The following is a 72,089-nucleotide window of genomic DNA, read 5'->3' on the forward strand; positions in this document are numbered from 1 at the left end:
TATTTGTCATATATAGCTGACGCAAATGACATGCCTCACCAATATGTGATAATCTTTTGTTTGGAGTGGGTGAGTTTAATTTTACGTCACACTCAGCAATATTCCAACAGAGACCATATATGGTCTCTGATTCCAGCTACATGGCGGCGGTCTGTAAATAATCGAGCCTGGACCAGTCAATCCAGTGATCAACATCATGAGCATCGATCTAGACGATGACATGTGTCAACCAGGTTAGCAAGCCTGACCACCCGATCCCGTTAGTCTCCTCTTTCGACAAGCAAGGGTTTACTGAAGATTAATTCAAACCCGGATCTTCACGGGCCAGTGGATGAGAGGGAGGGAGGGAGCGAGTCTAATGCCGGTTGTATACCAGCTATATCAAGGCCACTTACCGAAATGGAACTGTGATAGCAGAACTATCTTTTTAACCGTGTTACCTTTTAAACTGCCGGTTTATCCAAATAATTGTCTTCCGATTACAGGGAATAGATAGAGCTGTAAAAAGAATTATACCGAGGATTTTTTTTAATATAGGCGATATCCGAGCCGACACTAAGTTAGTCAGTATTTGCTCAGCATTTAACTCTTGACGTGCGCCTGTTTACTAGGGCATCACAAACTCCTCTCCTTTATCAAACAAGCCGCGTCAACACATTAATGATACGATCCAAAAAAATTAAGTGAACACAAAATTTTGGTACATTGTTAATTCCTGCTATGTACAGAGAAAATAAAGTTTTAACTTGTTGTGAGGGTGTGCATTTCCTGGTGTGTATTGTGGGGTAGATTGGTGCTGTGGGGTGGGTGGGGTTTGGATTGGGGGTGGGGTAATAAATATTGGCATGATACTAACGGATGACACCTTCCTTACTATACATCTGTGCATAAAATAAGCACCACCCTGTATTTTTACCAATTAATTTTGTCTGAAATGAAATTTAACATTAAAAAAACGAAAAAATCATTGCAATTACCATGTACCTTAATTAGGATAATTGCCTATATTTAAAACAGGTGTTTTTCTGTCCTAAAACAAATTACCTTATTTTGAAAAGTGAAAGTTATAATTGATTGTTGTGTGGCCTATAAATTCGTTATTTATTGTGAATGGATGAACGTCTGTAAAACTAAGATTGAGGAAAAGTTACAGGCAAACCAAGCTTACTTGATGTGTAAATGTCATCTTGGTATATAAGAGAATTGTTATTTTTAGTCAAAACATAATTTAATTGTGTAGTTTCAGCAGGAGAGGAACAGTTATTGTGGGTACAAATTCAGTCCCATCACATTTTAATCAACATGTTCTTTCATAAAGAATAGAACAGGTTATGGTATTTGTAAACTTGTCAGTGGATAAAGCTTGTTTAACTACAAGTTGATTAAATTGATGGCTATACCCTTATTTTTCTGTAGCATCACATCTTATTTTTAAAAAAAGGGTGCATCCTCGATAATCTCTATAATCACTATAATCGATAATCACTATAGTGGAGAGTGATCGTAATGTATACCCTGGAGATTATCGAGATTATCGAGATTATCCACTATATCACCGAAACCCTCTTTGTCTCTCGCACTCTCACCTCGCACTTTGTCACTCTCTCTAACTTTTAACAAGTTAAGACAATCGAAAGAGATTTAGTGAGTTTAGTTTTACTCCGCTTTTAGCAATATTCCAGCAATATCACAACAGGAGACACGAGGAATGAGCTTCACACATTGTACCCATGTGGGGACTCGAACCCGGGGTCTTCGGTGTGACGAACTATAGTGGAGAGTGATCGTAACATATACCCTGGAGATTATCGAGGATGAATAGGGTGGTTCTTAATTAATGCACGGGTGTATATATTATGATGCTGATGGTGTAAATCCCGGAGGAACTTCAGGCAGATGCTCTGTAAGTCCCCAATAAAGTGGTCAAGGTGTTGATGGAAGTCTGTGACCCGTACTTTAGTGTTATCGTGATACATATATTGATTCTGTGTTTTAGTGCTTGATGTGCTAAAACGTTTGGCAACAAGTTATCTTATATACTGCTAATAGTGTACCGCCCTGTAGCTGTGACCGGCATTTGTCTATGTAGCCTACTGTTATTAGGAGAGCAGTAGGCTAAGATTTAGAGTCGATTTAATGCCCCCATCTCTTGTATGGACATATTATAGCTCTTTGGAAAGCTTATTGTATGTAGATTATGATGTAGCATTATGTGGTGGTCAAAAGTGGTCCCATTTTCGAGAAATCGAGGCCACGTGACAGCACCCTGTTTTGCTTTGTTTATATTCAAATCAGAAATATGGAAAGTCAGTTGTTCTTTAATGATGAAATACAATGAAGAATACATCAGATACTCTTTAATGTGTTTACCTGGAGCTAACGAATTACCCAGTCATTGAAATTTGTCAGAAATAATGTTTGTTTGATTTAAAATTGGATTTTTAGTAAAACGTTTAATTAGTCAATTTGATATCTTCTTCATAATGCATACATAGATAAACATAGTACTTTTATCATTATTTCAAATATTTTATTGTGAAATGTAATTACTCAATTCACAATGTATTGATGCTCAGAAAGTAACAATAAAAAGTATACTTTCCACAGGGTGCGCACAGTCTTGAACAAGCCTGAAAGTTTGACATTATACTCTACCAAGGTCTAAAATTCGTTTCAGTCTTGAAAAAGCCCTAATGACCAGTGATTTGCAATAAAATGGTCTTAAATTTAGCAAAACATGTCAAATTATGTTTTGCTAGGAAACTAATACATAATAGAACTACCTTGCAGTGACAGTGGGCATGGTATTTTCTACCGCGAAGCAAAACTTTCCCAGTGCAGCGATGTAGCTAAATGCTATTCCCCCTGATGGTTCGGTCCAACATTTGACCAATCTTGTGTATATTCAACTACTTATGTGATATATGTATGTCTATAGTTCCTTAAGATTGTTGATTGGGTCTTAAAAGGTCTTAAAATTGATAGCTGAGGATCTGTAGGAACAGTGTTCGATTTTAGTTTATAGAAACAAACCGACTTTATATGTCATCAATGGCACTTTTTAATTTGTATTTTGATAAACAGGCATATTTGTGATGAGAGCAACTGAAGTACTGAACATGTATGTATTTATATAAAAGTCGCATTGGAGATTTCATACTGTTTGCTGCTACATTGTTTCACTTGGAAAGTTATAGGGAGATAGTGGCTACCGATATGCTAACTGATTCTGGGGTTTACGCTCCGATGTACACTTTCATTGAGCAGTTCGAGAGACATGTCTCTCCTATTCATGTCTGTCTTTAGTTGGCGTAGAGAGAATACTCTGAGTCTCTGTGTATTTCTGGGAACCTCTTGTTGAATCATGGCAGATTTATGTGAATGGCGAAATGGAATCTAAGAAGATGACATCCTCATGCCAAAGTTTATTGAATGTCAGCAAATTGGAAATAAGTCTTCTCCAACCTTTGCGCTTTGACTAAAGTTTATTGGGGCGCTACAAATCCTATTGCAGAACATCAGGCTGAGAGAGAAGGTATCTGGAACATCCACATGCTTAACCAAAATGCATTGCTCCCACATTACAGTGCAAATCCAACAAATTACGCTTGTTGGCTACCAGTCGACATTTTTGACAAGGTGCACCTACATGACGCTGCCACAGATGCATATGAAACAGTTCACTTTGAGGGAAAAACCTGGACGCTAAAATGGACTGACATGGGTGTCGAGAGAAGCCACCCAGGATTCAAAGAGTGAAGGTGGACTTGCAAGACACCGGCTAATGCGATGGCCTTTGACCAGAAATATCATAGGTTATACATCTAAGCTCAGAGAAAGAGATAGTATGTTAAGCATCAGTGAAGACAACACCCATGAGGTTTACAAGACTGCCTGTATGAAGAACATAAAAGTTATCTAATCAAACACATTCATAACAAATTCTCATCCTGAAGTATCTCTGAACATCGCAAGTGTAAACGGTAAACTGAACGCTCTGGGAGCACAAAAATGATGTGAGTCTTGCATGTGCCTCCATGCTAATATAGTTTCACATAACATGTACGACGTGTATGTTGGCAAAGCAGAGTATTGATATCTTTCCGTATTACAAAACAAGTTTTGGATCACCCTTGGCCTTTGGCTGGAGTAAAGAGAATGGCGATCTGGAACCTGTGTACTTTCAAGGGGTGATGGAATAAGAGATACTACTGTGTTGTCTCTGCTCCTAAAGAACTGAAACTTCGGACTGGACGTTTCGCCTACAAATAATGCAACCAAATACCTAAATGTGCACTTGTCAGGGAGATACAAATTGTCTGATTCAGTTGGAAAAGTAGACATTCACAGAAAACAGGGGCGGTGGGTAGCCTAGTGGTTAAAGCGTTGGCTTGTCACGCCGAAGACCCGGGTTCGAATCCCCACATGGGTACAATGTGTGAAGCCCATTTCTGGTGTCCCCCACCGTGATGTTGCTGGAATATTGCTAAAAGCGGCGTAAAACCAAAACTAAGTCAGTCAGTCACAGAAAACAGAAAACTGTAGATAAACACTGACAATGCTGTATGAAAATAACCTTGAAAGATTTGCAACGTCGTGCAATTCCATAGACTATAATTCTAAGAGTAAAAAAGGCACGTGTCTCTATTTCATTGCAATATTTGAATTCATTGCCCTAATGCTATCTGATTTCAAAATTTATGTTGCCTTGGCATGGGCACAGAGATTTGAAGCTGTCACGCAAAGTGAATGTTTCCTGATGAAATTGATGTGTAAATTTCCAAAAAGGTTGATTTCCACCAAAATATGATTTTCAGGTATCTATCTGTATTATTGCCTTTGGTCATTTAATTAAATAAAAACAATTCAGAATAATTATGCCTTAACACCATTGGTGATGGAAACTTAACAAAAAATGAAGGATTTATATATCTAAATTAAACGTCGTAAGTATATATCTTTTTACCTTGGTGGGATCACGCGACATGAATTCTTTTAAAGACTTGACCATATCTGGTCACTACATCAGGGCCTGTGTTAACGTAGGTACAATAAGCTTTCCAATGAGCCATAATATGTCCATACAAGAGATGCGGGCATTAAACCCCTTAATTTGGCCACTTTTCTTAAAGTCGCTGCTCTCCTACATCGTCAACATATTGCTCAAATGATGCCGATATGACGGTGAATTTTGACACACACTCAAAGCAGTTATCGTATTCGCTCTATCGAAGTTCTGTTCTCATCATTATTGCACAACTAGTTTATTATTCGTAAATAATAACAGCACAATCTGTTGTTGTTCGATCACTGTCAATTATAGTTATGATACCATGTCTTAGGGCAGGTATGAGTGTATTCTGTGGCTCTAGTGGCACCAAACACACGAAAAGGCAAATCAATTGTTCACATCGAAACAAATTGTAACGTGTCGGTTGAGACAATAAGTTAATTGGGTTTCAGTCCGAAAAAGAACAAAGAAATGTAATAAAATCAACAATTGTATTATAAAATACATAACTTTACACTGGAAAGTATACTTCTAAAGACGTCTTGCAGTAGTGAGACGGCCCGTCAGTCGCGGATGAACACATGAACGTCGAGCAACGGTTTACATCTGTGTACAGTCCGTTTGAGACGAAATGATACCGATGAATTACAATCTAACACAAAAACAAATAGACATAAAACCAACGCGGACTGCAATAAAAACAACAGCCCAACTCTAGAAAAAAATGCGTAATTTTTGTCACGAAAATAAAAAAGTTGTTTAAGAAACTGTCATCATTTGTGCGTTTTCCCAGTTTGTTATAAGGGCGCATTGGCAACTAAAGGAACAGCGCGAAAAGCGAGATGCACGTGCATTAGTAACGTCAGAGACATGTGATTACTGCTGATTGACAAAGTGAGAGAAAATGAAAGTCTATAATTTACGGTCTATGGTTTCTTCAAGGATGAAAATGACAGGGGGTGACCAAAGTATGCAATTATTAAGCACATACAGCGCACTGCTTGTGCAGCTGGGGTACGTGTCATCTCGCCAGCTCAAAAGTTTGTTGAGAACCCGTTAACGCACGAGCATCTGTTCCGCGCTGTTCCTTTAGTTGCCAATGCGCCCTTGTAACAAACTGAGTAAACACACAAATAAATTATGACAGTTTCTTAAACAACTTTTTCATTTTTGTGACACAAATTATGCAGTTTTTTTCTAGAGTTGGTCTGTTGTTTTTGTTGCAGTCTGCGTTGGTTTGATTCTTTTATGTCTATTTGTTTTTGTGTTAGATTGCAATTCATCGGTATTATTTTGTCTCAAACGGACTGTAGCCGGCGAATCCAGACGTGACAGACGTCGCGTGTACAAAAAGATTTAACTGAGTTTAAAATGTCAGATAGTCTGGTTCTTTTCAGTGAAACTTACAACACACTGACACGTTTAACTGTAAATTTCGAATTTTACCTGAACCATGTTCACGTGCACATCATGAAGACCCTTTACACGAAACTGGCGTGATCGCGCAAAATTCATGAAGTTGAGAATGGAATAACTATTTTCTATAACCATAGACAATCAAACTGTTTGAGAGGAAGTTGTGGACATAAGGAAAGAGAAGTGTTTATGGATGATCAACTTCTCTGTTGTACACTATCGACATTTCGAAATAGATACTTATAAATACCGTTTTCAAGCATGCTTTTCGGAAAAGATACTTATACCGTTTTCCAGCATGGTCGATAACGGTATAAGTATCTATACTGAAACGCCGCTAGTGTACAATAAAGAAGTTGATCATCCATAAACACTTGACATTCCGGCCGCCTCCGTGGTGTAGTGGTTAGAGCGTCCGCCCGGAGAGCGGAAGGTCGCGGGTTCGATCCCCGACCGCGTCATACCAAAAGACGTTAAATGGTACTTGTTGGTCCCTGCCTGGCGTTCGGCATTAATGGGTACAAAAAGGACTGGTCGGCTCGGAGTCAGTATAATGTGTCTGAGTGGGGTATTCATGCTTCACTGCGGCATGGTATCTCAGTTGGCTAGCACTATAAAACCAGCTTAAGTCTGGGCTAGTACAAGCAGCCGCACATACACATACACGAGCACGTCGTCATATGAGCGAAATATTCTCAAGCACGACGTTAAACCCAATTTCACCTCACCTCACTTGGCGTTCCCATATACAATCGTACAACTTTCACTGGCTCGCAAATAATAACACCTCAAAATAGGATTCAGTTGCTTTCTAAATCAATCTCCTTAAGGAGAATCGTGTTACATTAACAACAGAACATTCATAATTCACAACACTGAATACATAGAGAATGTCACCCTCGTGTCTACTGATATCAATTATATCCACACGAGTTGATAAAGATACAGGCTTGCCCCGTGTAGATATAATTGATATCAGAAGACACGAGGGTGAGATTCTATATATCATAAAAAATCACTCATCAGTAGTTATCAATGAAAAACGTACATCTCTGAACACGGTACTACCATTAGACTTGCAGTGCAGCGATGTCATAGCATTGTGCGTCATCACATTTTGACGGCATAGCATTGTACCAAATCTACTGTCAAAACGATATCTCCCAGGAGATATCGTTTGATTTCACACAAGCAATGTCTCCAGTGGAACACAGTTTTGGATGATAAGTAGTTATGCTTATGATAGCTGTCTACTTCTTGCAATCCACGCTGAGTAATGAGACGCGCAACAACTTCGGAATTAACATCGCTTCCTTATTTGGCAGTGCAAAAAGCCAGTGCGTCATGATAGAAGGTTATAGTGCCATCTTCCTCAAGAGGTGGCATGGCTTTTTAAGAATTCAGTGTGTTTTTTCCAAAGCAGTAGTATGACCAAAGCAGGACCCTGAGCCACAGCAAGCAGAATGGACCAGCCAGGTTAAGACACCGTCAGTATGTGGGATAGTGTACAAGAGATGCGTACCTTTGCATTTAGTCATTAACACGCAATTACCCTAGTTCAACAGGAGCGCTGGTGGTATCCACGACCTGTTAATTGCAAGTAAAATTTAAAAATGTTAAGTTACTTTAAAATGTCAACTCCGACTTGTTACACCGATGTTGTAACATACCTTTGTTTTCTCGTACTCTAGACGTCAACAGATCTTCTCAAGTGATAATACCTATCACACCTGGTTGAAATGCTGCAGGTGTAAAAGGAGACCCATCCCTAACTGCAGGTCATGAAATAAAAAACGACACTTAAATATTTAGCGAGGGATGATTAAATCTACAATAACATTCTACAACTGCTGTTTTTTAAAAAAACCTTTTTATCAACATAATTTCCTGAATACAAACTTTTGTCCTGGGCTTGTCTCAAAAGGGCAGATTTTTGACAATGTATGCAGTTTACAACTGATAAATAATATATGCAACTTTATCAATAAAAAATGCTGCTTAATCAGTACACCTGTAGTCATCACTGCATACAGTTTAATCAGTACACCTATAGTCATCATTGTTCACAGTTTCATCAGTTCACCTGTAGTCATCACTGCATACAGTTTCAGCAGTACACCTGTAGTCATCACTGCATACAGTTTCAGCAGTACACCTGTAGTCATCACTGCATACAGTTTCAGCAGTACACCTGTAGTCATCACTGTTCACAGTTTCATCAGTACACCTGCAGTCATCACTGCATACAGTTTCAGCAGTACACCTGTAGTCATCACTGTTCACAGTTTCATCAGTACACCTGCAGTCATCACTGCATACAGTTTCAGCAGTACACCTGTAGTCATCACTGTTCACAGTTTCATCAGTACACCTGTAGTCATCACTGCATACAGTTTCAGCAGTACACCTGTAGTCATCACTGTTCACAGTTTCGTCAGTACACCTGTAGTCATCACTGCATACAGTTTCAGCAGTACACCTGTAGTCATCACTGCATACAGTTTCAGCAGTACACCTGTAGTCATCACTGTTCACAGTTTCATCAGTACACCTGTAGTCATCACTGCATACAGTTTCAGCAGTACACCTGTAGTCATCACTGTTCACAGTTTCAGCAGTACACCTGTAGTCATCACTGCATACAGTTTCAGTACAGTAGTCATCCTGTTTAGTCATCACTGTAGTCATCAGTTTCAGTCAGTACACCTGTAGTCATCACTGCATACAGTTTCAGCAGTACACCTGTAGTCATCACTGTTCACAGTTTCAGCAGTACACCTGTAGTCATCACTGTTCACAGTTTCATCAGTACACCAGTAGTCATCACTGCATACAGTTTCAGCAATACACCTGTAGTCATCACTGCATACAGTTTCAGCAGTACACCTGTAGTCATCACTGCATACAGTTTCAGCAATACACCTGTAGTCATCACTGCATACAGTTTCAGCAGTACACCTGTAGTCATCACTGCATACAGTTTCAGCAGTACACCTGTAGTCATCACTGCATACAGTTTCAGCAGTACACCTGTAGTCATCACTGTTCACAGTTTCAGCAGTACACCTGTAGTCATCACTGCATACAGTTTCAGCAGTACACCTGTAGTCATCACTGCATACAGTTTCAGCAATACACCTGTAGTCATCTCTGTATACAGTTTCAGCAGTACACCTGTAGTCATCACTGCATCGCTGTACACAGTTTTATCGATACACATGTAGTCATCACTGCATACAGTTTCATCAGTACACCTGTAGTCATCACTGCATCGCTGTATACAGTTTCATTGGTACACCTATAGTCATCACTGCACATACACACACACACACACACACACACACACACACACACATATATATATATATATATAGTTTATCCTTTGATGCATACATGTATATATACAGTACAACCAGAAATTATTGAGAATTTAAAGATTGTATTTTTTTTTCACTCATTACTCACGTATTAAATGTGAATATTAGCAGAACATAACTCCAGATTCAAAGACAGGTGAACAGTTAGTATTTTGTCAAGTCACTATGGGCAGCAATGCGGCGGGTCTGATCAAAGAAGTTAGAAAGTCGTGGTCCATGCTGTCCCAATATCGGACCACCTCTTCTTTCATTTCAGCAATGTTTGTCAGATTTTTCTTATTGACACTTTCCTTCATAAATCCCCAAACATTTTCTATTGGACTTAGGTCAGGGCTATAGCTTGGCCAATCTAATAATGTCATTGACATTTTGGGTCCGAAACCAGACTTTCTAATAATGTCATGTGGGTCCGAAAATGCTTTGAACAATGTTTTGGGTTGTTGTATTGCTATTGCTGGAAAATCCAAAATATTCCATAGAACACGTGAGCAGATGGAAGTAAATGTCCCTCGAGAATATCTGTGTACAGCTCACTGTTCATATTCCCTTCAAATACACAGAGGGGCATTGCCCCTAACACAGATATGCCACCCCACACGTTCAATTTCGGACTGTACTTTGGGCGCTGATACAAAGTTTTTTCAGTTTGTTTGGTCCAGAATTTCAGTGTATTAGGAAACAGCCACACAGAACTTTCATCTGAGAAAATCACATTGTCCAGTTAAAATTTCTATGCTGTAAGCACCAGTTCAACCTTCGCCTTTTTGTTCAGGTTTCATGATCGGTGATGGAATTCCTCGACTTTTCTGCCAACCCATTGCATGCAGCTCAGTTCTAATTGTCTCCTTACAGACAGCCACAGTTCCTCTATCAATCATATCCAGCCTTAAGTTTTCTAAACTCCTTCGTTTGCTTTTAGAAACAAGAATACCAAGCCGCCCCCTGTCACCGACAGTCCATTTTCTGGGCCTACCTGCGCCTCCCTGGTGCTCAATGCCATATCCATTTGCAATAGTTTTCAAAACACGATAAACAGTGGACGAAGGGATGCCTGTTCTACTTGAAATCACTTTAGCTGATCTGATGTCCTTGTTATAATACTCTAAAATCAACTTCCTCTTCTCTAAATCATCCATACTGAGGATCACTGAAAATGTCGTCTGCGAGCAAGTAAACAAAGGGGGATAACTCTTCACAAACTAATGAAAAAGGATTAACGGAGTTGTCTCTCTTGAATGAAACTAAGCACTTGATAGCTGGTCAAGGTTGTTTATACAAGAAATCCAATTAAACATATTCCTAAAAAAACATGTTGGAGAAGATCCGTGTCGTGTGATTATTTCAGAAACCTCTTCTTATATATGTACTACTGTACGCTCGGTATTCTCATCGCTTTCTTTATATATATATATATATATATATATAATATATATATATATCTGTGTGTGTGTGTGTATGTATGCGCGCGCGCGTGTGTGCGTGTGTTGACATTGTACAATAAAATGCAATGTTTAAATCCAACTGTGATAGGCATGCGGCTTTAAACGACTTGCGCTCATCCATAATGACTCCACCAAGGGTATCAGCTGAAAGGTCAGCCTGTAAAGACGTAAGATGCATTGCTAAGGAAAACAAACATATTTCACCGACCACACTTCAGCAAGTTCAGTTTGGTTGGTCTTTCAAGTTATGACGTCCACGAAAAACCATTTTGGTGAAAATGGAAATACCATCTACATATGCATTGTCCTCATATGGAAATACAGTCAGTCTCATCTGGGCCATCATTTGTTCTCAAATTTGATTAAAAAAATATTGTCAAACCCTATAATATTTGTAATAGAGGAAAACCTTACATTAACTGTGATTACGGTACATTAACAGTGAGTCTTAACTAGTTTTTGAATGTAAGTATAGCTTACAATACTGACAGTTGCATGATGTCATAGAGCCTTAGTTTTCCGACAAAGCGGCGGTTCTGAATTATACACTTAGGAGAGCGTGTCACCAAATATTGAAAGGTCAGTGGTTAGCACCCTCAGTAAATAATTATTACCAAGCATTAGGCATTCTTGGAGTAATTAACGCGCTTTTCGACATGTCACCCGAATAGTATTTGACAAGGGTACACATAATAAAAACACGTGCACACAGTGAGAGACGAAAGTCCTCCTTTCGGATGCAATAAAAGCGTAGCAAGTCACCTTTTACAGGGTTTGACAAAGTAAACGAGCATCAAAATGACATTCTATTCTGTGATTAACACCCTAGCGATAATCCGTCCAATCGCGTAATTTTTCTATAAACGCTTCATTCGGTTGGCCCTCCCTCCTGCACGGTATAAAACGGGAGCATCAGGATCTCGCTTTGACTTTCAGCAGGTACTTGCGGACCTGTGAGGAGGTAGGGCTTCATCATGAGACTATCGTTACTTCTTGTACTTGTGGTGTTCAGCGTCGGGGCGTTTTGTGGCTCCAATAGAAGACAGTCCAGTAATCATGGAAGTTCTTGCAACTGTGGCTGTAATGGAGGGAGCGGCACTGGCGGCAGTGGTACTGGTGTGACGAAAGGTGGACAATACGGTGGAGGAAACACTGGAGGAACCAAAGGCAATGGAGGTGGCAACTACAATAACGGGGGTCAGAACAATAATGGAGGGAGACCCGGTACCAACAGTGGACGAAGACCTGGAACCAACAATGGCGGCTACCCAAATGGCGGTAATGGTGGAAGTAGACCCGGTACCAACAATGGCCGAAGACCCAGTACCTCAGGAAATGGAGGTGGCGACTACAACAGCGGTGGTCAAACGAACAATGGATACCCAAGTGGTGGCAATGGCGGAAGTCCCGGCTCCAACAATGGTGGATACCCAAGTGGTGGCAATGGAGGAAGTCCCGGCTCCAACAATGGTGGAAGTCCCGGCTCCAGCAATGGCGGCTACCCAAATGGCGGTAATGGTGGAAGTAGACCCGGTACCAACAGTGGCGGAAGAAGACCCGGTTCCAACAATGGTGGAAGAAGACCCGGTACCAACAGTGGCGGAAGAAGACCCGGTACCAACAATGGCGGAAGAAGACCCGGTACCAACACTGGCGGAACAAGACCCGGTACCAACAATGGTGGATACCCAAGTGGTGGCAATGGCGGAAGTCCCGGCTCCAACAATGGCGGCTACCCAAATGGCGGTAATGGTGGAAGTAGACCCGGTACGAACAATGGCGGAGGAAGTCCTGGTACCAACAATGGCGGAGGAAGACCCGGTACCAACAATGGTGGAAGTCCCGGCTCCAACAATGGCGGTTACCCAAATGGCGGTAATGGCGGAGGAAGACCCGGTCCCAACAATGGCGGAAGTCCCGGCTCCAACAATGGCGGCTACCCAAGTGGTGGCAATGGCGGAAGTCCCGGCTCCAACAATGGTGGATACCCAAGTGGTGGCAATGGCGGAAGTCCCGGCTCCAACAATGGCGGCTACCCAAATGGCGGTAATGGTGGAAGTAGACCCGGTACCAACAATGGTGGAAGTGGACCCGGTACCAACAATGGCGGAAGAAGACCCGGTTCCAACAATGGCGGAAGTGGACCCGGGACCAACAGTGGCGGAAGAAGACCCGGTTCCAACAATGGTGGAAGTAGACCCGGTACCAACAATGGCGGAAGAAGACCCGGTTCCAACAATGGTGGATACCCAAGTGGTGGCAATGGCGGAAGTCCCGGATCCAACAATGGCGGCTACCCAAATGGCGGTAATGGTGGAAGTAGACCCGGTACCAACAATGGTGGAAGTGGACCCGGTACCAACAATGGCGGAAGAAGACCCGGTTCCAACAATGGCGGAAGAAGACCCGGTTCCAACAATGGCGGAAGTGGACCCGGTACCAACAGTGGCGGAAGAAGACCCGGTTCCAACAATGGTGGAAGTGGACCCGGTACCAACAATGGCGGAAGAAGACCCGGTTCCAACAATGGCGGAGGAAGACCCGGTACCAACAGTGGCGGAGGAAGACCCGGTACCAACAATGGTGGAAGTCCCGGCTCCAACAATGGTGGTACTCCAGGAAGAGTTGGGACAAACGACAACATTGACATTGGTAAGCTGACATATAATCGGCAAACAACATGCGATTGTAACATATATATCTATGGTATATTTAATGGAAGAGAACACGGGCACCGCAATTCTCTGTACAGAGTTGCCTCCACTCAGGCGCCAGGATCCTATGTCCTTGGGTGGAAAGCCAGTTTGTTCCGATTGCGTCTGTAGGTTTGCCAGCGCCAATCCTTGCACCTTGTTTGACCAAAATTGCAAGCCTCTAAGACCTGCATCGATTCGGTCTTCTTTGACATAATAACTACAGTCCGTTTGAGTCAGAAACTTTTGACACAGTTCACTATTTGTTACGAGGGAGGAGTGCAGAGGAAGGGACAGCCAGGTGTTATTGATTCATTAGCCTGTGCTGTAGGGCTGGGACGGGTACTCGGGTACTCGAATCCGGGTCGGGTACAGCTGGAATCGAGTCCTATTTCTAGGAATCGAGTACCCGGAAAAGGAGAGAACTCTGTAATGGCAAGGGTAGATAATAACTTTTCATTTTAATTATTGACGTAAGACACATTTGCATCATTGGCATTGTCCGATTAATGGAGGTCATTATTAACGACTGCATGTAATATATCTGAGCATGAGCAGTGAGGTGTCAAGTTACAGTAACAGCGGTAATGGTGTTACTCTCTATATTGGTTAAACCAGGGATAATCTACAACACATATAGTTTCCCTGGTTAAACCAGGGATAATCTACAACACATACAGTCTCCCTGGTTAAACCAGGGATAATCTACAACACATATAGTCTCCCTGGTTAAACAGACATAAAATAAATAGCCCATGTTCAGTTTCAGTGTCTTATTGACATCATTTCAAGATTTTCTATAAAAATCTTTGTCAACTCGTGATTGGATATTCAGAAAGTTGACAGAAGCGCTTTATTCCTTACATTTACGGGTACTCGATTCCGATTCGGGTAAGTACATGCGGGTACTCGATTCCATTTTTTCCTACCCGTCCCAGCCCTACTGTGCTGTGCCGTCTCCATCCTTTCTCGCACACCTGGCTGTCCCTTTCTCTGCACTCCTCCCTCGTAACAAATAGTGAACTGTGTCAACATTTTAATGATAGTTTCTTAAAGAACTTTTTTGGTGGAGTCTGGAAAATTTTCAAATATCAGAAAGCTGTTGGGTATTAGTAAATGATAAACATGTGTACTATTTATATTTATGTGGCAATTTTGTACAATGATAAAATTTGCAATTCATCAGTCCGTTTCTGACTCAAACGGACTGTTTTTTGTAACTCTCTCTCTCAACGCTTCTTCCAGCATTGTGCACAGAACTGGCAGACGAAGGTTCCTGTGACTTCTTCACGGACCCCTATTGTTTCCAAGCACTGCTCAATACGTGCCGCGTTTCTCCTGTATGGGTCATGCAGATCTGTCAGTTGTCCGTTGTAGTTAATGGCACGTTCAACCAAGAGGTAGGTGTTGCACCGATTACTTTGTCCAGTCGAAGATGGGGACGGGCAAAACACGAACTTTTACTGTTTGATAGATTTCTTACAGAAGGGCCATTCCGCTTTTGTAAAACAAAGTTTGCATACTTTGAAAGAAATGCGACATACTCTGTTTGCAGTAGGTAACGGTTGATTTGGAAATTGTGAGTTTTAAATTCTTATGTTAAATTAAATGTGTTATCAGTGTTTGGTTTTGCATGTTCCTTTGAACCTTGCGTCGAAACGAAACGTTCCGCAAATCGGAATGCCTAATCAGATAAAATCCTTTATTATAAGATTAATTAGATTATTCGTGTTTTAGGTGCAGCAAAAATACATTTCTAACCATTGAGGTGAATTTAGGTGAAGAGGCAGCTGATAACAAATTGGGAATTTTGCTCCAAAGCATAATTATATACCATTTAGAATATATTTTATGTATTGGCAGGCATTATTCCATGTGACGAGATTGCGTACAGTATGTATTTTCTTATGAACTTGAAATAGCAGTCATCTATGCACACTCTTATTGCATTCTACCGGTGATGTACTTAGAAAATACTCTGTTATACAGCTTCATAATATACTCACCAACATTGAAAGCGCACCAGTCTTAAATTGCCCATATTTTCATCAAGATGGATTTCAGCATGACAATGGTCAATGAATATGACTAACATGAAGTCGAAGGGCATGTCTAGTTGAACAAATGCTTTAGAAACAAATTCATGTTCACAGTATGACTCTAAATTCCCAATCTCATCAACATGCAGCCACGCCATGGAAAAAGCTCACATTTCATTCTGAAATCATGCTGAATGTGACATTAAAAGCAGGTGTATGAGAAACGATTCTCATTGCTTCACTAACGATTGTGAAACGAGGACAGAGATACCGAGGTTAACACCTCACGAAAGGGAACGTGCACTAGGCATGATTCAGGTTGGCACCAGCAGCAGGGATATTACTCGACAACTTAGACTTGGCCACTTCACCATCGTTAGGCTACATAGACGACATCAGCAGACAGGCAACACCCGTGACCTTCCACGACCTTGGCAACAACGTGTCATGACGCCCGTCAGGATAGCCATATTGACCATGACCATATCCGTGATCGAACACTGCCGACTGCCAGGACTGCTGCACTAGTTCAAGGTCGACGCGGGGTCATCAGCGCTGACACCATGCGACGCCGTGTACACGCTACAGGGCTCCATGCTCGACACCCTTACGTTGGACCAATTCTGACTGACAGACACCATAATGAGTGTATACAATGGGCTAACAGGCATGTTCAGTAGACGTTACAACAATGGCATGGTGTGGTGGTCACTGACGAGTCACGTTTTCATCAACGTAATGCTCACGGCCGATTAAGTGTATGGCGTAGACGTGGTGAACGTTATGCTGATGAGTGTGTGGTTCAGACAGACCGTTGGGATGGTGGGAGTGTCATTGTCTGGGGTGGATTTAAGTTCCAGCCACAGGACTGCCTTCTTGTCTGTCAAGGGAGAGTTAATGCCCTTTACTATCGTGACCAGATACTTCAGAATCACGTCGTATCATTCTTCAATCACCACCAAGGTGTCTATACTTTTCAACAGGACAACGCACGGGCACACGCAGACTGACTTTCCATGCAGTATCTGGCCGAGCAACACATCCACGTAATTCACTGGCCAGCACTGTCGCCAGATGTATCCCCAATTGAGCACTTATCGGACGAAATTGGTCAAAGTCTTTCGCGGCGACAACAGGTGCGAAACACCCGGGAACGTGAGGCTGCACTACTGCAGAAGTGGAATGCTATCCTCCAGAACTCTATTCGGACGCTTATTGACTCAATGAGGAGACGTTGCACTGCATGCGTCAATGCAAATGTCGACCACACGCGATATTGATTTTTCGATTTGACCCCACGTGTGTTTGATCCTTTCTGACTGTGGAACAATTACATGAATGAGCGTCTTTTCTGTGTTGTTGTTTTTGTCAGTCGTTCATCTATTATTATCCGCTCAAAAAATATCAGTTCCTTTCACGTGCTTTTAGTAATCTGAAATTTTGTAAGTGGTGCGTTTTCAATGTTGTTGAATATATATTGATGCAGTGTTTAGGATAAATTGTGTTTGAAGCTAATGTTATTCCATGAAAAATATATCCCATAATCGGGTTATTAAATGTGATTTAATTCATGGTTAAATTACCTACCGTAACTATAAGAAGTAATAACTTTCATACTATGAATAAGTACATATCTCATGGATATTTAAGTTTGTCGTTTATATCAGCTTAGAGTGTATGTTTCATTCCTGGTTCAAGTATATAAGTACCCTGTGTGTTGTTTGTAGGGAAGGGATTACATGGGCAGCGTGAGGCAGTGTCTGACACAAGGCACCATACCCGCACTGCAGTACAATAACTGCGACAGAACGACGCAGCTCGTTGAAGACACTGTATTTGCGAGAGACAGCTGCATTGATCAGGACAACTTCTGTGATATGATATCCGCTCCCGAAAATGCAAAAAATATCGTCTACAGCTTCGGTCTTGCACACGAAAGTGACTTCCAGCAACGGTAAGTGATTGACGAATGTTGTTTTATGCCGCTTGATTTGTTATGTCACTGACGTCTAAAAGATTTTTTTTAACAAGATTGTATTTTTTCCCATGGTTACAAAGTCAACGTTAAAGGTATACAGTAACAAGAAACACAGGAAAAGTGAGTGAGTGAGTGAGTGAGTTTAGTTTTACGCCGCACTCAGCAATATTCCAGCTATATGTCGGCGGTCTGTAAATAATCGAGTCTGGACCAGACAATCCAGTGATCAACAGCATGAGCATCGATCTGTGCAATTGGGAACCGATGACATGTGTCAACCAAGTCAGCGCAACTGACCACCCGATCCCGTTAGTCGCCTCTTACGACAAGATAGTCGCCTTTTTATGGCAAGCACATGGGTTGCTGAAGACCTATTCTACCCCGGATCTTCACGGGTCACAGGAAAAGTGAGGATACATTGCTGTAAAGATGTAATTATATTTAGTTGCTGAATATTGGGATATGTGAATTCCATTTAAGATTGTATTTTTCAATTTCATTGTTTCTCTTTGAAATACATTTTTCTACAGAAAATATCTCTTTTAATACCTTTTTATAATCAGTGAATTTTGGCATTGACTTTTAATATTACATAAATTGATATGTTTTTTGGCAGAGATAATGATTTATTATGCAATGTACCAAACCAAATCAAATATTTTTGTAATGTTTATTTTTCATGGTATATATTTATTAATCCAAAGTCCTAGAGTTCTAATCCAGAATTTCATGCTTTCGCAACATTCTCAATAAACATGACAAATGCTCTCAGAAACATCATTGCAAAAACTACACAAATCATTGTCAATCAGATTCATTTTCGATAATTCGTTTTTAGTATCAATAACTCTTTGCAAACATCTGCATTGAAAATCAAGCAGGTTAACATTTCAATCCATGTCTATAGAAGTTAAAAATTCTACAAGACTTTGTCTGGAACAATCAAAAGACTGATTGTAGACACGAACAAAGATCCGATCAGTCACGTCACAGGGCTCTCTCTTTAGCCAATCTCAATGCAATGCTTTTAATGCAGTACTAAATATACCACGTTACTGTCCATATTAAACACATTGTTCAATTTCCTACTACCCGGGCCCATACCCGTGAAGATCCAGGTTAGAATTGGTCTTCAGTAACCCGTGCTTGTCATAGAGGTAACAACGTGATTAGGTGGTCAGGCTCGCTGACTTGGTTGACACATGTCATCGTATCCCAATGGCGTAGATCGATGCTCATGATGTTGATCACTGGATTGTCTGGTCCAGAGCCGATTATTAACAGATTTATTCCATATAGCTGGAATATTGCTGAGTGCGGCGTTAAACCACAAACCAGCTTCAAAGGCCCTATTCCACAAAGCGATCGAGGATCTACAGTCCGTTTGAGTCAGAAACGGACCGATGAATTGCAAATTTTATCATTGTACAAAATTGCCACATAAATATAAATAGTACACATGTTTATCATTTACTAATACCCAACAGCTTTCTTATATTTGAAAATTTTCCGGACTCCACCAAAAAAGTTCTTTAAGAAACTATCATTAAAGTTTTGACACAGTTCACTATTTGTTACGAGGGAGGAGTGCAGAGGAAGGGACAGCCAGGTGTTAGAGAAGCACGTGCACAAGTGCCCACCAAGTTATTGATTCATCTCGAACACCTGGCTGTCCCTTTCTCTGCACTCCTCCGGATCCCTCGTAACAAATAGTGAACTGTGTCAAAATTTTAATAATAGTTTCTTAAAGAACTTTTTGGGTGGAGTCTGGAAAATTTTCAAATATAATCACGTTTCTGACTCAAACGGACTGTAGTTTAGGTGTGTGAGCTACGATGGCCTTGAAGAATAGTTCCCAGTTTCTTATGCTTCCCTAACACGCGACAACTTACTCGGTCCGTCTCAGTGCAATCGGACCTTGTCAAACTCTGGTAGATGCCCATACTACCAGTGCGAAATAGTTTCCAAATTCTGCTATGCCTGAAAGTCACTAGCCCACAAAATAATTCACTAGCCCTAAATTTGCATGTAGAAACTAAGCCATAAGCCCTTAGGATCACCTACGTAGGACTTACTATCACCTACGTAGGACTTACTATCTCCTACGTAGGACATACTATCTCCTACATAGGACTTACTATCTCCAAAGTAGGACATACTATCTCCTGCGTAGGACTTACTATCATCTACGTAGGACTTACTATCTCATACGTAGGACATACTATCTCCTACATAGGACTTACTATCTCCTACGTAGGACATACTATCTCCTACGTAGGACATACTATTTCCTACGTAGGACTTACTATGACCTACGTAGGACTTACTATCACCTACGTAGGACTTACTATCTCCTACGTAGGACTTACTATCTCCTGCGTAGGACATACTATCTCCTACGTAGGACTTACTATCACCTACGTAGGACATACTATCTCCTGCGTAGGACTTACTAAGACCTACGTAGGACTTACTATCTCCTACGTAGGACATACTATCTCCTGCGTAGGACTTACTATGACCTACGTAGGACTTACTATCTCCTACGTAGGACTTACAATCACCTACGTATGACTTACTATCTCCTACGTAGGACATACTATCTCCCGCGTAGGACTTACTATGACCTACGTAGGACTTACTATCTCCTACGTAGGACTTACAATCACCTACGTATGACTTACTATCTCCTACGTAGGACATACTATCTCCTACGTAGGACATACTATGTCCTGCGTAGGACTTACTATGACCTACGTAGGACTTACTATCTCCTACGTAGGACATACTATCTCCTACGTAGTACTTAATATATCCTTTTTAAGGTTCGGATTATGAAGTATGGTTATTAAGTTGAGTAATGTTTGGCTATGCAGGACGTTAGATAGTAGAAATGTGAGTCAGTGAACATTCATGACACTAACGCAGTGTTACTATACATTGTGTGTGTGTTACGTTAGGGTGACGTGGACCCTGTTCTAACTGCAGTTATGGAGGTTTGGGTATGGCTATGATTAATCTATCATACATACATCTATTCTCTCTCTCTCTCGCTCTCTCTCTCTCTCTCTCTCTCTCTCTCTCTCTCTCTCACACACACACACACACACACACACACATACACACACACACAGAGGTGGTTGGGGTGAGGTTCTGATATGAAACTCGGGTTATAACACGACCTCCGCAAGTTGTTGCTTGTCTTCAGATGGGGCTAGTTGGATCGGATGCAACGCTCGTTTGCGGCTCGTTTTTTCGTAATTGTTTACAGCTTGACTTGACTGGGGTGAAAAGTGTTGAGTGCGGCGTAAAACAATACAAAATTCAAAAAGGCAAAGAATTGTCATTATTGTTATTTGTATAATTATATGGGGATACGTACACATAGATTGCCACCGATAGTCTAAGATACGTCTGTACACGCAGATTATCATTCATGTGCAACGACCTTTGAAATATCCAACGCATATAATAGTAAAGTGTAACAAACTGCAACATAGAACAGTGAACTAACTGCAACGCGTAATAGTAGACTAACAGTGACTGAAACAGCGAAGCAGGAGATTGTGTGCGTGCCTGGGGATTTAAGTCGACCATTTCAGATTAATGTTTATAAACGTATATCGATCATCTCCAACAGGAGATACTAAGTCCTACGTAGGAGATACTATGTCCTACGTATTTATATGTAGGAGATACTAAGTCCTACGTAGGAGATACCCACTTAGGATATACTAAGTCCTACGTAGGAGATACTAAGTCCTACGTAGGAGATAGTAAGTCCTACGTAGGAGATACTATGTCCTACGTAGGACTTAGTATCTCCTACGTGGGAGAAACCCACTTAGGGGATACTAAGTCCTACGTAGGAGATACTAAGTCCTACGTAGGAGAAACCCACTTAGGAGATACTATGTCCTACGTAGGAGATAGTAAGTCCTACGTAGGAGATATTAAGTACTACGTAGGAGATAGTAAGTCCTACGTAAGAGATGCTTAGTCCTACGTAGGAGATAGTAAGTCCTACGTAGGAGATACCCACTTAGGAGATACTATGTCCTACGTAGGAGATACTAAGTCCTACGTAGGAGATAGTAAGTCCTACGTAGGATATACTATGTCCTACGTAGGACTTAGTATCTCCTACGTAGGAGATACTATGTCCTACGGAGGAGATAGTAAGTCCTACGTAGGAGATATTAAGTACTACGTAGGAGATAGTAAGTCCAACGTAAGAGATGCTTAGTCCTACGTAGGAGATAGTAAGTCCTACGTAGGAGATACTACGTCCTACGTAGGAGATACCCACTTAGGAGATACTAAGTCCTACGTATGAGATGCTAAGTCCTACGTAGGAGATAGTAAGTCCTACGTAGGAGATGCTATGTCCTACGTAGGAGTTAGTATCTCCTACGTAGGAGATAGTAAGTCCTACGTAGGAGATATTAAGTACTACGTAGAAGATAGTAAGTCCAACGTAAGAGATGCTTAGTCCTACGTAGGAGATAGTAAGTCCTACGTAGGAGATACTACGTCCTACGTAGGAGATACGTAGGAGATACTACGTAGGAGATACTACGTCCTACGTAGGAGATACCCACTTAGGAGATACTAAGTCCTACGTATGAGATGCTAAGTCCTACGTAGGAGATAGTAAGTCCTACGTAGGAGATAGTAAGTGCTACGTAGGAGATAGTAAGTCCTACGTAGGAGATAGTAAGTCTCGTAGGAGATAGGGAGATACTACATAGGGACTTAGGAGATACTAAGTCCTACGTAGGAGATACCCACTTAGGAGATACTAAGTCCTACGTAGGAGATACCCACTTAGGAGATACTATGTCCTAAGTAGGAGATAGTAAGTCCTACGTAGGAGATGCTTAGTCCTACGTAGGAGATATTAAGTCCTACGTAGGAGATGCTTAGTCCTACGTAGGAGATACTAAGTCCCACTTAGGAGATACTAAGTCCTACGTATGAGATACCCACTTAGGAGATACTAAGTCCTACGTAGGAGATACTAAGTCCTACGTATGAGATACCCACTTAGGAGATACTATGTCCTACGTAGGAGATAGTTAGTCCTACGTAGGAGATATTAAGTCCTACGTAGGAGATAGTAAGTCCTACGTAGGACATAGTTAGTCCTACGTAGGAGATAATAAGACCAACATTTTTTTTCACTGTGGCCCTACTACGCTTCCGTAATTCTTCAACTGTATGACTGAATTATGTTCAGTCCGGAATAACATCCACTGCTGACGAAAGTGTCATGCATGAGCGGAAAAACGGTACAGTACCGTGTGGTAATAGTCCATATTTAACTGAAGTAATACTATGATAATGCATTTTTTTCATGACGAATTTTCATTCTAGGCTAATATACAAACTTTCAATATATTTCCAGCCTTCTTTCTAAATTCAATGACCTCCTCGATTCATGTGGCAGTGATGCAACGGATGTATTTGAATCTGCAGTCACTGGTGGAGGTGGAAATGGAAACGGAGGAAGTGGTGGCAATAGAGGTGGAAATGGTGGAAACAGAGGAGGAAATAATGGTGGAAATAGAGGGGGAAATGGTGGAAATAGAGGAGGAAATAATGGTGGAAGCAGAGGAGGAAATACTGGTGGAAGCAGAGGAGGAAATACTGGTGGAAGCAGAGGAGGAAATACTGGTGGAAGCAGAGGAGGAAATAATGGTGGAAATAGAGGAGGAAATGGAGGTCGAGGTGGAAGTGGAACAGGAAGTGGTGGACGAGGAACAGGTGGAAACGGTGGAAGTGGAGGTAGTACAGGAGGCAATGGAGGCTACGGTGGAGGCTATGGCGGAGGCAATGGCGGAAGCAGAGCAGAGGGAAATAATGGTGGAAGCAGAGGAGGAAATAATGGTGGAAATAGAGGAGGAAATACTGGTGGAAATAGAGGAAATGGTGGAAGCAGAGGAGGAAATGGAGGCTATGGAGGAGGCAATGGAGGCCGCGGTGGAGGCAATGGAGGCTATGGCGGAGGCAATGGAGGCCGCGGTGGAAACGAAACAGGAAGTGGTGGTAGTGCAGGAGGCAATGGAGGCTACAGCGGAGGAAAATGAGGCCGTGGTGGAGGAACTGGAGGTCGAGGTGGAAGTGGAACAGGAAGTGGTGGACGAGGAACAGGTGGAAATGGTGGAAATAGAGGAGGAAATGGAGGTCGAGGTGGAAGTGGAACAGGAAGTGGTGGACGAGGAACAGGTGGAAACGGTGGAAGTGGAGGAAGTACAGGAGGCAATGGAGGCTAGTGGAGGAGGCAGTGGTGGAAGTGGAACAGGAAGTGGTGGAAGAGGAACAGGAAGTGGTGGACGAGGAACAGGAAGTGGTGGACGAGGAACAGGAAGTGGTGGACGAGGAACAGGAAGTGGTGGACGAGGAACAGGAAGTGGTGGACGAGGAACAGGAAGTGGTGGACGAGGAACAGGTGGAAACGGTGGAAGTGGAGGAAGTACAGGAGGCAATGGAGGCTACGGTGGAGGCTACGGCGGAGGCAATGGCGGAAGTGGAACAGGAAGTGGTGGAAGAGGAACAGGAAGTGGTGGACAAGGAACAGGAAGTGGTGGACGAGGAACAGGAAGTGGTGGACGAGGAACAGGAAGTGGTGGACGAGGAACAGGAAGTGGTGGACGAGGAACAGGAAGTGGTGGACGAGGAACAGGTGGAAACGGTGGAAGTGGAGGTAGTACAGGAGGCAGTGGAGGCTTCGGCGGAAGTGGAACAGGAGGTGGTCGAAGTAAGTGAAATGTTACAATTTTAAGGCTCGTAAGTAATATCACGACAATAAAACAGCTCAAAAGAAGTCTTCAATCACAACCAATGTCGGAATGGAACTGAAACCAAAGCATGTAGCCTGTCGAACACATGTATGTAATGCTGCATGTCCTAGATTCCGAAACGTGTAGGATGATCAAATATGTACATGTACTCAAAGGGAAAAGTTGTGATTGACTTGAAGTTAGATATGTGAATTAACAACTGATATTTTTATGATGAGACTTTTTGAATATTGCAAAACAATACTTTCTACAATCGTATTGCAAATGGCACATTTGAAACCTTTCTGGCGGACACATGCTAATGAAGTCATTGTGAGAAAACGGTCAAAATGAAATTCACACAGTCAATAACCTGTATGTCCATCATGAGCATTGATGCTTGCTTGACACCTGCGCTTCATAGTGCGAATCAAACGTCGCAAGAAGTCTTGTAGAATGGCTTTCCATACCTGGGTAAGCACCTGGCGGAGGTCCTGAAGCGTGACTGGGACATTTGGCCAATGTCTCAATCTCCTCTCCATTTCGTCCCAGACGTGTTCGATAGGGGACAGATCGGGTTTGTCCATCAGCGCTGTGCGAGAGGAATCTGGACCCGTCAGTAAACAGAACATGTCTCCACTTACGTGCTCTCCACCACAGATGTCTGCACCACTGCAGTCGTAGACATTGGTGACATAATGTCAAAATTTGCCGTCTGGCAGGACGTCTACCACGTATCCCGTGTGCAGCCAGCCGCCGGCGAATGGTCCTTGGCGATATCCTGTTGCTACCAGGAACTGTTCGGGCTGTCAGTGTGGCTGGTTGGAATCTTTGGCACAGATGGGTGGTTCGAATCCAACGATCGTTGCGTGGAGTGGTTACAGGTGGACGGCCGCCTAGGGGACGGTCTGCAACGACGGCGTTTTGTTGATAACGTCTCCACAAGCGGCAGATTTTGTTCATGTGGACGTTAAAATGCTGTGCAACGCTGTGCTGGGGTGTTCCGGTTTCAAGCATTCCAATGGCTCGCCATCTTTCATTTTCGGTTAGACGTGGCATAGAGAAATGTAAGCAGATTCTTCCAAATTTGTGTTTTCTGGACCCGTCGATGTCTTAACAATGATTTGGGTGACAATGATTCGAGGTTTAGATCCACACTTATAAGAGGCCATGTTTTATGCCTTTTTTCAACGCATTTCTTGAAAGCTCGAACATCGCATGTAAAACAAAAACTCCCGACAGGGCCCTGTTTGGGTTATGGATTAAGTGTAATATAAACAAGATTAAAGTGCATTATAAAAATGTGTTGATCACACTAACTTTTGCCTTTGAGTATATTTTCAATATTGAATTGCCGTCCATATATGTAATAAGGTTTGGTTACTTTCAGGCTGCTCTCAAATGGCTGAGGATGGTTCTTGTGATTTTTACACTGACCCATTTTGCTTCCAAGCAACCCTCAACACATGCCGTGTTTCGGCCGTGTGGGGTATGCAGATTTGTCAACAGTCTAACATCATCGGCACTGCTTTTTCCGAACCAGTAAGTTACATGCAGGATTTACATTACAAGTATTTGTCATTTGCTCATTATACGCGTTAAGTGCACAACATATCATAATTATTCTTATTTGCTATCTAACCGGTGTTTTAGGAACTTAAGGGGATTTTTAACAGGTTACATGCAGGATTTAATTTATTCATATTCATTGTCATACTGTGTGTCAAATCCTCCCAGAAGTGTCATTACATCTGAGTTTATTTGTCGAAGTCATTTGTGTGATACCTCCAGAATTTATGTGTGTATGCAATACATAATGTAGGCCCGTTACTGTTTTTCGTCCTATGCCAAACAGATAGCAATGATCCCAATCAAACGTGAATCGGTGTATATATTAATAACAGCATTGTCGGTATCACTATGTCAGATTCTGTCTATTCAAATTTGCTTTGAAAATGGCAAACAGTTGATGTTATTTTTCATTTGCGATTCACTCTCGAGAGTCCACAGTATACTTGAATCTGTTGAGGTGAACCCAGCTTTAAACAGTACTACTATAGTATTTCGGTTACGATTGTGTCACGACCCAGTCAGTAAAAGCAATAGAGTAACGAACTAGCTAACAATTGTATTCTAAAATTAACTAAGTTCATAAACTAATACAAATCACTACAAATGAATAACAGTGGCGACCCGTGAAGATCCGGGTTAGAATTGATCTTCAGTAACCCATACTTGTCGTAAGAGGCGACTAACGGGATCGGGTGGTCAAGCTCGCTGACTTGGTTGGAGCATGTCATCGTATCCCAGTTGAGTAGACCGATGCTCATGCTGTTGATTACTGGATTGTCTGGTCCAGACTCGATTATTTACAGACCGCCACCATATAGCTGGAATATTACTGAGTGCGGCGTAAAACTAAACTCACTGACTCACTATTACAGTGGAGGTACAAATTCAAAGGCAGTATGATATAAAAGCAATTTTATAGACAGAGATGGTAATATAAGCTCAATGAGACAAAGTATCAAAGTAAGAATAATCGTTGGTCTTCTAGTAGCTTGAGATGCAAGATGAGACGACAGTCAACAGTTATCGCTCCTGGGTACAAATAAAAGCCCAAATGTGCAGATGGTGATAGTTACAAAGGCTTAGACATTCAAATCTCTTTCAAAACTTAACACCTGCTAGAGTATATACCGACAACAAGCATCTTATTGAAAAACACTCCTTTGTCCTCCTTATTGTACAGAATATAATTGCAAGGGTTGCCTGATGACCACCAAAATAAAAAAGTGAGATGTAATTTGATGTAATTGAAAAAGTAATTGAAAAATTCAATTACATTGAGATTTTAATTAATTAAATTACAATTACAAATTACATTTTAAACATTCAATTACAAATTACATGCAATTACATAGATTTCTGTAATTAATTACATTCAATTACAATTACAAATTACAATTACCCCATGTCTGCAAGAAGATAAGTCCCTGAATCAGAACATAGTAAAAAGGCCCTAAGGGTTGTAGTACTTGCAGTACGTCCTAGAACTCTGTCTATAAATAGCAAAAGTCTAAATATAGCACATCTCTGCCCCCTTACAACACCATAGAATCAACCTCGAACATTCAATTTTTTTGCACAATGGATAGCGCTGTCATTTAACATATGCCAATAATAGTTAATGACTATGCTGATACTAATAATTTACTACGATAAAACTGAAGAATTGGTGATATTACCAATGAATTATCATAACGCTGATGACGTTCTGTGATAATGACAATCAATTTTCATGATAACACCCCTATAAGACCATGGCAATAAAGACACACTGTGGAGAATCATAACTACCAATGAATTAATGTTATAATACCCATAAATTGCTATGGTAAGTACAGACGAAGACTTTTAGGAGCCATGCTTTGGCACTTTGGCACTTTGGCACCCGAGCTGCTACTGTAATTAGGCAATGTCATTAGAAGCAGGAAGAAGATGAAATCTGAAAACCTCTGTCAGTCACACATGTGTGTTAGTCCAGACGCCATTACCAAAACTGTCTCGACTGATCATGTTTTCTGGTTTTCTTCAGGCTGCCGAATACATGCTCAGTGTCAGGAAGTGCATGACAGGGACATTGTCAGGAATGCTTGAAAACCCTGTCTGTGGAATCGTTGAAGACGTGGCTGAAAGTAGTCTCACCACAACCGACGGCTGCATAAATCAAGATGGTTTCTGTGAAGTCATGTCAGATTCCGCAGACGCAAGAAACCTGTATCTCATCTTTGGCCTTCCTCACCCCAGTGACTTCCAGGCGAAGTAAGATGACCATAAGCTATTCATCCGCATCCCTTAATAGTAATGTTTTGGAGCAGGATGACATCGTAGGCTAGTCATTACCACATAAAGGCCCACCTCAGATGGTAACAACTACCATGGACAATTACACAATGCCATTTAGAAAGTGGTCAAATGTAACATATGTTATATTTGGGATTACACTGTCTTAGTAAAGCACATATTCTAGTACTTTTGGTGCTGAGTCCCATCCGGGATTCGAACCCACACCCTCAGAGTCCCCGCGACTTCCACAAGAATGGAAGTCGGACAACTGCTAGCCTGCGGACAACTAAGAAAGTGTAATCCCAAATATAACATATGTTACAACTACCATGGATGTGTAAAACCATAATTGTCACACGTTAAAAGAGAATCATTAGGAGCATTTCCATAACCATACGAATCTGTGTTCGACCTTCGCCTATTCTTTTCTTTTGAAGACATAGAGAGTCAACATGGATTCTGATGCATGGTACTGTAAATCATAGTGCCGTCGGTTCCTCCCCGCTGTATCCATGTCAATACTAGATTTGGTTATTAAACCTTCTCTTAGTGGTAATATTCGTTATGGGTGGATGGGTATTAGGATATTTGTCAGTTGAGGATATTAGTCAGTTGGAAAGCATAATTTCGTTCAAGCATCTCCTGATATTGGCTTCGCGGCTATGTCTGTTTTCCGTCATGTTCCTTCTGATTGCAGGCTTTTGCAAGTGTTCAATGACCTCATCAGAACCTGCCCTAGTGATGCTCAGGACACGTATGATAATCTAGTCAACTCGTTCGGTGGAGGAAACAATGGAAACCAAGGAAACAACGGAGGGCGTGGAAACCAAGGGAACAATGGAGGAAGAGGTGGCAACGGAGGAAACAATGGAGGCAGAGGTGGCAACGGAGGAAACAATGGAGGAAGAGGAGGCAACAGAGGAAACAACGGAGGGAATGGAAACCAAGGAAACAATGGAGGAAGAGGTGGCAACGGAGGAAACAATGGAGGAAGAGGTGGCAACGGAGGAAACAGTGGAGGAAGAGGTGGCAGAGGAGGAAACAATGGTGGATTCCGAACGACCACGATGATGATGATGATGGGTGGAGCTGGTGGCGACTAGACGCGTCACCAAATTGCGATAAAGACATTGCCCACTGAATATCATTAACGAATATGACACAACATGATGCTTGACTGTTTTCAGATGCTTGGAAATCACCATTAATGACCTGGTGCTACAAAGCAAATTCTTTCACGAATCTCGTTGTCCTCATGATTTCAAGTTGATAAACACTTACTATAGAAATATGAAACATGTTTGTTTATTTTCGTTGAAATGAGACTCTGGGTTGTTGGGATAATTTTTGTCGAAGATAAATCACTGGTAATAGTCACTGATACGTTCGGGCATAATTCTTGTCACTTTATTTGCATTTATATATTGTTATATACATATATATACATATAGCAAAGCAATAAACCTTTGACCATGAAATGATTCTTCCAGTACTTTAATACTAACCTTTGGAGTCAATACCCAAATCACATCCTTGTAATATATTTGGGAATACGTAAATATTGCGACTGGTTCTGAGTCAAAGGGCTTGTCGTTGATGACTTGAATCATCAGCATTTATCCTCACATGGTATATAAGTGTGTGTGGATGTTTCTGTGGTCTTTCGCGACGCGTCACTGACAGCATTCCACACCGTCAGAGTACGATCACAAGCAATGTACCTGTCTAGCCAGATATGCCATCAGACCCATAGAGATGTCCTCTTCCAACAAGCATAAGGCAGTCCATGTTTTCTACCTGTTTTTCGTGTGTGTGTGTGCGTGCGTGCGTGCGCGCGCGCGCGTGTGTGTGTATGTGCGTGTGTGTGTTACATCACCCACCCGCTTTGAAATTTTCATTCCTAAATATTCAAAAGTTTTCCTACCTCTTATTTCCATACCGCAAAGGAAATTAATGTCTGATGTAATAACAATTTTGTTTCATTGTGCACACATACAGGTCAGCTTGACCTTTCTTCGTCAAATTTACAAATCAATGTTTTTGAAGCAAACCGAGTCGGTCTACATCTTCGATGTATTTAAAAACTGATCGAAATACTAAAATGTTATGCAAAATGTGTTACACAATTCGTGAAAAACGTGTTATATACTTGGCACATAAAGAAACTGTGCATACAAAAATTTAAAATCTAAATTTATCAAACCTGTGTAGACACATAAGGATTTAAACTCAGAGATTAGTGACATGAATCCAACATGCATGCACGTACCACGTTCCGTGACGTCAGTGGGTTCGTCCTTGAGACGTGCAATACGTTGTTGCACGTGCATTCCGGGAAAGAGAAACAGAGCTAATAAATGCCACACAATACAGTCACTTTGGAAAGCTCAACCCCTGCCCTTGCGATCGTTCAAAAAATTAAACGGCTATTGAAACGCATAGCATGCCAAGGCTCAGGTCTGCACAACGTCATGAGGCCATTGGGATGGTACGTGGGGGAATGTCTCAACGACAAGTGGCTGCACATTTCCACGGCCACCGGAACACCATTTCTGCACTGGTGAGAGGCTACCAGAACAGAAATGACGTCATCGATCGGCCACGTTCTGGACGTCCACGTGTAACAACGCCAAGACAGGACAGATGGATGAGGGTGACCCATCTTCGCCACAGGTTTCAGACTGCAGTGATGACTGCCCGAACCATCCCAGGACTTCGCCGTATCCACCCCAACACAGTTCGACAACGTTTACGTCATCACGGGATCAGACCACGACGTCCCACCATACGGCCTATCCTGACACAACGTCATCGACAAGCTCGCCGAATGTGGTGCCGAAATCATGTCCGCAGATACTTGTTTTGGTGGAGAAATGCTGTTTTTACAGATGAGTCCAGGTTTAACATTTCCAATAGTGATGGACGTCAACGTGCCTATAGACGCGTGGGAGAACGTTATGCACAAGCCTGTGTCTTGGAGAGGAATGGCTTTGGTGGTGGTTCCGTGATGATTTGGGGTGGAATAACAGCACGCCAAAGAACTCCTTTGGTGATTGTTCAGGGCAACTTAACTGGTGTGGGCTACAGGGATCAGATTCTTCGACCTGTGGCAATTCCTTTTCTGCAACGTCATGGCCCTGGGTTAACATTCCAACAGGACAATGCCCGCCCTCATACGGCAAGGGTTGCTATGGATTTCTTGCAACACCACAACGTTGACTTACTGCCTTGGCCTGCAAATTCACCGGATCTCTCCCCGATAGAGCATGTTTGGGACGAGATGGATTGACTTCTACGCCGTCTTCCTCATCCGCCAGATAACGTCCTTGACCTTGCAACAGAGCTTGAGAGAATCTGGCGTGACATCCCACAAGCCATCCTTGCACGTTTGATAGGCTCTATGCGTCGTCGATGCACTCCTGTTTTCAATGCCGATGGTGGACATACCCGTTATTGAGCTTGTGACATGGTCGTTTGACCCCTGTCCCGCTTCTGGACTCTCCCGACTTGTTATGGTCTCATGATCCCTCCATTGCAGTTTATATGTACCTTTGACATTGTTATCGTACTTATCAACTGGGATAATATTTTGACAATGCACAGTTTCTTTATGTGGCTACTATATATAATTCTTCTTTTTTGTTTCGCCGGCCAGTTGTCTTGCCGGTTAAGGGCGGAGATGATAATCACACAAAATTGTACGGATGGCCAAAAATGGAATTTATGTGTTTAGAAGAGTGAATGGTCCCTGAATTTGCGAAACACGTAGGAAATTAACATAAATATCACCGATTCCGTATCCACGCAACAGTGATTAACACACATTCCTTGGCAGCAGATTTGAAATGTTGGTTTGAAGATACGGTCCATTTAATGTTAGTTGCACTCAGCAATATTCCAACGGTCTGTGAATAATCGAGTCTGGACCATACAATCCAGTGATCAACATCATGAGCATCGATCCATGCAGTTGGGATACAATGGCATGTGGCAACCAAGTCAGCGAGCCTGAACACCCTATCGACGGCTCTTATAATAAGCACGGGCTGCTGAAGACATATCCTGACCCGGATCTACGCGGGATGTAGACATGGTTTAATACGAGAAGACTCATATGTTGTAGAAGACGAGGCCACAGATGTTGTGTAGCAAAAACCAAAAGATGTGAAAACATAAGATGTGTATTTCAGAATTTTGAATGCTACTTTGCATAGTGAATACCTCAACACACTACTTCGCGGTTGGGTAGCCTAGCAGTCGAAGTGTTAGATTGGCCACATGGGTACGCTGTGTGCGCCCCACTTCTGATATCGCCCGCCGTGATATTTCTGAAATATTCCGGTGAAAGAGGATTATCACTCACTCACTCATTCATTAGAATTTACCGCCTACATTTTTCAAGTGACATGACTCTCCTGCTATTTTATGTCTATTATCAACTGTTCAGGTCAAATACTTCATTGATCTATATTATAAATTCCATAACTTCGTTCGATATTGTCAAGATTTGAAAAAGGGTGGGAGTGTATGAATAGTGAATAATTATGAAACTTTAGAAAAGATTTATAACCGGGGATGAATCCAGTTTGTAAAACAGAATGCGTTTAATGATTTTCAACACTGGCCATTGCCGTAAAGGGCAACTGCGTGGGAACATATTGGCTAAATGCTCTGGAAAACTATACAACGTTTTGACGTACAGCCGCAGCGCATGACGGCAGTTTTAAAATTATTAAACGTTCTCCAAGTTCACCAGACTGGGCTTCGTCAGATTTCCACCAGTTTCAAACCTTGGAGAAAGAAGTGTCTAGCAAGCATCATGATGACGCCATTTCAGTTGCGGACAGCTTTTCAAACCTCCAGGAGGAAGCGTTTTACAACATTAGAACAGAGGCACTCAAGCATCGTTGGCGTACACTCCAGCATAGCTAGCATAAATGTGTGGATCACAGAAAATATTTAAAAATAGCACGCAAATTAGCCCCCTATCAACTTACTATATCGTATTACGATTAATCAATAATACATTTGTTTGCACAAAATATATTATTATACAAACTGGCTTCACATGGAAGCATAACACATTAACGCGACAAAACCATTTCCGTAATTAAGGAAAATTTCTCCTAAATGCACATCCCATTGTCCATTTTAAATTGCAGCATAAACTAGTAATTATGGATCAAACAGTTGTGAGATATCCTGCCCGACGGGCGAAGTCCGACATAAAACATTGTGTTCCTCAGTTTTGCTTGTGAATTGTTTTGTTAAAATTGTTGAAATACTGTAATATTTATACTTACATTATGGAAATAAGTACATTCTCTTTTATTTGATTCATAACGATAAATCCATGAACCTATTTTGCAAAATAACTCATTTTGTGTAAGTAAAATTCTGAATTCAAACCTTCCGTATAATGGTGTGGATGGGGATAGGATGGCTGCAACACCTAGATTGGTATAAAGCTGCTTGTTCTAGTCCTTGCTGACGCAGGGTTTCTAGTCATAGACAGTGAGATACCATACAGCAGTGTAACTTGAATACCCCACTCAAAGCACTCTCAACGTACCAGTCGTTGTGCTACCACAAACATACCGAACGCCAGACAAGGAACAAACAAATACCCTATTTTTACGGCGACGGCGATACAACCGACCTTCTGCTCTTTGCATATGACGACGTGCATGCGTGTGGATGTGTGGCTGCTTGTACTAGCCCAGGTGAGGTGAGGTGACAGTGGGTTTTACGTCGTGCTTGAGAATATTTCGCTCATATGACGACGTGCATGCGTGTGTATGTGTATGTGTGGCTGCTTGTATTAGCCCAGACTTCAGATGGTTTTATAGTGCTAGCTCACTGACATACCATGCCGCAGTGAAGCATGAATACCCCACTCAGACACATTATACTGACTCCGAGCCAACCAGTCCTTGTTTTGCCCATTAATGCCCAGCGCCAGACAGGGAACAACAAGTACCATAGTTAAACGTCTTTTGGTATGATGCGGCGGGGATCGAACCCGCGACTTTCCGCTCTCTCTAACCACTACACCACGGAGGCGGTCAAATCAATAGACCAGTGAGCTTGTAGACTTATGTCAGAAACAACAACTTGGGCACATATTCTCTCCCCAGTACTAGTTGACTCTTAACTGTATCGATTGTTACCCGACATTATCTATACATGATTCATGTAATGTTTATAAATATATTATAATATTGGTATCTTATCTGTACATCCTGTAGCTATATTACTTTAAGCCGTATGTATCACGGCTCTGTATATCTGTGATATTGTAATCTGGGGACCCCCCAACGCCCCCCCCCCAAAAAAAAAACAAACAAACAACAAACAAACAAACAAAACAAACAAAAACAAACAAACAAACAAACAAACAAACAAACAAAACAAACAAAAACAACAACAACAACATAAAACAAAAACCAAAAAAACATAATAATAATGCAATGGTTCTGAATTATGACAAACATATGACAGCTGCCACTGCACAAATAAGCCTAGTTGTACAAGCGTCTAAATGTCTTGTAAAGATTAGATTTACGGATGCCCAATGACATGTACATGTCAAGTATATTCTACAAGTCGTTGGTGGCGACTAACCTCCAGGAGAATGCCAAACAAAACAGTGAAAGGCCATCGTTTAGCATCCTCAGTAAACAATTATTACCAAGCATTAGGCATTCTCGAAGTAATTAACGCACTTTTCTACTTTTCAACCGCATAGTGTTTAACAGTGACACACATTATAAAAACATGTGTATACACACACTGAGACCAAAGCCCCTTTTTGGGTGAAAAAGAGTGTAACTAATCACGTTTCACTGTATTTTGCAAAGTCAACTAGAAAATTTCTTCATAAAAATTCATTTGGCTGGCCCTCCCAACCGCACAGTATAAATTGGGAGCCACAGATTTCTGCGCGACTTTCAACTGATGTCATCATGAGATTACCGTTACTTCTGGTGCTTGTGGTCTTCACTATTGGAGTGTCCTGTGGCTATAGTTCATCGAGACGGACCAGAAAGCCGCAGTACCACGGTGGCAGGACTACTGGCGTGATCAACGGAAGATACAGCGGAAGGAATACCGGTTCTTACATTGGCAAAACCATTCGTCGGCCCTCAGGAAGTATTACTGGACGTTGGGGTAGTACCGGCGGCTACTCTAGCAGCAATGGTGGCCTATGGGGAAGACTCCTTAATGGGAGATACCCCAGTCACGGCAATATAGGAAGACCAGGTTATAACTATGGAAGAAGACCCGGCTCAAGCTATGTGAGGATATCCAGACCATACTATCCTAGCAGCGGTTATGGAGGAAGATATGTCGGCTCAAACACTGGTGGGTACATAGGTGGTGGATATGGAAGAACACCTGGGCACAATAATAAAGGAAGATTCATCCAAAGCTATGGAGGAATACCCAAGCCCCCTGGAACAGGAAAACCTCGTCCCAGCTATGGAGGGGGACCTGATTCCAACAATGGCGGGAGACCCGGGACGGGAACTGGTGGCTACCCAAGCGGCAGTAACGGAGGAACAAAACCCGGAACCAATTTTGGTGGAAGACCCGGAACTGGAAATGGTGGCTACCCAAGCGGCAGTAACGGGGGTACAAAACCCGGAACCAATTTTGGTGGAAGACCCGGAACTGGAAATGGTGGCTACCCAAGCGGCAGTAACGGGGGTACAAAACCCGGAACCAATTTTGGTGGAAGACCCGGAACTGGAAATGGTGGCTACCCAAGCGGCAGTAACGGAACAAACCCGGTACCAAACAGGAAGACCGGAACTGGAAATGGTGGCTACCCAAGCGGCAGTAACGGAGGTACAAAACCCGGAACCAATTTTGGTGGAAGACCCGGAACTGGAAATGGTGGCTACCCAAGCGGCAATAACGGAGGAACAAAACCCGGTACCAATTTTGGTGGAAGACCCGGAACTGGAAATGGTGGCTACCCAAGCGGCAATAACGGAGGAACAAAACCCGGTACCAATTTTGGTGGAAGACCCGGAACTGGAAATGGTGGCTACCCAAGCGGCAGTAACGGAGGAACAAAACCCGGTACCAATTTTGGAGGAAGACCTGGCACCGTCAATGTGAGACCCCCAAGCGGCAGTGGAGGTGTATACGGTACCAATAGCGGAATTGACTATGGTAAGTTCATGTAAGTTGAAATTGTGAAAGATTGTGCAATTGCAATCAGCCAATCCACATATATATCTAAAATGCTGCCTATATTTTCAAACAATATGTCGCTACTTTCAGAACGCTGCTCTCAGTTGGCCGATAAAGGTTCCTCTGATTTCTTCACTGGACCATATTGTTTACAAGTAACACTCAAAACCTGTCGTCTACCCCGTGGGGTCGTCACGCAGATCAACCCACAACTTAATACCCTCCTACCTTCCTTTACCGGTCAAGTAAGTTTCGTGCACGATTATACCTTTTTTTGTCTAAAATAATGTTTGTGAAATTAATCCGAACAGGTTAAAATCAAACAATTTCCTTTCAATATATAGGATGAGTCGCCGCTGTTAGGGTCGTTTTAGAAGCTGCAAGGGAAGCTTCCCTCCGACCCCCTCAAAGCTTTATGATCGTGGCTTCGAGTTTTTGGCCTTGTACCAATTATGCCTGTAGGTTGGGCAGCAGCTTATCCGTGCTGATGTGTTTCATCAATGTGGTAAACGTCAAAGATCTGATTGTTTGATGGGCATTCTAGAAGTAAGTGACTCAAAAATGAGTCAAGCATGGGTTACTGAAGATCAATTTTAACCCGGATCTTCACGGGTGATAATAAATGAGTGAGCTGAGTTTAACGTCACCTGAACGTCAGTCTAATGGAGGAGAAAAGCCCGAAGTAAAGCAGATCTTTGACTCAAAAATGAAACATACAACTTTATGGATGACAACTTGCTTTTTATTGCATAGAGCGACGTTTCGATGTAGATTCTTACATCGTTACCAATCTAAAATAGCTTGATAACGATGTAAAAATCTACATCGAAACAGCTTGAAATTGTTTGATTGTTTGATTGTCATGAGTACGGCGAAAAACTACATTCACTTACTCACTATTTAAAAAAAAATGAAATTAACGTAAATATTATAACCATAATACAATTATGTTAGCCCGGACGTCTTGACCAATGTGTGTCTCGTTTGACCATGTTCACGTTTGACAGGCTGCTGACTATATGTTCAATGTGAGGAGGTGTATCACTAGGAGGCTGTTGCCGACACTAGAGGAACCTAACTGTAACACCCTACTGCAGAAGGCTAAGGGCAGCCTCACCGACACAGGCAGCTGCATAGACCAAGAAGGTTTCTGTACCGTTATGTCTGATGCCGAAGACGCAAGAAACCTGTATCTCATCTTTGGACTTTCAAATCCTAGTGACTTCCAGGCACGGTAAGATGCTCCTCTTACTCTTAATAGCAAGTTGAAAGAAACCTGTATATTATCTAGATCTTTAGTCTCCCCCTTCAACTGGCTAGCGTCCGCCCGGAGGGCGGAAGGTTGCGGGTTCGATCCCCGCCGCGTCATACCAAAAGACGTTAAACTATGGTACTTGTTGGTCCCTGTCTGGCGCTCGGCATTAATGTGTACAACGAGGACTGGTCGGCTCGGAGTCAGTATAATGTGTCTGAATAGGGTGTTCATGCTTAACTGCGGCATGGTATGTCAGTGAGCGAGCGTCTGGGCTAGTACAAGCAGCCATACATACACGCGTATGCACGTCGACATATGTACGATATATTCTTACGTACGACGTTAAACCCCTTTTTACCTCACCTTCAACGTGCTTTCAGATACGGTAAGAAAGACCACATGAACTGCATGCATATCAAACACAGCCATGCCAACCATTGACGTATCGAACAGACTGTCTCCAAATAAAACTTGTCCCTGTGTATATAATTTTCGTCATCATTTGGCGGTTTTGTCGAATCTCGAAGTATTTTCGAAGGTCCCACGAACTTCGACCTTCGACACAACAGTGTCTACCTGGATCACCTGCAATGTCAATGTTTTACTGCTAAAAGGACCCATTCCTGTCGTGACAACTTTAATTTCAAACATGACTCTTTCTATAATCATTAGTACTCTGTGTTCTTCCATTGTACGATTCGACTATATTACAAGCGTATGTTCATACTCCATACCTTGATCCATGGGGCATTCAGTGTGGTTATCATATACACTCTTACAAAAATGAAACGCATAAGCCATTTTAGGAGAATTTATTGCGTTAGTTTAAGAGCAATTATTTCATGTAATTTCAATGGTAAAAAGGTGAAAATTCGCCAACATAACAGCAGTATTTATTGTTGGGTTTCTGTTTACACATGTCATCAGTTCCCAGGTTCGCAGATCGATGCTCATGCTGTTGATCAATGGATTGTCTGGTCCAGACTCCATTATTTACAGACCGTCACCATATAGCTGGAATATTGCCGAGTGCGGCGTAAAACTAAACTCACTCACTTCGAGCCCACAAGATGTCGTCAAAGTCAGTACTTTGTATGGCCACCAATAGCAGCAATTACTGTTAAAAAGTTAAAATCCCCGCGTTTTGGTGCTGAAGCTGTTTACAATTACACAAAGATGACGTTTTGGAAACAAATAGTATATTTGTATTATTTTTGCCGCAGCAACACGAGTCCAATATTCATAACATCACATATGCGTTTCTTTTTTGAAGAGTGTATATCAGATGCCATCATCATAGATATTTGCTAAGTATCTTTCTTCAAAGGTTAAGGACAGATGTCAAAAGGAAATCAAATGAAGCTATAGAGGAAGCAATAAGCATCATCACTACCACTGCCTTATCTCTAAAATGTGTTTCTTTATTCTTACGAGTCCAGGTTTCATCGCAGAGTGGCAAGATAAAAAACAGGAATTTGGCTATGAATTTTAACCTCAGCCGCAAGTGAAATGTTAGTTTTCAATAATGGTCAAACAGTTCTCTTTAGCTGATTGGCCCAGGTTGGAAGTCACAATTCACTGCTGTGTTTGCAATCATGTTTTATCTGATTTCAGACTGTTGGATGTATTCCGTGGTCTTATCAAGAATTGCGATGGTAATGCCCAGAACAATTTTGAGAATATTTTCAACCCGGTCAGAGGATCTGGAGGATTCAACGGCGGAAACAATGGAGGAGGGCGTGGTAATGGAGGAAAGAATGGCGGAGGGCGTGGTAACGGAGGAAAGAATGGAGGAGGGCGGGGCAATGGAGGAAACAATGGAGGAAACAACGGAGGCTGGGGTGGCAACGGAGGAAATACTGGAGGAGGGCGTGGCAATGGAGGAACCAATGGAGGAGGGCGTGGTAACGGAGGAAACAATGGAGGGGGGTCTGGCAAGGGTGGAAAAAATGGAGGTTGGGGTGGAAACGTAGGAAATAACGGAGGAAGGCGTGGTAACGGAGGAAACGATGGAGGTGGGCGTGGTAACGGAGGAAACAATGGAGGAGGGCGTGGTAACGGAGGAAACAATGGAGGAGGGCGGGGCAATGGAGGAAACAATGGAGGAGGGCGTGGTAACGGAGGAAACAATGGAGGTTGGGGTGGTAGCGTAGGAACCAATGGAGGAGGGCGTGGTAACGGAGGAAACAATGGAGGAGGGCGGGGCAATGGAGGAAACAATGGAGGTTGGGGTGGTAGCGTAGGAAACAATGGAGGAGGGCGTGGTAACGGAGGAAACAATGGTGGTTGGGGTGGCAACGGAGGAAATAATGGCAGAGGGCGTGGTAACGGAGGAAACAATGGAGGAGGGCGGGGCAATGGAGGAAACAATGGAGGTTGGGGTGGTAACGTTGGAACCAATGGAGGAGGGCGTGGTAACGGAGGAAACAATGGAGGGGGGCGTGGCAATGGTGGACAAAATGGAGGTTGGGATGGCAACGTAGGAAACAATGGAGGAGGACGTGGTAACGGAGGAAACAATGGAGGCGGACGTGGTAACGGAGGAAACAATGGAGGAGGGCGTGGTAACGGAGGAAACAATGGAGGTTGGGGTGGCAATGGAGGAAACAATGGAGGAGGACGTGGTAACGGAGGAAACAATGGTGGATTTCGAACGACCACGATGATGATGATGGGTGGAGCTGGTGGCGACTAGACACACTCCAAATTGTGATACAGACATTTGCCCAGTGAATATCATTTATGAATAAGACATTACGTGATGCTAGACTGTTTCCAGACGCTTAGATATCACCATTAATGATCCGGTTCTATCTGACAAATTCTTTCACAGGACGCGTTGTTCTCATAACTATATAATGTTATAGAAGTGTGGTACAGTTTGAAGCTTTCTCTCTACGGCACACATACACTTTTCATTTATGCTGAAGGTAGATAACTAGTAACATTCAAAGAAAATTTCTGGTGCCATTCTTGTCGCCCTATGTACTTTTATATATGTATTCATAATAAAGCAATAAACATCTGACCATTGTGTGATTATTCCTGGCTTTATATTTACACCTGTAGAGATATGCCCCCATTATATACTAGGAATATTCTTTGGAATACACCACGATGGTAACTAGCGTTGAATAAAACGACTCCCTCAATTTTTGCATCGTTGATGCACAGGTCACGGTCACCAATAGCATCGGGTTTCAATGACGGTCAATAATCAGATCAGCGAGCCTGTTCAACCGATCAGCTTACGACATCCGAGAGTTGGCACGCAGGCAATATCTGTCGGTGAATGCATACACAACATTATCTATAGGACTATCCTAACAGTGGCCAGTTTCACTCAAAGCTCAAATCATTTTGGAGCAGATGTGAAATGCCTGTCTGAAGACAATACAATTAGGTGTGTGTGTCGTGTGAGAGTGTGAGAGAGAGAGAGAGAGAGAGAGAGAGAGAGAGAGAGAGAGAGGAGAGAGAGAGATTCTCTCTCTCTCTCTCTCTCTCTCTCTCTCTCTCTCTCTCTCTCTCTCTCTCTCTCTCTCTCTCTCTCTCTCTCTCTCTCTCTATATATATATACGAATGCGGATCCGGTCGAAACTCAAAACATACCTGTGGTCTCACATCGTAAGGTTAGAGTAGCTTCCCTTTGAGAAAGGGCGGTTACTCTAGAGGTTGGACTAATGGAATGCCGGGACAGTAAAATAAAAACACAATGCAATTGTTATATTGCCTATGTATCGTTACGCCCCCGCTTCAGTTGGAACACTTTATGTCAAGAGTCTCAGAGTAGGGGATATGTTTTACAGGTGAAATTGCAGGAACATACATCGATGTCTGGAAAGCAAAGTAATTGATGTATGTTGTATGTAAACTCCCAAACGTAATATTGTCACAATTACAACTTATAATAGGAAACTGGTGCAATGGTACATGTCCAGACGATGCGAAATTATTTGCACTGATTGCATGTGCGAGCACAACGTCCATATGTCATCCCACAACATACTGCACAACATTGGAATCAGAGGGGGTTAGTTGTGTAGGGAACATCCGCATTAGGATGACATGATGGGGGCTATTCCCGCTCACCCAGCCCTATATTAGTTAGTCCTATCTATTAGAGATTAGGATTAGCTTGACCAGCTACGGTGTAAGGGTAGTAAGTTACCTGTGAGATTATATCCATGCAGTTTTACCCCTACTTTGAGGACACAACAAGGTCTTCATCTGGCATACACAATAAAGAATACTAAAAATCAAAGTGCGCTCGATTTTGTCAGTGGTAGAATCACAGGTCATTACTACCTGGACATCAGCATTGCACCATTCGAACAGCATTTTGCGCAGTGTTTCATCTTTCAGCATTATAATGTCCATCGTGCTCATTCCTCTAACAGCAAAACATCAATTTCATGCCGTGGCCAACACTCTGCCCTGACTCCTCAAGTGCATCAGGATGAGGCAAGGTGACATTGGTTAAATTATCACAAGCATACCTCGAATAATTCGTACATGCCTACCCACCTAGGGCGGTTGGCTGCAAAATGCAAATTTCAAATTTGACCCCCGACCTCTTTATCAATCCACCGCCTCATCAGGCAGGACACTTTAGATCCGATCTATCTACCTCCCCACAAGGAATCTCGAACTATGTCAACCATAGAGTGTACGCCTTTTAAATTTTGTAAGTGCTGTGGTCACCCATGAGTGTTGATGGCACACCGTACAATGACCCTTCAAAACCGAACATTACGACATTGGGTGACGCTAGAGTCGCTAAAACGTTCTCTTAAACATCTGTATATCATTGCACGCCAATAACAGCTGTCCAGAAGTAGCCAAGGTTCGTCTGTGAATAGTTTTTTCCGTCCAAGTCTTGTCTTCTGAACCCAGACGCTGTCAACTGCAAGCTTGGTGTGCCCTGTGGTGATGTCGAAGTAACGTTTGGCAAATCGCTGGACGTCGGGACGGATGTTGTGCTCCCTCAACCGGTTGCGTACGGTTCTCAGATTTTTGATGCCAACCCATGAACTGTCTGTGCTGCTAGCGTAAAAGTTGATGTCGTGGTGTCGATGTCGTAGATTCACCAAGCGAGTATTGTTGTCTGGCTAACTTTGCGTGAGCGTTATTTATTGTTAAACAAATGTGGTATGAGTACCAGATAGCTAAGCAATCATCTTCACTGTTTATTTTCAAAGAACACCTGCATGTATACCATGCTTCTGACAAACACCCAAACACGCACTGTGTACGTCATGCGTGAACAGCCACGAGCAACTTATGAATCACAACCATGTTGTAGAGAAGGTGTCGTCTCAGGACGCCGACCTTTCGAATTCTAGGACTAGTCTAGGACGCCGACCTGCGGTTTCTTTTGAAGGTTAGGTTCTGATTAGGCGTAATTAGGGTTGCGGATAATGTACTCTAGATGTTTTGATAAGGTGAACTCGTCGCACTAGGTGAACATATCGCAGTGGAACGCAATGGAAAACCACAACTCACATGGGCCAAGAACCAACAACCACCTGGAAGGATGGCATTCACGTCTGAAGAGACAGAGAAGTCTTAATGAATATCTATTGAATGTAATTTAGAATAAATATATTTTTATTTTATATTAATTTTCATATGAAAATTCATTTGAGACACACTTACCTTTTTCATAAGTTTATATTCACATGACGTAAGAGATATTCTCTTTTAAAAACGATACATCATTTTAAGTGAGTGAGTTTAGTTTTACGCCGCAGGTGCATACATTGTTCATGAAACATCCAATGAATGGGCAAGACACGGAATCTTGCAATTAAATACATGTTTATGTTGTTGACAATATTTTTTTCTAAATTACCGATGCTAATATTAAAAACATTAAAAAGGAAATGCCAACATTGTATAAATATTGAAGGTAGATTGGGTATTCTACACGGAAATGTGATAATTATTGAGGTAAACTCCCGGCCACGTTTAGTCAGTGGATAAAACCGCCCCTCTATTTAGACTAGACGAACATCAGCCAACAAAATACACACACAGGTATCCCCAGCGTTTAGACAGGTAAGCCTGTCTACTGTGAACAAACATTGCAAGCGTCACTAGCGAAGTGAGATTCCCATCGTGTTTGTTATACGTTAAGGTTAAATACTCAAGAGTAAAAATTCACGTAATGATTTAACTAATTAACATTGCGAACTCGCGCTGTCAAAATCTTTAAACTGATCCGTTTCCCGAAAACACCAATCCCCTACAGGTAGGCCAATGAAACCTTTGGGAACATTTTTAAATGAACATTTTAAAGGGTATAAATATTTTACTAATGATTGTGCCTTCCTCAAAAGATACGAATTTTAAGGTAAAATGACGATTTTAATCAGATTCTTTGTTTTGGGATTGATTTTAAATTCTGTGTTTTCCTTGAGACAGCCGGCGTACTCAAGAAACAAATGGCAGAGTGGGGGCAGTGGTAAAAATAGAAGTAAGTATACAAGTAAAAGTTTCTATAGTCTATGTTCTTATAGTAGAGTGCGTTGGCTACAAAGATATGTTATTATGCAAATTGTTTCAGTGGGCAGGACCATCTTACATCTTACGCAAACACCTGGTTTCATCACGGAATTTCTTGTGATAAAATAAATATTTTGCTGATTTGCCTTTTACGCCCAATAGAATCAGATTCAGGAAATAATCAAATCTGGTTGTTATCTGGCGTTGGCATTGTATATCATTATCTGCAAATATGCATTAAAATATTGAATTAAATATATTTCATGTAGGCTAAGAAGGGGAAAGTACTCAGTAAATAAGGACATACATAGGAAGCAAGATAGTCGAATAAAAATATGAAACCTAACATGATGAAATGTGAACTTACGAATGAAATTGGTATCATATTGTCGTCGGATGTCTACACGATACAACCGGTGTATGCAACGAAGGTTTCCCTTGAGCAGGATGCGCTAATCTTTTCGCGAACACCTGGTTACGTTACAACTGACATGCTCATTTCGCCGGAGTCCTACAATCCTTTTAACAGACAGTTTTCATGAACAAAATATTGCTGGATAAGTTTCAGTAAAAATCGAGTCACAATATTAAAAAGATGTATTTGTTATCAAAATTAAACCGTAAAAACTACTTATAAAGATTCATGTAAAGTATATGTCAGTGCTTATTTAATAAATCGCGACTGTATTTTTATGTAAGTTTTTAGAAAATATTTACCGAAATTGAAAACACAAAAATTGAATTTATGGCACTTTATATCTCATGTACTGTCAGCATATATTCACTAATCTATGGTCATATCTGATGTAAATTATTATTTATTTTAGATGTGAATACGAACTGCGACGCTCTGGCCAAAAGTTCGTCATGTGACTTCTACAGCGCATGTGTAAAGACGGATGTGACGTCATGCAGCCTCAGAGATGCAGCCGAAGACTTCTGTCAGAAAGCCAGGGATGGTGAGCGGGAACTAAACAGCCTGGTGAGAATTGGCACATATTGTTAGGCGGTTGATACCCCAGTCGTTAATGTGTTAGTTCAAGGATTTAGTTCGAATCTCAACGTGGTTACCATGGGAACAGCTGATCATCGGTGTTATCAGTTATGTTGGTCATATTCTAAAAGATTTGTTTATACTTCAAAATCTCACTTACCATCGTAGAAGTATATGTCCTCCTCTTGTGTATAACACAATAGGGCAATCTGTATTTTGTAACGATGTGGGACGACCTGTGATATAAAACGGTATGGGACGAATTGTAATGTGAAACACTGTTATTCGAACTGCAATGTGAAACAATATGGGACGAGTTGTAATGTGAAACAATATGAGACGACCTGTTATGTGAAACAATATTGGACGACCTGTTATGTGAAACAATATGGGACGAGTTGTAATGTGAAACAATATGGACGAACTGTAATGTGACACAATATGGGACACGTTTTAATGTGAAGCACTATGGGACGAGTTGTATTGTGAAACACTATGCGACGACCTGTTATGTGAAACAATATTCGACTAACTGTAATGTGAAACAGTATTGGCCTTCAGTATAGCTTTTGTTTAAGGTAAAAATGGGCGCGACGTGGGTTTGGCGCTTGTAGGATTAGGTTTTGTTTGAATATTTTGTTCCAAACACATTTTGTTCTCTGACCAGACACCAAAAGAAAAGTTATTTAGACCTCTACTCATAATTTTCAACAAGATTGTTCATTCAATGTTTTTTTATAAACCCTGTTATTGGTTATTTTTTCAATTTTCCCCTAACGTTCCCGTAAGATGATTGAATTGTAAGTCCCTGAATGGTTAAATGGTAAATTGACGGATAATGCCGAGAAAGAATCCCAATGTCTACTATGTAATTTTTTCATGACTGATTATACCTATAGTATTTGTGTAACGAATGCTCACGACTGTTCCAGGGCAAAAGTACCTCACAGATGTGAGGACGTGTCTTCAGAAGAACCTTCAGGATCTTGATGCCGCCACGTCTTGTGACTCAACAGACCTCGGACGTGTTTTCGCGAGATCTGATATCAAGTCAGATTGTATTTACCAGAATGTCACTTTATGTGCCGTTCTCAGCTCAACGGAAAACGTTTTTACTCTTCTGGAAATATTCTCCAGCTTGGAGTCTGGAGGCTTCTCACGACAGTACGTATAATTAACATTCCTTCACTGTGATGTGTTTTTTTGGCTTTGAATTTTTTAGGAATATTTGTGGCTCCATTCCTGAAATCAAAACACCAGGTGTATATATTTTCCAGTTCTCGTAAAATCGTGTAGCTTATTATTTTGCGTAATATTCTATCTGAAGATAAATATACGTGTGAACAACATTCCTCCGTAATATTAAGCACAAACTTCCATTGAACTACAGAACATCCCTGCTTATCGCAAATGCGTATTTTGTCAACTACGAACATATACTACATCTATTATACTTTGTGGCTATGTGTCTTTTTCGCCGTGCACATCCCTCTCTGTCTATTATACTACTTACCTACCAACATATAGCAAAACGTGCGCGCATATGCACGTTCGCCCACGCGTACGCACACACTCACACCCTACCTCTATTAGAACTATGTTAAGTTATCAAATATATGGCGAATATACAGTTCATAATCTCCATTCTCAATATATTACAATTCAACCCGTTTGTATTTCAGATTCATCGCTCGATTTCAGGCCCTGTCTCAAGGTTGTAACGAAAGAGCCAAAGAAAACATCGAAAACATATTCCCCAAGGAGTTTCAGGACATACTGATTCCGAAACCTGATGCAAGAACAACCCCGAGAGCGGACATTACGACTTCACCGACAACACCATTTACATCCTCGGCAGCAACTACTCAGACGAGCATCGACTTACGAGGTGGGCCCCGATGTTCATATCATCACTTTCCACCTTCATTGACAGATCCAGGTTATGTTCAAATGTCAAAAGTTATAATTCTGTTTGTTGTTTAATGACGCAATTTTCCATTTGGTAATCGAAACCGGTCCCGCCAATCTAGTGATCGAAATCATGAGCATCGATCTATGCAACTGACATACGATGGCATACCTCAGCCATGTCAACGATAATGACGCCCCGACCCCGTAAGTCGCCTCTTACGACAGACATGGGAATATAACATATGTTATATTTGGGATTACACTTTCTTAGTAAAGTACAAATTCTAGTACTTTTTGAGTTTAGCCCCATCCGGGATTCGAACTCACACCCTCAGAGTCAGGCACCTAATCGCCAGCGCACAAGGTCAGCCGCCTAACCCGCTCAGCTACCGCGACTTCCACAAAAATGGAAGTCGGACAACTGGTAGTCTAGACTGCGGGCTTTGTGTACCCCTCTGATAATCATAGACATGGGAATCACTGAAATACATGTATATATAATGCTACGTAAAAATAGTTACTGTAGGAAATATGCAACATTGACGTCATCCGTCATAACGTTTTACTCGGGTGCGTTTCACGACCTCCTCGTGTGAAGTCAGGTTTTCACTTAACTATTCATATACTTCTCTTTCTATTCATATACTTTTCACCACTGTTTCATTCCTTTTACGCCAAGTGGAACCTGAAGGAAATCTACGCTGATGTTTCTCTGACGTTGACCTTGACATTGACTATTTGCTTCTATTCACCCTTGCCGTGTCGAGCAGGTTCTAAGACATACGGCACAATGTGTGAAGCCCATTTGTGTTGTCCCCCGCCGTGATATTGCTGGAATATTGCTAAAAGCGGCGTAAACCCATACTCACTCACTCACTCTAAGACATACGAAATTGTGGATGAGAACTGAAGGTTGTGGGGCTTCAATGTGTTCTACATTAAATGACGAATGTTAGTTATCCTCGAAATACGTTACATACTACTGACGTGTACAGAACCATGTGGTATGAGATGTCCCGAGCAACCTCCAGCAGGTGAGTTGGTCCCATCCTGAACAATTTAGGGACTGGTTCTGTTAGAGGTACTTTATCGCAGTTATAAATTTTTCAGGAACAGATTGTGAAACGCTCAGTAAACGCACTACCTGCGACTTCTTTCCTGCTTGCATGAAACCGGATTTGACTTTCTGCGAATTACGCTTGGACACTGAAGACTTCTGTAAACAAACAAGATCAGCTGAGGAAAAATTTGACTCTTTGGTGAGAATACCCTTTTGATTTGCTCTTTGTTTTTGTTTATTTTTGTGATGATATTCTTATAATTAACCCCGAATGAATTCAGTAAACATAGGTCTAGGTTAATCAAGTTTATTTCGTTACGAAATTAATTTTGAAATACACTTGATCAACGAAATGAACATAAAACTTTGATAAACAATCATGTGATAGATGTAGTAAGCCACGATCCACGACCTCGAGTGACGATGGCACATAATCAACCATGTCATCAAACCGGACCGCCGATGCATCAAATGATCTCTTATGACGTTTACATGTTGGTGGCTGTGAAGGGAGACATGCGTTCCTAGCAATTACATAAACGTTTTGTCCTTTTTTAACAAAAGGCAACAATAAAATCGAAGTACATCTTAAAACGTAAGACATGTGAAATCAATATTATCCAAAGTATCCATCGGTACCCGATGCTAGGTGCTACGTCGGTGACAGTTTGGCGAAGTCACATCATGACATGACATGACATGACATGACATGACATGACATGTAAATGTTTCCCAAAATTACATAGGAAGTTCAGCACATATGAAATAATAAACAAGTAGTGCTTACATGTAGCTTATTTTTCAATGTGTATATTATATAGTATAATTCCATAGCACTGTCGGGCCGTGGGTTAGCCTAGAGATTAAAGCGTTCGATCGTCACGCCGAAGACCCGGGTTCGATTGCCCACATGGGTACAATGTGTGAAGCCCATTTCTGGTGTCCCGAGCCGTGATATTGCTTTAATATTGCTAAAAGCGGCGAAAACCTAAACTCACTCACTCATCCTTAGCACTGTCTGAATGCAGGGCCGGAAGTACCTCCAGGACGTCAGAGTGTGTCTACAGAAGAACTTGCTAACAAATGACGACGTCACTTCGTGTAACGTCAACCAAGGTGGTGGCATGGAACAGGTGTTTGCTCCGTCTGGCATCAAGTCTGACTGTCTGTATCAAAACGTATCCCTGTGTGCAGTGGTCAACTCAGTATCAAATGTCCAGGCGTTGTTTGATCTCTTTACCTCCCTTCAGCCCGGACCATTCCAAAAACAGTGAGTACTGCCATTCCAGGGGTGGAAATAACCCATCGCCCGACGCCCGAGTCCAGTGTTTTTTTCTGTCGGGCAAGCAAATTTGTATATCACACTGTACCGGTGTCCAGTTGATATTCCAATGTTAATTATGTTGTTTATTTAAAAAATCAACAAGAAAATGGCCGATATAGTGGAAAACTTATCAGGGCAAGTGATTTTACATGTGCCACTGTACCGGAGTACACTAGCAATTTTAAAGTTATTTCCACCCCTGCATTCGCCGGTTCTTTGCCAAATTTACCCATGACCAAAGGGAATTTGCAAGACCGGGTTTCAAAATGTTCATCCACATTTACTTTGCAGCGCAATGATTTTATATCGATCAGAAAGAAATTATCAGAAATTAATCAGACTGTCCTTCTAACTCCGAATTATTAGAGTAATTTGATTGATTCCAGAGCAGGGTGAGCAGGTGCCTAAACTTTAGTCATCCTAACGACAATAACATTGGGTCATTATTTGAAGTCTTGGCTTTGCAAGTGTTTGTGACGAAGGGCAGGATCCGCTCACCTGTTTAATAACACATGGTCTTATCACTATTTGATTATGCTTGATGAAACTGTTCACAACATAGTCAAAAAGGAATAGTGGACTCTGCATTTCGCATACGTTTGTTTGTGATTCTGGAACGATTTTATTCAGTTAATACTATTAATATTATTAAAAACCCGTGAAGATCTGGATTAGAATTCAAGAACCCGTGCTTGTCGTAAGAGCCGACTAACGGGATCGGGTGATCAGGCTCGCTGACTGGGTTAACACACATGTCATCGTCTCCCATTTGCGTAGATCGCTGCTCATGATGATGATCACTGGATTGTCTGAAAGCATAAACAGTTTAGGCTTTCAGTGAAAAGAAGCATTTGGCTAACCGATGCTGTAAAAGGTCAGGTCAGTGAGACTTAGTGTGCATGGTCTGATATTAAAAGCCATTTCTTGTTAAAATTCTCCCCATGAGTTTCAACAGAAACGAAAAGATTAAAACTCGGTTCTGTTGCCCATTTGAAATATATATCAAGTGACGAACACCAGACAGCTAATTCAAACAGGATGTAATTCTATTCATATTGTATAATTCATTATTCTGTAATATTTGCCAGATTCATATCCCGATTTGATGCTCTGGTGGATGGATGTAACGAAGGCGCTAGGCAGAAGTTCGACTCTATCTTCCCTGAGGATGCTACGGAAATCCTGACTCTGCTGGATGATACAGGTAAAACAAAACATCCCTCTGTGACGTCATGTAGTATTCTCCCCAGGGAGCTGAGATGGCATTTCTTATCAGTGAGGAGTTGTTTGTATTTGATCATTGGGAACTGGGTTGTATTTGATCATTGGGAACTGGGTTGTATTTGATCATTGGGAACTGGGTTGTATTTGATCATTGGGAACTGGGTTGTATTTTTGGATCAGTGATGTATTTTATCAGTGGGAACTGGGTTGTATTTTATCAGTGGGAACTGGGTTTTATTTTATCAGTGATGTATATTATCAGTGAGAACTGGGTTGTATTTTATCATTGGGAACTGGGTTGTATTTTATCATTGGGAACTGGGTTGTATTTTATTATTGGGAACTTGGTTGTATTTGATCATTGGGAACTGAGTTGTATTTCATTATTGGGAACTGGGTTGTATTTTATCAGTGATGTATTTTATCAGTGGGAACTGGGTTGCATTTTATCAGTGGGAACTGGGTTGTATTTTATCATTGAGATCTGGATTGTATTTTATCAATCTGAACTTGTTGGTAATTTATCAGTGAGAACTTGTTTGTATTTTATCAGTTCGAGCCCTCAGGGAATGTGAGAGGCTGGCCCAGGATGGTAACTGTGAGTTCTACACCCAGTGTGTCAGTGTGGGCGTGGACACATGTTACGCTCGTGATGAATCCAAAGCATTCTGCAAGCAAACCGAAAGTAAACAGGACAATCTGGATACGAAGGTACTTTCAATTGTGTGTAAACTTCTCGTAAAATCACTGATCTATTGTCCTAGCTTTAATCATAGTGGCCTATTGCCTGTGTATTGTTTGACCTCCACAAAATGTACATACAATCAGTTGACTTCTGCAATATAGACACAGTTGACTGCCACAATGTGCTTACTATTGACTGTCTCAATTTACATACAGTTAGCTTCCACAATACACATACCGTTGACCTCGACAATGTACATTACAGTTGACTTCCACAATGTACCCACATTTGATGAACACATTGTACTTACAGCTGACTTTTACAATGTACATATGGTGACTGCCTCAGTACACAGATGACAGGTAAATGCCTCAGTTCATATACAGGTGACTGCCTCAGTTCACATACAGGTGACTGCCTCAGTTAACATACAGGTGACTGCCTCAGTTCACATACAGGTGACTGCCTCAGTTCATATACAGGTGACTGCCTCAGTTCAGATACAGGTGACTGCCCCAGTTCACATACAGGTGACTGTCTCAGTTCACATACAGGTGACTGCCTCAGTTCACATACAGGTGACTGCCCCAGTTCACATACAGGTAACTGCCTCAGTTCATATACAGGTGACTGCCTCAGTTCACATACAGGTGACTGCCCCAGTTCAGGTACAGGTGACTGCCCCAGTTCACATACAGGTGACTGCCTCAGTTCACATACAGGTGACTGCCTCAGTTCACATACAGGTGACTGCCTCAGTTCACATACAGGTGACTGCCTCAGTTCACATACAGGTGACTGCCTTAGTTCATATGCAGGTGACTGCCTCAGTTCACATACAGGTGACTGCCTCAGTTCACATACAGGTGACTGACTCAGTTAATATACAGGTGACTGCCCCAGTTCAGATACAGGTGACTGCCCCAGTTCACATACAGGTAACTGCCTCAGTTCATATACAGGTGACTGCCTCAGTTCACATACAGGTGACTGTCTCAGTTCACATACAGGTGACTGCCTCAGTTCACATACAGGTGACTGCCTCAGTTCACATACAGCTCAGTTCACATACAGGTGACTGCCTCAGTTCACATACAGGTGACTGCCTCAGTTCACATACAGGTGACTGCCCCAGTTCACATACAGGTGACTGCCTCAGTTCAGATACAGGTGACTGCCTCAGTTCACATACAGGTGACTGCCCCCTTTCACATACAGGTGACTGCCCCAGTTCGCATACAGGTGACTGCCTCAGTTCACATACAGGTGACTGCCTCAGGTCGCATACAGGTGACTGCCTCAGTTCACATACAGGTGACTGCCTCAGTTCATATACAGGTGACTGCCTCAGTTCACATACAGGTGCCTGCCTCAGTTCACATACAGGTGACTGCCTCAGTTCACATACAGGTGACTGCCCCAGTTCACATACAGGTAACTGCCTCAGTTCATATACAGGTGACTGCCCCAGTTCACATACAGGTGACTGCCCCAGTTCAGGTACAGGTGACTGCCCCAGTTCACATACAGGTAACTGCCTCAGTTCATATACAGGTGACTGCCTCAGTTCACATACAGGTGACTGCCTCAGTTCACATACAGGTGACTGTCTCAGTTCACATACAGGTGACTGCCTTAGTTCATATGCAGGTGACTGCCTCAGTTCAGATACAGGTGACTGCCTCAGTTCACATACAGGTGACTGCCTCAGTTAATATACAGGTGACTGCCCCAGTTCACATACAGGTAACTGCCTCAGTTCATATACAGGTGACTGCCTCAGTTCATATACAGGTGACTGCCCCAGTTCACATACAGGTGACTGCCTCAGTTCATATACAGGTGACTGCCTCAGTTCACATACAGGTGACTGCCCCAGTTCAGGTACAGGTGACTGCCCCAGTTCACATACAGGTAACTGCCTCAGTTCATATACAGGTGACTGTCTCAGTTCACATACAGGTGACTGCCTCAGTTCACATACAGGTGACTGCCTTAGTTCATATGCAGGTGACTGCCTCAGTTCAGATACAGGTGACTGCCTCAGTTCACATACAGGTGACTGCCTCAGTTAATATACAGGTGACTGCCCCAGTTCAGATACAGGTGACTGCCCCAGTTCACATACAGGTAACTGCCTCAGTTCATATACAGGTGACTGCCTCAGTTCACATACAGGTGACTGCCTCAGTTCACATACAGGTGACTGCCTCAGTTAATATACAGGTGACTGCCCCAGTTCAGATACAGGTGACTGCCCCAGTTCACATACAGGTAACTGCCTCAGTTCATATACAGGTGACTGCCTCAGTTCACATACAGGTGACTGTCTCAGTTCACATACAGGTGACTGCCTCAGTTCACATACAGGTGACTGAGTTCACATACAGGCGACTGCCTCAGTTCACATACAGGCGACTGCCTCAGTTCACATACAGGTGACTGCCTCAGTTCACATACAGGTGACTGCCCCAGTTCAGGTACAGGTGACTGCCCCAGTTCACATACAGGTAACTGCCTCAGTTCATATACAGGTAACTGCCTCAGTTCATATACAGGTGACTGCCTCGGTTCAGATACAGGTGACCGCCCCAGTTCACATACGGGTGACTGCCTCACTTCACATACAGGTGACTTTCCCAGTTCACATACAGGTGACTGCCTCAGTTCACATACAGGTGACTGCCTCAGTTCACATACAGGTGACTGCCTCAGTTCACATACAGATGACTGTCTCAGTTCACATACAGATGACTGTCTCAGTTCACATACAGGTGACTGCCTCAGTTCACATACAGGTGACTGCCTCAGTTCACATACAGGTGACTGAGTTCACATACAGGCGACTGCCTCAGTTCACATACAGGCGACTGCCTCAGTTCACATACAGGTGACTGCCTCAGTTCACATACAGGTGACTACCTCAGTTCACATACAGGTGCCTGCCTCAGATCACATACAGGCGACTGCCTCAGTTCACATATAAGTGACTGCCTCAGTTCACATGCAGGTGACTGCCTCAGTTTGCATACAGGTGACTGCCTCGGTTCAGATACAGGTGACTGCCCCAGTTCACATACAGGTGACTGCCTCAGTTCCCATACAGGTGACTGCCTCAGTTCACATACAGGTGACTTTCCCAGTTCACATACAGGTGACTGCCTCAGTTCACATACAGGTGACTGTCTCAGTTCACATACAGGTGACTGCCTCAGTTCACATACAGATGACTGTCTCAGTTCACATACAGATGACTGTCTCAGTTCACATACAGGTGACTGCCTAAATTCACATACAGGTGACCGCCTCAGTTCACATACAGGTGACTGAGTTCACATACAGGTGACTGCCTCAGTTCACATACAGGCGACTGCCTCAGTTCACATACAGGTGACTGCCTCAGTTCACATACAGGTGACTACCTCAGTTCACATACAGGTGCCTGCCTCAGTTCACATACAGGCGACTGCCTCAGTTCACATATAAGTGACTGCCTCAATTCACATGCAGGTGACTGCCCCAGTTCGCATACAGGTGACTGCCTCAGTTCACATACAGGTGACTTCCACAACATGTTGCACATGTTAACTTCACTTTTACTCGATCTACATACAGGGTCTCACCTACATCCAGAACGTGAGAAAGTGTTTGATGGAGAACCAGCTACAACTGGGAGACTTCATCCCATGCGAGACACTCAATCCTCAGATATTTATGGCACTCATTCAACCCAATGGAAAAGCATCCGATTGTCTGTTTCAAAACCGCACGGTGTGTACGGTCCTCAACGACCCTGATAACGTCCAGGCCATTAGAAGCATGTTTTATTCAGATGGTGCGGGAGAAGTGCAGAACAGGTACCGTCGATTTGTACAGCTAATACCTTTGACCATTTACCATTTGGCAAATAGAAATACAGGATTCCCTTCGTATGTTCTCTGTCTTATTGTTAACAAGGGCTTTCGAAACATGGCCTTGATTTTACAAGTCCTAATGACGATGGGTTAAACTTAACACTTCAAACGTGTTCTCCCAATATTTTGGTTTAGTTGTTCGAAACATTCACTGACACCCTATAGTGGTTGTCTAATCTGTCCCGTTGTGGAACCAGCGTTTAGTTCTCAAAAAAGGAACCTTGTGGTTAATGCGTGTGCCCGTCACGCCGAAGACCCGGGTTCGATTCCCCATTTTGGTACCATCTGTGAAGTCCATTTCTGGTGTCCCCTGAAGTGACATTGCTGGAGTAAAAAAGTAGTGTAAAACCATCCTCACTCACTCACTAATTCTTGGTTTACTAAATTTTTTTTATTTATTTCTGATGTGTATGACGTTAACATACTGGTGTTGATCATCTTGACAGAATTGCATCCTACATGGGTCTGCTGGTGCAGCAAGAGTGTGGTCCCGGCGCCCAGGCAATACTGGACACTCTCTTCCCATCTCCATCTCCGAAAGGTTGGTCACTCAATGTGCAGTCCATATATTTATTTCAGTTTCTTTTCATTCGGTGTGGCCCACTCGTCTAAGGCTTCAGAATTCTTTCGTATAAAGTAGTAAACGTCAGAGATCTGCATCACTTCGAGTTTCCCTCCCACATAAGCAGACCATGATGTAACTCGAATACTATTTAAATGCTCGTTAAACCACATCCACTGCCGTAGAGATGCAGGTCTTTGCAGGTCATGGGCCTGGCGCTGATTAACCCAGAAACAACCACGAACTGGGATTCGAACCACGATCTAAGGATGCTGTCGTGCCCTTTTCCTGGAAAGCATTTATGCGCAACGAATTGCGGCGCCTATCCGACTGAGCAGACCGAGCTCCTTCCAGTTAAAGACACTGGAAGAAATGGTACTAATTTAGCTTAGATGTTTCTAAAAGCTGCGCAAAACATTATGCTCCGCTCACCACATGTTCTGCCGTGACTTGCCGACACTTGTCTGGCTGTATTTCAGCGCTGACAGGATGTGACGCATTCCTCGTGAACGCCTCTTGTGACTTCTTCCCATCATGCCTTGCTGTTGCAACATCCAACTGTCGTATAGGAACACAGGTTCATCAGTACTGCATCAACTCGGAGAACAAACAGGTGGAGTTTGATGCTATGGTAAGTAACCGTGTCCATATATAATCTTAACATCACAACATTACAATACCGAAATATATCAGAAACATTCCAGGGCGGTAAACATTTGGTCTGGACTGGACAATCCAGTGAACATGAATACAAACTGACTCTATTTTAGACGGAAGAGATTCCGTGACCATGGCAACAGTGATCAGCTCACATCCCCTGGTAGCAGACTTAAAATGTTGGTTTGAAGATATTGTCCATGTATGTTTGTTTTTTAACGCCGCACTCAGTAATATTCGAGCGGATTGTAAATAATCGAGTCTTGTCCCGACAATCAAGTGAACAACATCATGAGCATCTAGTGGGATACGATGACATGTGTCACCCAAATCAGGGAACCTGACCACCCGATCCCGTTAACTGCCTCGTATGATTGCTGAAGATTAATTCTAACCCGGATCCTATCAATCCCAGAACGCACAATTCCAAGTCAATTTGTCTGAGTTACCCAATGCCAATAAAACATTATAGAATAATAATTTCTAGACGAGACACTGATGCTCTGGAAAACGTCATGGGGACATTCGAAGTTTTGTTATATGACTTATTTTTGCATTCCAAATGATTCCTTTTGAATGTTCAAAACTATTATTCTTTTTTAGGGTGTCACCTACATAGAAAACGTCCGGCGATGCCAGATCAAGAAGCTTCTTCCCCTGGCGGAAGAGCGTGAATGTAACGACGTCGCTGTCCCGGCGTTGGAGACGTTGACTAAAGTGCCCGGATGTTTATGGCAGAAAGGAGAGTTCTGTAAACTAGTCAGCACAGAAAGAAACTGCAACGCGCTCTTCCATATCTTTGGTCTTGGAGGAACCGATTCAGACATCAAAAGCAAGTAAGTACTGCCTGGTATCGTGACCAGTTCTGGTCATCTATTAATGCCTGTAATTTTGAAACTAGTTAGGTAGGTACTATTTAGATACAAAAGATTTTTGTCCGAAGAGTTTCCGCAAAATGTGTCACGGATCTTTACCTGGAACTATTCTGCTTCTGCAGTTGACCGCGAATTATTCAGAGCTTGAACCTGGACCAAACAGTCCACAGCATGAGCTTCGATCTACTCAATTGGGATACGATGACATGTGTCAACCAAGTCAGCGAGCCTGACCACCCGAAACCGTTAGTCTCCTAGTACGACAAGCATGGGTTGATGAAGACCAATTCTAACCCGGATGTTCACGGGTGTGTTCACAGTTTTTTCAGCGGATTATCCAAAACAACAAATGTTTATGTTGTTTTATAGATGTATCAATGTGTTTTTAATTTCTTTGAAGCTACTGACATTGTTTCATTTCAATCAACATTATTTATGAAAATAAAATCGAACCACAAGATATCATACAGTGAGTATCGGAAACAATGTGTATTTTAGGGCGAACTATTGGGTGAAGCTGATTGTTTTAGTATGTCGCAGTCATCATTGTTCTGACTATATCGGGGTGGACCCATCAAAAACACAAGGTGGATGGGTTGAACAATAATTAATGCCATAGGGTACTTCAAACAAATAGCTACCCGTGAAGATCCGGGTTAGAATATTGATCTTCAGTAACCCATACTTGTCGTAAGAGGCGACAAACGGGATCGGGTGGGTTGGTTGACACAAGTCATCGGTTCCCACTTGCGTTGATCGATGTATTATTATTGTTATAGGATATTTATATAGCGCACATATCCACGCACTAGGCGCTGGTAATTTTTCCCTCGATCATGCTGTTGATCACTGGATTGTCTGGTCCAGCGACGATTATTTACAGACGTCCGCCATATAGCTGGAATATCGCTGAATGCGGCGCAAAACTAAACTCACCCACTCACTCACTCAAACAAATAGCGACGTCACATATTCTTACGTCAAGCCTCTATTCTCTGAGGAAACCAAATAATAACATTAATTTTGTGACAGATTCTAAACAGGTTTTATTTTCAGTTTTCTAAACAATACATATATGTTGATGACGACAGTAAATGAGTTTACTTCAGCAAATTACGTTTTCTGATCTGTCGAAAATGCATTTTTTCCATTCTATATTGTTCACATTCTATTTTTTTAGGACGTGCAGTGTTAATAAACATATATTGTTTATGTGTCATCCCTTTATTGCAAAGTGGAAAAAGGGTATTTGGATATTTGACGTTGCATCTTTTTACAGAAGACATTATTTTTGCAAATACCAGTCGTAGCGTTGCTTAGCAACATTGTTCAAAACTGGTCTGAATCATTAACTTCAATTTTGAGGGAAGTCGGCGGATTTGCAAACAAGGTTTTAAAATGTACTTTTTCAGATTATTTTTCACTTTCAACAACCTTGCATCTCAATGTACCGCTGAGGAAAAAAAGTCCTTTGTGGCCTTCTTCTCCACGAAGTATCTGAACAGCATCCAGGACGACATAGCAGCCACCACTACCACGGTAACAACACCGACCACAGCCAGATCTACCAGGCCGATGATGATGGGATTCAATGGTGATTAAATGAGACGTTTGAGTCACCTCTAGCACGATGTGTGCGTTGGCTTGTGTGCCAACAGTATAAGCGAAACGTTTTATTTCCAAATATTAAACTTCACACTGCCGTAATATTTTACAAAGAAAAACTTGTTTCCATAATTCGTGACTCTTTAACGGATATTGTGAAAGACGAACAAAGTCAACATATTTTTACACACAATGACTTTGTGATTTTGTTGATAAACCTGAAACGTTCTTGTCAAATGCATTTTCGGGTTTTCAAAAAATATATATTATCAGTTTCATCAGCGTCAAGGGTGATCGGTGTTTTAATATTATTCAGGATTAAAGAGTCGATGCCGAAAAATAGAAATATGAAAATCAGACTTCAGTTATTTCGATTTCATTACATATTAAGGGCATGATTTACTAAATTAATGGAATACAGAGCGAAATAAATTTGGCCTAGCTACTGTTGTAGACACTGATATATCGCGAGTTGTTATAATGAAAGGTGATGATTTCCATGTTTTGTCAATATGTCGATTCGTACGTATTAAAAACGACAGGCTTAGTGATTATATCTATTGTGAACAGTCACCTCTTTGATGTAATATACCATGTGGATAATGTCCTTCTCTTGCTGTGGTATCGGTCGTGGCATTGCTAAGATATTGTTGAACTTAGGTATTGCCTTATATGTAATGCATGTTACGATTCGTTCGATACTTGTTCCCTGTTTTGTATATTATTATTAATAAAAATATCTCTGAATAAAGGCATTAATACGTGATCATATTCTCTCGAATCTGATGACATATGTCGTTAAATAAAAGATTGAGTGAGTGAGTGGGGAATTGAGTGAGTGAGTGAGTTTCGGTCCATTTTTAAGAGAATTCCAGTTACTTCATGGATTGTCGGCTAAATGTTGGAGAAAAACCCGAAGGAACGCAGTTATCACAGGTTTACTACTTTGGATAAACCCACAATCACGGGATTGGTGCAGACTAAGAAACTAGTCAATCATAATCAGGACGAATCGGGATTCGAACCCACAATCAAATATTTATGGAGTGTTCAAGGGACGCAACTCTGCCTAGCAAATTGCGGCAACTTGGACGAAGTGACCATTTGGGCCCTACACATTTGGGAAACCCACCATCAGACGTTGATAGTTAGCAAACCATCAATAATCGGAATTCGAACACAGGATCCTGGTGCAGCAATGAGCCGTAACTCTGCACAATGAACTACGCCGCTTGTGCTCCCATATATCAGTTTTGCGAATGGTATCAGTTTCTGCGAATGTCCAAGACGCTCGCACAATGTCCTTGGCGACACTGGCTGCTCCACCGTCTACAACGTCTAACTTTGACGTAATATTTAAACAACATACAAAATCGTCCGCAGACACGCAGTCTTGTTTCATAGAGTTTAATGTAAGTATGGATATGGACATCCTCGATAATCTCCAGGGTATACGTTACGATCACTCTCCACTATACCCTGGATGCATCCACGGCTTATTTTATTACCTCCTTTTGCTGGCTTTTGATCCAGTCAGGTGCCTACGCTGTGAAGTTGAGCGTACCAATCACTACTCACTTTCGCGTCTTAAATTATTTAACCGTTTAAACTTGGCAACACAATTGATGCAGAGGTACTCTGAAAGAAGTAGAAGGAGTTCTTTCATATATTCTTTTAAAGTTTCAGATCTGTGAATTTGTCTTTATTATTTCCCCAAAAATCTGAGTGGCACTACGAACAAACCTTTGCAATTGCGACCGCAATCTTTGTTGACACTGGCAAGGTCGGTTGTAACGGCGGCTTAGCTGATTGGCTACTGTGAGAATGCGGAGCCAGCCAAGGGAGGTAATATAATCATCGCCCCCAAGCCGTGGATGCATCCAGGGTATAGTGGAGAGTGATCGTAACGTATACCCTGGAGATTATCGAGGATGGGATATGGACGGTTCAACTCTCGTATATATTATATAACCTTCATCATCTGATTACACAATGAGGTAAATAATGAAAAATGTTTCACAATAATGTTAGTACCATGAACAGTTAGATGTATGTTACAATGATCTGCGATTTGTGCACGCACAGTATACACATCCTGCCAGCTCCATACACAGTATCCGGTCACCTGACGTCTCGGAGTCTTGATTATCAACAACGATGAAATGCTTTCCGTGAAGCTATACGCCCTCTGTGTGGAATATTCAGTTGGCTGTGAGATCCTCACAGCTCAGCATCTTTATTTGATACCTCTCCAGATCTACAATTGCCTTGTCTACACAGGCCTGCGAGGCTCCGTGTCGGTGAAGGAAGCGCTCCAACTCCTCCCACGTGAGTGCGGGGTACAGGAAGTACGTCAGAGGACGACCCACCCAGTAAGAACTGCCTTCAGGTTCCAGAACCTACGCAGAAATAGAAAATGTGATTTAAAATAAAAAACAGAAAAATCTCAGTTTTTTTTCTTTTTATTGTGTGTGTGTGTGTGTGTGTGTGTGTGCGCTCTTTTATTATGTAATTGGGTAACAGTAAAGCGGCTCATCTTTTTTCTAAATGACTGGCAAAGGAAGTGTACACACCTGTGTGCTCGACGCTAACAGTAGCCTCAACAATTACTGGTGAATGCAGACTCGACTAACTCTTCTAATTGCACATCAATTCAACATGTAGTATATCATATGAAAAGGTTATCGTTATAAGTAATTCGGACATAACTTTCGTCGATGGCCGACAAGTGAGTATGATTGCCGATGTTTTTGGAGAACATGCCTGCTTATTGTCGAGGAAATGATTTGTAGATGTTGCAATAAGTTTTTAGACCCGTGGAATAGCGCTGCCGATCGAATCTAGCCCTACATAGGTGCTGTCAACGTGGCTGGAATTAATAAACGAATTTAAAAGGTGAGTTTTCGCTGTCTTGGGTGATCCATGATTTTGGCTTGGAATTGCGGAGGTAGCTGTTTTCGGTGAGTCGTGGCGTATAACTTTTGAAATAATAATCCGATTGTGACCATTTATAGCTCATTTTGTGGGGAAATCATCTCGCTTTTGATCCGTAGGCCTCGACGGGGCCTTAGAAATAGTTTACGTGGTGAAATCTAACTTAGATTGAGGAGCGGGTGGTTCCGTCGTTACATCCCTTTCCTTTTATATAGTTCTAGGGTAGGGTCTATATACCTATATGTCTTTCTAACGCTGTTTCTAAGCGTTACACGCCCCTGTGATTCACATAAAGGCAAGGATTTTATGGATGTCAACCTCGTATTGTGATGGACACGACGTTCCGGTTATATTCCTACTCCTTCAGCTGGTGAATGACACAATTAGGAAACAGACAGCTATATATATACATATGTGAAACAACAACAGTTACAACAGAACAAGGGAAACTAGTAGTTAACTGGCACTAAATGGTAGATGCACAAGTGGAAGTCAGGGAATCCAGGCATGATTGATGAGGTAACAATGGCGGCAATTTAACAAGTGATATAAAGTTGACATCCATAAAATTCTTGCCTTTATAACTTTTGTCACCGATCATGTGACAGATATATCTGTCCTCAACATGTATACCAGAAAAGTGGTGGTGGTGAAGGTTTTACTGAGGCCTTGAATGTCGTAATCTGGACCAAATACCTTTCTGATTTTTGGAATCGATTATGCCTCAAAAGTTGTAAAACATCGATATCAAAGTCTGGAACTGCAGAATAATGCTCGCAGGAAAGAGAAAACGGACCACGGGAGCTACTTCCAGTTCTTTAGAAACTTAGATCCCGGTCAGAACTGTCCTTCAGCAAGCTATGTTTGGCATAAGAGGCGACTAACTGGATCGGTGATCAGGCTGGCTGATTTGGTTGACACATGTTCATGATGTTGATCACTGGATTGCCTGGTCTAGACTTAATTATTACAGACCGCCTCCATATAGCTGGATTATTGCTGAATGCGGCGTTAAACAGCAAACAAACAAACAAACAAACAAACAAACTGGGATTTTACGTTTTTGCTAAACTATCGGAAAGTCTCTCCACAATTTTGATTGACGACTTTCTGTTGCACAATCTGGACTACAGCTTCTCACCTCAGCTTCCACCGTACTGGTCAGTTCCACCTCAGATGTGTATGATCCGTCCGATCCGTCTGAAATAGGAAAGCTAAACGGTTATATATATATATATACCTTGCACATGGTGGTATATAGTGCAATCATTGTTATCATCGTCGTTACCACCACCACCACAGTTTTTAAACCATAGTTGGTGTGAATCCCAATAGTGAGTGAGGATGTTTAGCTATATTCCAGCAAAACTTCGGCGGGGGAAAACCAAAAATGGGTTTCACACATTGCATCTATATAGGGAATCGAAGCCGTGTCTCTGGAGTGACGCGCGAACGCTTTAACCACTAGACTACTGACTGACTGACTGAGGTATACAACAGATATTCTCTATGCCCGGGCACTGCATGTTTCAAAACAAGAAGTGTTGGGGTGAAGTCAACTTGAGTCAGAACCTTTTAAAGCTTCCCAATTTTCATGAAGCTGCTAAGTAACTATGAGGAGAGACTGACTGACTGACTGAGTTTGGTTTTACGCCGCTTTTAGCAATATTCCAGCAACATCACGGCGGGGGACAACAGAAATGGGCTTCACACATTGTACTCATGTTGGGATTCGAACCCGGGTCTCCGGCGTGACGAGCCAACGCTTTAACCACTAGGCTACCCCACCGCCCCCACTAGACTACTGACTATTCAATAAATATGTCTCTATGAATATGTCACTCCACTCAATGGATATTGTGAATAAAGTGTCTAAATTTAAAAGAGAGACACCCTATTCTTCACATGGGCATTCTTAATCTTATAAAAAAATTCCGTCATATTTGCAGCTGTATTCGTTTTCTTTGAAATATTGTGAAATAATCAATTGTCCAAATGCCTGACAACAGTGTATGTCCGCAGAAATACCACATTTATAATGACTGTCAAGCAAGTGCGACATTGTCATTTGAGTTAAACATTTGCAAATATTCAAGCAATGCACGTCACGTGACAATTAAAAGAAGGATGAGTCACCTAATATCCAAATTCTTAATATGCATGGTTCAGAACAAATACCACATTTGACAGGGGTGTTTTTCTTTCATTCACGAATGATACATAAAAATGGATTTCATTTAAATAGAATGCCATTCTTCCGGGTTCGATTCTTCACATGGGCACAATGTGTGAAGCCCTTTTTGGTGTCCCCCTCCGTGATATTGCTGGAATATTGCTAAAAGCGGCATAAAACTAAACTCATTCACTCACTCACTCACCCACCCTCCCACCCAAACCCTCTCACTCACTCACTCAAAATACAGCTGCCCCGGCCTATGTTGCGTTAGAACAAGCCTGTCGCTGTGACACAGGTAATGGAATATGTTCTCTCACTAAGTAATATTGTCATGGTCGAGATGTCTGAAACTGAGCTGTGTGTCTGTTAAAAGAGGCCATGGCAAGCTGTAAACTGAGGCTCGCGAGGGGAGAGCCAATTCAACTTTAAACTTTTTGGTTTTGTCAGGTTGAAAGTTTTCCTGAAATGTTAACTTTTCTTTTTAGTTGAACTTAGGGTCCTCGGTAGTTAAATGTCAGCATGAACTGAACGTGTGTGCGGTGATCTAACCTGTACTCGTCTACCTGTTCGCTCCAACCTACGTCTATATTCGTTTTTGCCTGAAGTGACATATTTGCTATGTCTGAAACTATTCATGTGCTTAATAACTGCCTGTATACGTGTCTATACCTGAAACTATTCGTGTGCTTAACTGCCTGTATACGTATTTATGCCTGAAACTACTCATGTGCTTGCCTATATACGTATCAATGCCTGAAACTACTCATGTACTTAACCTCCTGTATACTTATCAATGCCTGAAACTACTCATGTGCTTAAACGCCTGTATACGTAGCTATGCCTGAAACTACTCATGTGCTTAACCTCCTGTATACGTATCAATGCCTGAAACTACTCATGTGCTTAAACGCCTGTATACGTATCAATGCCTGAAACTACCTATTTGCTTAAACGCCTGTATACGTATCTATGCCTGAAACTACTTATGTGCTTAAACGCCTGCATACGTATCAATGCCTGAAACTACCCATGTGCTTAAACGCCTGTATACGTATCTATGCCTGAAACTACTCATGTGTTTAAACGCCTGTATACGTATCTATGCCTGAAACTACTCATGTGCTTAAACGCCTGTATACGTATCAATGCCTGAAACTACTCATGTGCTTAAACGCCTGTATACGTATCAATGCCTGAAACTACTCATGTGCTTAACCTCCTGTATACGTATCAATGCCTGAAACTACTCATGTGCTTAAACGCCTGTATACGTAGCTATGCCTGAAACTACTCATGTGCTTAACCTCCTGTATACGTATCAATGCCTGAAACTACTCATGTGCTTAACCTCCTGTATACGTATCAATGCCTGAAACTACTCATGTGCTTAACCGCCTGTATACGTAGCTATGCCTGAAACTAATCATGTGATTGCCTATATACGTATATATACCTGCAACTACTCATGTGCCTAACCGCCTGCATACGTATCTATGCCTGAAACTATTCGTGTGCCTAACCGCTGTATACGCATCTGCATTTAAACTATTCATGTTCCTAAAAGTCTGCATACGCCCTGTGCTTGAAACTATTTATGTTCCTAACCGCCTGTATATTTGTCAAAACAAGAAAATAACTGATGTGCTTAACCGCCCGAATATATGTATATGCCTGGAGCTATCCATGTGCTTGCCTGCCAGTTTAAGTGAGTACGCCAGAAACTGGTCTTGTGCTAAACCGTCAGCATACGTATCTATGCCTAAAACTATTCATGTGTATACATAAGTCTATACCTGAACCTATCTTTAAGTGGAAGTAAGTGGTAATTATCCTGTTCACCCACTCTCCTCGGGCTCCCCTTATTCTTTACAATTAATAGGTCGTTGTGTGACACCTACATTTTCATCGACATACTAACCAGCTTTCAGTAAATAGGTCTACCCATCAAATAAATATATCCACCATCTTCACACACACACACACACACACACACACACACACACACACGCACGCACGCACGCACGCACACACACACATACAGATAAACAAAAACACAAACACAAATACAGAAACAGAGAGCGCACGACTGAGCGAGAGACACACACAGAGACAGAGAGAGAGACAGAGAGAGAGAGCGAGACAGAGAGAGGAGATCCCTCCCCACTATCCGCCCTCCACTGCATGTGTCAACCTTCCTGACTTCCTTCCTAGCTTTAAGCCTGTCAGCGCAGATATCACTGTTAAATATTCCGTATGTTTGTGAGTACAGATATGCACGTCTATTCAAAACGCCAGTCTGTCTTTACCCTGTAATCTTCAGTCACTATGCGTCCTCAACGCCAACCTTTGCATTCTACTTAGCAACATCAGATCATCTTGACTTAGTAAACAAAAGGCTCCACGATTAGAAGATATGATACACAAGCAGGTATGCAGCCTAGAGTAAACATGTCATCAGATAGCAGTGAGACTTCGGATATATGATCGCTAAAATCCTCTGCTGTTCTCTGAAAGACGCTCGCTCCATAACCATACACAGTCGTCATAAATAGTATATTTTCAGTGAACACTGTATGTTAAAACGAACACGGATCAGTGACCACCATGTTAGTGAGCCTGTAAGATACCATGATCAAGAATATTGTTTCGTAAATTTAAAATATATGTGTCATGTATTTCATATGCATTTTCGAACTTGTTTTTAGTCGAATATTTATTATTTCAATTTTGATTTTAAGCGGTTTCAATGAAAAGGCGGTTCGAAATTCAAATCGTAGGTCATAAATACGAAAATGAAATGAAGTATAGTATGTAAACGTTGTTAATCTTCGAGGAGGTAAAAAAATCGCATCCCCTCCTACACACCCCAAATCCCACCCCCTCCGCAGAGGCTGATCCAGAATTTTGAAAAAGAGGTTTCACCAAATAGTATTTATATGCCTAAAAATACCTAGGTGACTTGGCAGTGGGTGCAGCTAGCATTAAAGGGAAATAAATGGAGGTGCTCACCCTACCCCTCATTCCGACCTTCTCAGCCCCACCCCGTAGAGTTAGCATGAAAACATTAACGTAAGACATCGTACCTTGACTCATTCTGCACCGTTCGTTGTGGCCCCTTGTCAGTCGTCAAACATACGGAATTCAGCGGGTCGTTGTCTGCATTACTTCCTCAACAAAGCACCTTGTCAGGTGAAACACATACCTGAGGTCAACCCTGTGACTCTGCGTTAAAAGCTTCGTGAAACTAATAGGCCAATGAAAAGTGATATTATTCAAATGGTTGAGCTAGGACATTGCTCGCTGACCACAGATCTACTAATGTCTCCTGGAGAATGTGGGTCAAGTGTATATTAACACACGCGTGATTCATAGCCTTGCTTTGTCTTTATTCACGTTTAAGCATCCACTGTGTGTTAAAGGCACTACATCACACCATACTTCTCTAAAAATAAATAATTATTTACGCCGAAGACCCGGGTTCGAATCCCCACATGGGTACATTGTGTGAAGCCCATTTCTGGTGTCCCCCGCCGTGATGTTGCTGGAATATTGCTAAAAGCGGCGTAAAACCAAACTCAGTCAGTCAGTCATAATCGAGTTCATTCCAGTGATTTGAACAAATAGAAAGGCGCTGTGCAGAGTTGAGTTGCAGTATGTCTCCAAGGTTACGAAAATAATTTCAAGATACGTCCAGTTACACACTGCTTTCTTGTATCTCAGATATTGGATATTGATAACACGTATCATGTATGGTGAACACTGAAAGCGGTACCTACTTGACTTTCCTTTGTAACATACAATTAATTTACATTTTTATATAATTTAATTTAATGATCAGTGCTACAGCAAACGTTTATTGCAAAGATATATTGTTCGTATGTATGGCCTACTGTAGAAAAACGATGGTGTAAGCACTTTGGTAATGCTGGTACTATGCTGACGGATGTGTCGAATACTCGGTTAGGCGAACTTTTCCGTTGGTCCCGACGAGTTCGACACAACGGGGTTTGACTGTATGTTATATTTGTGAGTACACTTTCTTAGTAAAGTACAGATTTCAGTACCTTCAGTAGGTTGAGACCCATGTAAGTGTAATCCCAAATATAACATATGTTACATTGGATCACTTTCTAAGGACATTGTGTATCCATTGACCTTTCATACTTGCATATTTATCCCTATATGGTCCCAAAGGATACCGATATTATTCGTTGACTTCACAAGATTTTTTTTTACAATTTGTAAGGTTCACATTTACACATATTTACAAATTTTGTAAAGACAATATTTACAAAGCTTGTAAAGTTTTGTAAATTTAGGAAGCGTTTTACCACTACTTATTTCAGTTTCTCCTTTTCCCAAGGATCCCATGTTTCAATGCCCCTCCTAAGTGAGTGTCAGGTGAAAAGTGTATAGACTTAACTATTTTGTTATATTTGAGGTCATATTGTTGACATACTTAATGCTTCTTACATGTGACATATTTATAGATGAGAACTGCAGGAACAAGCCGTATTTTAATGTTATCCATTTATGCTTTATATTAATGCAACTGAATCTGATGCGTGAAGGGATAACATACATATTGTCTTTCAATACATTTTTAAAAGTTGGGATAATGTTTAAAGTAATTGTTTTTCTATTTGCCGTCCTCTGTGATTAATTACGAACCAATTCTATAAATTAGTTTCTAAGATGTTTCGCTAAGAGATCAAAGGCGCCGGTAGTACTTTATCAGGCGATAAAAATGACACTTTTTGCATGAGATCACACTGCATTGAGGTTACCACGCCATTCTCGTTTGGTACCCATGGTAACCGACGTCACGTTGTCAGTTGTCATCGCCTCGTAAGTCCCCTACGGTAAACCTTTCCGTAGCACCCCGTTTCTTGGTTTGCAGTTGCTTCACTCGCCTAACATCACTGATTTAAACACTACGTTTTGCTTTCCGGTGGATGAAATGTCTCAGCTCTACTCACAATTAAACTGCGACAAGGCAACGTTCGCAATGTTTACATTCCCACAATGCATCTCCGGAATGAGGCGTGGCTAGTCAGCTTCGTCTGTATTTAGGGTTCTAAACTTACGCTGGTAGTAGAAATGCATCATTCATATTACCCCACATGGTTAACGCCAATCACAGATGCAATTAAAATAAGTTAGAGAAGATGTTTAACCCGAACGTAAACCGGCATTAAAGTGTTTATCATTTGTTTTTGTTGTTTATTTTCTTCTGGTAAGGTGCGTCTTAACGTGGGGGGCAGACACGTCAATAGAACAGCACGTCAGTTAACCCTGAAAGAGAATTGTTAATTTAGGCCACCGACACTGACTATTATAAAGTTAAAACACTCGGACGCAAGCGTCCTCGTACTTTCACCCTAATAGTCCAAGGCTAAAAGTAACGACTAATTAGGAAATATCTGGAACCAACGTAAATCCGGTCATAGCATGTGTTTCCTACAATGCTTGCAGATATTTCAATGGTGTACATTCCGGTCCTTTGATGATACACCAGACCTTATCACCGATATCCACACTGCATATCTTGGCCATGTGGAACATCAGTCATGTCACCTCCATGACACCACGGGGTCAATAGTCATGCAGTTTGTCAGCACAGCGGCTCAGTGAGTTAAATTTGTTTTGACAAAGTGCGGATCACAGTTGAGAGAGAATGGTTGTTACATGAAGTCACTCGCCATTGTCCATGTTTGTTGTTTCCTGTGATGACTGAACCACATTAATTGTTTCACCAGCTACATTTAAACAATGTGCATCCAAAGGAAATATATATCTGCTCTCTTGGCCGTATTATAGTAATATTTCAGTTACATTATGTACTGTACACCAAAAGTTCATAACTTCCCAGTGTCCATGTTCAAGGTGCTTTGAACCCTGCCCCTTTGTTTATGTACAGTATTACAGTTTGGAACAGTTCATGCAATTAATACTGTTAATCTCAATCTGAATACTTGCAACCTATATCCTCATATCTTAGACGTGGACTGTGTGAGTCAAGCAGTGGAGTAATCCTTGTTCTTAGTAACCAGGGTCTAGATTTCCGACGCTCTCTTAGCGCTAAGATAGTCGTAAGTTAATGTTAGTGTATGGCAGTTACGACTATCTTAGCGCTAAGAGAGCTTCGAAAATCTTCGCCCTGGACATTCTGTGGCTAGTTCCAGAGCTACAAGGACTTCTGGAGGGTGGGAGGTTGTCATACTTTTTGGCTGACACGTTTACTGCTGCTGAGAGATTCTACAAAATAGGCACTGTTCTTGTTTTGAGCCAAGGACTAAGTTTGTTGCGTGTCCCACTGGTAGGGCTTGGTGGCCTCGACTTTGTTAACTGCTGAACATTAGAGATAAACAGACTGCAGTTCTAACCGGGGCTATTGTGGCGATCCTAGTCATTACGGTTCAGCCTCATGAGCAACAAGAAAAGCGACACAAACATTACCCAAACTGTATGTCTTTAATGTCTGATGTTTACGATTACATAAACTTGCAAACATTTTTATAAGTTGAGATAATGTTTAAAGTAAGTGTTTTTCTATTAGCTGTCCTCCGTGATTAACTTGGCCCCAATTCTATATATTAATATAACTTCAATCAATCTTGAGATGAGAATCGGATCAAATCACCCCTCTTTCGATCAAATACTATGTGACCTGGCGGCAATGTCATCATCAGCATCATCATCATCATCATCATCATCATCATCATCATCATCGAATAATATCATTTTCATCAACATTGCCATATTGTCCATGGGACAATGTTAAGCGACGTCCAGTTTGATTTAATGTTATAAAATGCTAAGTTCCTCATTTACAAGCTTGTGAATGTGGTGCACTAAAAGGGGCGGTGGGGTAGCCTAGTGGTTAAAGCGTTGGCTCGTCACGCCGAAGACCCGGGTTCGATTCCCCACATGGGCACAATGTGTTAAGCCCATTTCTGGTGTCCCCCGCCGTGATATTGCTGGAATATTGCTAAAAGCGGCGTAAAACTAAACTCAGTCAGTCAGTGGTGCACTAACCTGCCTGGAAACCTACCTATATTTAGATTATCTCCAAGCCTACAATGAACAATATACACAACGCATAATGACGGTTTCCTCTGACGTATAGAAATCTGTATTTCTACGGTATGTTTAACTTATATTTGCCCAAGTTTTATACATGTAATTTACATTGATTTCTATACTTACCACACTTCCAGTAAAATACAATTACTGCTACTTGAAACTTTATTGGCCGAAAATGTTCATGAACATTCTGGCCATCTATCTATAAGATTATTTTTGAATGGGAATTTAACACGTTTCTTCTGAATTTTGAAGTTCTTTGAAAACACATTTAATCAATCCCCAAATTTCCTAACCGTAGTTCGTCCAATCCTCGGCGTTGTCGTTAGATATTGACAAAAGGAATTCAAGCAACTAAAATCTATATCTCATGAATACATTTTGCATTACCAACGAACATTGTTTTTCCAGCATATTGAAGAATTGTTTGGAAATTGTCGACCAATCTATTTTCATTAAATGTCAAGGCTTCTTCAATCTGCTAGAAAAACACCACCATAAAATCCATCCTTATCGATTTCTCCTCAGGTATGG

The 72,089-nt window shown here is 41.9% G+C and overlaps 5 protein-coding genes across 8 annotated transcripts; 4 read left to right on the forward strand and 1 right to left on the reverse strand.

Annotated features, from left to right (window-relative positions):
* Window positions 1–8,506: 8,506 nt before the first annotated feature.
* On the reverse strand, window positions 8,507–9,103 carry LOC124272252 (cysteine-rich, acidic integral membrane protein-like). Its single transcript, XM_046707414.1, has one exon. The coding sequence runs from the start codon at window positions 9,101–9,103 to the stop codon at window positions 8,507–8,509; it is 597 nt and encodes a 198-aa protein (XP_046563370.1).
* Window positions 9,104–12,188: 3,085 nt separating this feature from the next.
* LOC124272253 (uncharacterized transmembrane protein DDB_G0289901-like) lies at window positions 12,189–13,907 on the forward strand. Its single transcript, XM_046707415.1, has 3 exons — window positions 12,189–12,770; window positions 12,879–13,331; window positions 13,468–13,907. Exons 1-3 carry the CDS (start codon window positions 12,221–12,223, stop codon window positions 13,905–13,907), a joined length of 1,443 nt encoding a protein of 480 aa, XP_046563371.1. The 5' UTR covers window positions 12,189–12,220.
* Window positions 13,722–30,065, forward strand: LOC124272283 (trihydrophobin-like). Of its 4 annotated transcripts, none has more exons than XM_046707451.1 (10): window positions 13,728–13,898; window positions 15,185–15,339; window positions 17,706–17,932; window positions 23,364–23,746; window positions 23,812–23,845; window positions 24,119–24,184; window positions 24,261–24,716; window positions 26,129–26,280; window positions 28,337–28,563; window positions 29,285–30,065. In XM_046707451.1, exons 3-10 carry the CDS (start codon window positions 17,875–17,877, stop codon window positions 29,688–29,690), a joined length of 1,782 nt encoding a protein of 593 aa, XP_046563407.1. In that variant the 5' UTR covers window positions 13,728–13,898; window positions 15,185–15,339; window positions 17,706–17,874; the 3' UTR covers window positions 29,691–30,065. The 4 variants fall into 4 exon arrangements, with proteins under 4 accessions (XP_046563409.1, XP_046563410.1, XP_046563407.1 ...); XM_046707452.1 differs by having other exon boundaries at window positions 24,282–24,716; XM_046707453.1 differs by lacking the exon at window positions 29,285–30,065 and having other exon boundaries at window positions 13,722–13,898; window positions 23,364–23,777; window positions 23,820–24,184; window positions 28,337–28,491.
* A 5,487-nt stretch (window positions 30,066–35,552) lies between these two features.
* LOC124272254 (glycine-rich cell wall structural protein 1.8-like) lies at window positions 35,553–41,072 on the forward strand. Its single transcript, XM_046707416.1, has 4 exons — window positions 35,553–36,768; window positions 36,880–37,034; window positions 37,797–38,023; window positions 39,659–41,072. Exons 1-4 carry the CDS (start codon window positions 35,553–35,555, stop codon window positions 40,737–40,739), a joined length of 2,679 nt encoding a protein of 892 aa, XP_046563372.1. The 3' UTR covers window positions 40,740–41,072.
* Window positions 41,073–44,395: 3,323 nt separating this feature from the next.
* Window positions 44,396–59,356, forward strand: LOC124272255. Its single transcript, XM_046707418.1, has 13 exons — window positions 44,396–44,519; window positions 45,376–45,530; window positions 46,475–46,706; window positions 47,225–47,430; window positions 48,564–48,712; window positions 49,542–49,783; window positions 50,926–51,041; window positions 51,615–51,772; window positions 55,362–55,603; window positions 56,107–56,201; window positions 56,711–56,853; window positions 57,483–57,715; window positions 59,167–59,356. Exons 5-13 carry the CDS (start codon window positions 48,620–48,622, stop codon window positions 59,354–59,356), a joined length of 1,512 nt encoding a protein of 503 aa, XP_046563374.1. The 5' UTR covers window positions 44,396–44,519; window positions 45,376–45,530; window positions 46,475–46,706; window positions 47,225–47,430; window positions 48,564–48,619.
* The last annotated feature ends 12,733 nt before the right edge of the window (window positions 59,357–72,089 follow it).

Source organism: Haliotis rubra, unplaced genomic scaffold, assembly GCF_003918875.1.
Source record: "Haliotis rubra isolate DU_JTF1 unplaced genomic scaffold, ASM391887v1 Scf168, whole genome shotgun sequence".
In the NCBI taxonomy this organism is placed as follows: domain Eukaryota; kingdom Metazoa; phylum Mollusca; class Gastropoda; order Lepetellida; family Haliotidae; genus Haliotis; species Haliotis rubra.

Coding starts and splice junctions, on each gene's coding strand:
- LOC124272253 (XM_046707415.1), top strand. CDS start 12,221: ATGAGACTATCGTTACTTCTTGTACTTGTGGTGTTCAGCGTCGGGGCG. Junction 12,771..12,878: donor AAATGGCGGTAATGGTGGAA/GTAGACCCGGTA, acceptor ACAATGGCGGAA/GAAGACCCGGTACCAACACT. Junction 13,332..13,467: donor CGGTACCAACAATGGTGGAA/GTGGACCCGGTA, acceptor CAATGGCGGAAG/AAGACCCGGTTCCAACAATG.
- LOC124272255 (XM_046707418.1), top strand. CDS start 48,620: ATGAAACCGGATTTGACTTTCTGCGAATTACGCTTGGACACTGAAGAC. Junction 51,042..51,614: donor GACTCTGCTGGATGATACAG/GTAAAACAAAAC, acceptor GTATTTTATCAG/TTCGAGCCCTCAGGGAATGT. Junction 55,604..56,106: donor GCGGGAGAAGTGCAGAACAG/GTACCGTCGATT, acceptor TCATCTTGACAG/AATTGCATCCTACATGGGTC.
- LOC124272283 (XM_046707451.1), top strand. CDS start 17,875: ATGCAAAAAATATCGTCTACAGCTTCGGTCTTGCACACGAAAGTGACT. Junction 17,933..23,363: donor GAAAGTGACTTCCAGCAACG/GTAAGTGATTGA, acceptor ATATATTTCCAG/CCTTCTTTCTAAATTCAATG. Junction 24,185..24,260: donor AAGTGGTGGACGAGGAACAG/GTGGAAACGGTG, acceptor GAAGTGGAACAG/GAAGTGGTGGAAGAGGAACA.
- LOC124272252 (XM_046707414.1), bottom strand. CDS start 9,103: ATGACTAAACAGGATGACTACTGTACTGAAACTGTATGCAGTGATGAC.
- LOC124272254 (XM_046707416.1), top strand. CDS start 35,553: ATGAGATTACCGTTACTTCTGGTGCTTGTGGTCTTCACTATTGGAGTG. Junction 36,769..36,879: donor CAATAGCGGAATTGACTATG/GTAAGTTCATGT, acceptor CGCTACTTTCAG/AACGCTGCTCTCAGTTGGCC. Junction 38,024..39,658: donor CCTAGTGACTTCCAGGCACG/GTAAGATGCTCC, acceptor ATCTGATTTCAG/ACTGTTGGATGTATTCCGTG.